This window comes from Pithys albifrons, chromosome 1 (genome assembly GCF_047495875.1).
Source record: "Pithys albifrons albifrons isolate INPA30051 chromosome 1, PitAlb_v1, whole genome shotgun sequence".
Classification (NCBI taxonomy): Eukaryota; Metazoa; Chordata; class Aves; order Passeriformes; family Thamnophilidae; genus Pithys; species Pithys albifrons.
In genome coordinates, this window is record NC_092458.1 from 79,366,561 (window position 1) to 79,438,649 (window position 72,089).

A 72,089-nucleotide genomic window follows, 5' to 3' on the forward strand; every position below is an offset into this window, starting at 1 on the left:
AATCACAATAACATGTGGAGTTGATTTGGTTCAGAACACAGAAAATATCCTCACAGCCATAAGAAGAAAACAAAACCGACATCTGCCTCATCATCATCTGTTCACCACTCAGTGTTTGTAGACAAATAACTCTGGAGAAGACTTCTTCTATCCATGCCTTAAGGGCCTGAGGGGAGTTAACATCTCACTCCAATCCTGAATGAGAAGTCATTGTCAGTCTGAATCAGTCATGGGAAGGATTTGGTAAAGGAAACATGGAAGGGAGGGTAAGTGTTGAAGAGAAGGGCAGGTGGGTCTAGTGGAGAAGCAGAGGCATAGTATCTGCTGCCATTATAGAGCAGGTAGAAATTAGGTGGAAATTAGCAATAATAAATTTGAATGTGATAAAGGATGGCAATAGAAATCATTGTGAAACAGAAAAGAGGGTGAGTTCTAGTAGGATCACTACAGAAAATCCAAGACTTTAGGACTAGGATAAATCTCACTACGGAGACAAGGACACAACTTAAAGGAGTAGGAAAAATATCTTTCTTCCTGCAGACAGAAGAAAGCTAACATGACAACCACAGGGTTGTTGACTTTTTCTGCCTTCCCAAGATTGTAGACAAATGCTTTCTATTTAGGATGTGGAAAAGTGGAAAGAACAAATAGAAAGAGCACAATATGTTCAGGAAAATATGAAGGCCTACTTCCAGTGTGTGTTGGAGTGTTAAAGCCTTGTCTCTGTGAGATGAAAATGGAGCCAGAAGATCCTTGAGCAAATTCTATTGTCCTGCATCCATCACCAAGAGAGAAATAGCTGAGCGTATGAAAATTACAGTCATGTTTTTCTCTGTGCAATGTAGTTTTTTCTGAGCACTAGTATTTAGGAGAGTTTGTATTCCTTTGTTGAAATCAAGTAGTTAAAAAGGAAGTTTCAGTACCCAAGATGGGACAAGCTGCAGGGAAACAGTGTTTTTTATCTCCCTCTTTCCACAGAGACAAAAAAGATAACTATCAGCGGATTAAAAATAGCCCACGGATACGGTGGAGAGGTTTCCGCTTCCAGGAGCCAGGCTAGGAAAGCGACAAGCAGGGCTCCCTAGGATCAGGCCCCTTAGAAGCGAGGGATGGCTCCTCCCGCCCCCGGCCCGGCGACCGTCCCGAACGGAACAAGCCCACACTTGCCAGGAGTCCACGAGGAAAAGCCAAGTTTATTGCCGCGCGCTAGCTTTTGAGGAGAGCATGGGAATTCCCCGGATGTAGGCGGGGAAGAGGGGCGGAGACGGGGAGGAGTAACACAGTTCATTGGGTACATGCAAACGAAGGGAAGGAGGGAGGGGAGGAGCGGCAAAAGGACCAATGGGAGAATGAGATGGGCGGGGAAAGTCTACCGTAGGGCTTCCGGCACTTCGAGGCAGGGACAGCCCCCGCCCGGGCTCCAGCGGCGCCTCGTGGGCGGCCCCGCCGGCAACCGCCCCCATGGCCGGGTCAGGCCAGGACAGGGGGCTGCGACCCGGAGGGTTTTGTGGGAAGAGGGAACTTGGACAAGGAACTACCAAGGGAAAAACAACCAGGGTAGACACATTGGGGTGTATAACATTCAAACTGGGAAAACATCAATATAGGGTGTGAACATTAGAGTCCTTAAAAATCTCTCGCAGAGCTTCCATATTTGGGGAGCCGGGTTCCTGGACTTCGGTGTCTTCGTCTATCCATCTCTTGTAGTATTTTTGCCACTGTGTAAACCCTGGGTCTCCTCCGACAGATAACAAGCAAAATATGTCCTAAGATATGCTTTTGCTTACATGGAAGATGGAAGATACAGTCCAAGAAAGGGTTTCCTCAAACACAGTGCCAGCTTGATGTTCTTCCATCAGTGTAAGCTTTGAGAAAGCATGAGTAGAGGAGTAAGAAAGTGAACTGAGGGCAAGACTGCTTCTTATTTAACATAAAAACAATGCAAGAGTTTCTTTACAAAATTACAGTTGAAAATGAAAGTAGTTGGTGACCTGGAAGGATTGTTGCATAACTTTCACTCAACAAAAAGGAAAGACCTGAAATGAGACATCTGCACTTTGTGCCAACAGTGAGGGAGAAAGAAAAAAAAACTTAATTACTCATATGAAAGAACAGGACTCTTAAAAATGTAAAAGAGAGTTTTAAGTTTTGTGAAAAATATTGAATGTGAATTTTCCACCAATGACAATGTATAACAGTTCGAGAACTGATTCATCTAGAAATAGTCCAAAATCTGGTGAAAGCAGAGATGAGACTGTACAGCTCCAATAAGTTCATATTAGAGAAACTCACAGAGTTCCTGCTGAACTCCAAGGAATGGTCTGGTAGTTTGGTATAATATTTCATTGCAAAGAGCAAACCAAGCAAGCAGAAGAGTATGAAGGAATGCTTTACATTATGTAAGTCTTTGATTGACATCTGATCTCCACCCTCTTTCTTTCCCTCAAAACCTCACATAAATTTGAAATACATATGGAAAATCTGAAAGTATTAGAAAGATTACAGAAAAAGAGAAGAGTCAATACTCTCATCTGCCCTGTAATAATTTCATCACAAATTTTAAAATTAAGATAATCTATTACTTTCCCTTAATCTAAAGGGGAAATTTCCAAAGTATGAGCATCTTGGGAGAAGGGACTAGTAAATATTTGGTTGGTAAGTGTACGCATTTTGTGGACAAAATAAGCCAAAAATTGGTTTGGGTCATCAGTTGTTCAAATTTACAGATGAGACTGTACAAACAGTAGTTGTGTGTTACCTTAAACAGAACTTCTTCATCAGAGTGTCTGACAATAATAAGCAATTTATGTGGAAAAAATAATTATTTTGAGAAATGAGAGGAAGTGCTTGCAAGACTGTAAAAGAGCTAAAATACTCTGACTTCCACAGAATTACAGAATCACACATTAGCTGATGCTGGAAAGGACCTCTGGAGGTCATCTGCTCAAGCCTCACTGCTCTTGCAGGGCCACCTAGAGCCAGTTGCCCAGGACTATTATGATTTCCAATCACAATAGACATCAACAATGTCCAGGATAAAAATAAACTGTTAGCAAGGAAAGCAGAGTACAATGTGTGCTTTTTCCATTAAGCAGGGTAGTGGACAACATTCTACAATGAGGTGACTAGCTTGACATATCAGAGGGAAGGAAAGACATTTTTTATATAATACTGATTTTGATGGCTTAAATGAGAATGTCACCATATTTCTTAGTTAAGGTGATTCAAAAAACTGGTACACAATTTCTTGGTATACAGGTTCTTCTCATTGAGTGATATGAAAGAGAATTGATAAGGACGGGCATCTTCCCAAACCAAAATATATTGTCATTTTTTAAATGTGAATTAAAGACATTTTATAAGTAAAATAAAGATTTCAAGAGCTTAAGCTTTTCTCAGTGTGATGAAATAGGCAATCTTAGGAAAGCAGTATGAAATGGATAATGGTGCTGTCTGATCTATAAAGAAGACAAATGCAATGCCTAAAGACAAGCTGGATGACTCAGCCTGGAGGTATTTCTAAAGTATCTTGAAGACAAAAATGAGAGTTTAGTCACCATAGCATCCCATAGAAAGCCGAGATGTGAACACACAGGATAAAGAAGAAAACACACACAATACCAACTGTATCCAACATGTCAGGGAATTTGGCAACACCCACTGATTGTTTCTTTTTCCATAGAAATCCTTGCTGAACTTTCTACTTGAAAAAGAAGATATTATCTTTGACAATTGCATTGCACTTAAAGTGAGAGTTTAAATTGCAAGAAAGTTTTTGATAACAGTAATTTTCCTTTCTAAATAATTTTCCTTTCCAATCATGAATATTCCCATAAAGAGGAATGGGACTTTGAGAAATGAGTTCAACTGGTGTTGAATCTGTGACAAAATATCTTCAAATCCACATTCAGCCATAAAAGTAAATTACTACACAGACATCGTCAACCTGTGACCTCACACATCATTCAAGAAATCTTGAGCACTTGCATCAGGAATGTTAGATTATCTATTTCATGTTTGTTCAAATAATGCAAACCATGATATATTGTAGGTGAATTAGACAGCATCACAACCTTTCTTGGTAAATAGCTATTGAAAATGAGGGAGAAAATCCATTACATAATTTTCTTCCAAGTGAGGCATGAAAACAATAGAAAGATCATTTTAACAGTGAGAAACCAGATGTCCAAAGCAGATGCTCATGTTAATCAATGGACTGAAGCCTGAACTAGTACAATATAGAGGGCACAGGTTTTATTAGAGGTGAAGAAAATTTTTCTGAATAATGGTGGAAAAGATCTTTCAACCTATGCTGAGTCACCTCCATTATATCAAAATACTAAGAGAAACAAAGAGCATACCAAAACTCTGGGTTCTGTCAAGCCCCTTTGAATTAGCAGTATCAAGATTAATAGGCAGTCTACAAAAGGGATTCATCTACCTAAAAAAACCCTGATACATATTCATGCGAGTTAAATATCATAATAAAACTATAGTTTCCTTCTACTCAGGAGAGAAGTAATGAGGGATGGGGTACTAAAAGAATCAGGTATGTGACATGAAATGGCCCAACAAACTGCTGAAAGAACAGAAATGACAGCCAGTTGCCTTCATCTCCTGATTTGTAATAGAGACATTGGAGACCCATAGGCTTTCTAAAGAAGTTTTTACTCTGCTAAAAATTTTATTGCAGAGAAATTGAGTTCACTGTCATAATGTCACAGATCTTGGTTGAAAATAGCACCAGAGTGTGGCAGGATGGTCTACCCTGATAAGGCCTAAAATCCAATCAGAGAATGTATATGATGCAAGCCATCATGCAAGTTACCTGTGGTGAGATACCGCTGGCAGCAGGGTGCTGTCTCGGTGCTGAATTATGCTAAAACTAGCCTGGTTTACCACCCTCAAACACACATCCTGCTTTTTGAAGCAGGATGTGACAGATAAACTGGAAGGCCACAATGTGGTCTTCCCTGGAGCCTTCTCTTCCCTGAACAATCCCTGCTGTCTCAGCTTCATCATAGGAGAGGTGTTCCAATACTCTTATCTTTTTGGTTCTCCTCTGGACTCACTCCAACAGATGTGTGAGGACTCCAGAGCTGGACACAGCACTCCAGCTGGGGTCTCACTAGGGCAGATGAGAGGGGCAGAATCACTTCCCTTGACCTGCTTTTGATACAGCCCAGGATGTGGTTGGCTTTCTGGGCTACAAGCACACACTGTTGGCAACAGAATTGTCTTCTGATACTTATGTTTTACCTTCTGTGATGCCACAAGTGCCAAGAAAGATACTGACAATATTATTGCTCTTTCTGAAAGAGAACAGGATTACCAAAAGCAATTTCACATGCATATAGACTGTGACTCTTTTCCCACATAATCCAATTTTAGCAGATAATTGTGGTTCAAGGGAAAGGAAGATCATATGAATCTATGACTACCCAGATTTTTCAAAAGAGAAAAAAGATAAGAAGAAATTTTTTGTTAATATAATATCTCACAGAAAGCAATGTAGGAGACCTATTTGTACTACAACAAAAGAAGCTGGTCTTTTCTCTGAAGATTAGTATTTAACTAAGGACAGGTTCTGGTACAGAAGAAAAGTAACATCAGAATTCCTCATATCTGTGGAATGAAAAAAAAAATGTATCTCCCAGAGAAAAATGAGATAAGCTGTTCTAATTATAAGCTAACATCTCACAGAAAATGAAGAAAATAAAAACGAAAATTTAATGAATTTAATTCCCAGAATTGCCAAACATCAAAAGTAATTTGATGCAGCAATAAGACTGAAGGATGAGACATAACTGAAAAAAGTTATATTCAACTTTCTATAAAGCATGAGACCGTTCAAAAACCTAATGTCTGTACTTATTCAGAAATAAGAGGGAAAGGTGTTACTGATGCTACAAGCTGTAAAGCGTGCAACCAGGTCTCATCCAACTTCAGACTGCAGATGGGAACCAATTGGTCTTCATTTCCTGGCTATTTACAGAACAGCTGGAGGCATCATCACTTATTAAACTAAAGGGTATATTTCAAACCAATCTCATTTAAATCTTGAGGACTAGAATTACCTGTAAAATATTAATGAAGTGCTTTTAATATCTTTTCTTTCAAAGACTACTTGGGGTGGGGATGGAGTTTCCTCACTGATAAAATGTTCCCAGTAACTGGGTGTCTCGGTTTGAGGGGAAAAACCAAAATGTTTTACCCACAAGCAGGGGAGGGGCCTCCTCCACAATAATCACACCACTCTTTATCAAATTTAAGAAAAGGAATTTTAATACAAGAAGGATAACTGCTATATATATATATATATATATATATGTAAACAGACTAGTGCAACCCACTTCCCCAACACCATAAGAGAAAAAAAAAAACAACAACAAAACCCAGCAGGTTTTCCTCCGGGAGAAAAGGTTATACTTAAGTGTCCTTGTCACAGCCTGGCTGGCTGCAGAGTGAGTTTCAGTCCCTCTCCAGTGAAACAGACGAGCAGTGGGCTTTCAGATGGACTCAGTCTCTTCCCCCTGTGTTCCCCGTCCAAGAAGCAGAAAGGTACGAGCAACCAGCAGCAAATCCAAGGCAGGCAGCAGCACGGCAGGAAAAGGTGGTCCGAAGTAGGCAGCGGCAAGACAGCCAGGGAAAAACCCCAGCAGTAACCAGCAGGGCAGCCTGCCTCCTTGGAGTCCCCACTCCCCCCTTCCGCCGAGCCAAGACTGAGGAGAATATCCAAAAAAAAAACCAAAAGAGACAAACCTGCCCCCACCCCAGCGATCACAGTTAACTGCTTCTTTTGTTAACCGCTGGCCTGGGCAGTTAAGTGGCAGGGAAGAGAATTTACATAATAATCCCAAACTACAACATTATCCACCCCTAAATTCTCTTCCATGCCGATACTCTACATTAAACTTAAATTTTCTTTCAAATAATTAAGTGTTTACAAATACAGTAATATGAGTCGTTTACCCAGAGATAAGTTCCCCTTGAGGTATACATCGTGTCTCTCCATCTTCCTGCATCACCCACCAGGTGGAACCAGATCCTTGAGCAAAGACAACCCCACGAATGGGTTTGCCTTTGCCTGAGGCAGGGTTGATCCAGACTGTTTTCCCTAGCATACCTCTCAGGTGTATTACAGGGACTTTGTCTCCATCTACAGTGTGAAGGGGTTCTGATTGGGCAGGGCCGGCTCGATTGACAGAGCCTCTAGTGTTGACTAGCCATGTAGCCTTTGCTAAGTGTTGATCCCAGTGTTTGAAAGTCCCTCCACCCAACGCCTTCAAAGTGGTTTTCAACAGTCCATTACACCGCTCAACTTTCCCGGCAGCTGGTGCATGGTAGGGGATATGATACACCCACTCAATGCCATGTTCTCTCGCCCAGGTAGCAACTAAGCTGTTTTTGAAATCAGTTCCATTATCTGACTCAATTCGTTCTGGGGTGCCATGTCGCCACAGCACTTGTTTTTCCAGGCCTAGGATGGTGTTCCGAGCAGTGGCGTGAGGCACTGGGTGTGTCTCCAGCCACCCTGTGGTTGCTTCCACCATGGTGAGCACATAGCGCTTGCCTTGGCGGGTCTGTGGCAGTGTGATGTAGTCAACCTGCCAGGCCTCCCCGTACTTATACTTATCCCAGCGCCCACCATACCACAGGGGCTTCACTCTCTTAGCCTGCTTAATGGCAGCACATGTCTCGCAGTCGTGGATAACCTGAGAGATAATGTCCATGGTTAAATCCACCCCTCGGTCTCGTGCCCATTTATAAGTGGCATCTCTGCCCTGATGGCCCGAGGCATCATGGGCCCATCGAGCCAAGAACAGCTCTCCCTTGTGCTGCCAGTCCAGATCTGTCTGTGATACTTTCACTTGCGCAGCTCGGTCTGCCTGTTGGTTGTTGAGATGTTCCTCATTGGCCCGATTTTTGGGCACGTGTGCGTCTACGTGGCGGACTCTCACAATCAGCTTCTCTACTCGGGTGGCAATATCTTGCCATATATCGGCAGCCCAGATGGGTTTCCCTCTGCGTTTCCAATTGGTTTTCTTCCATCGGTCTAACCATCCCCAGAGAGCATTGGCCACCATCCATGAGTCGGTGTAGAGGTAAAGCTTTGGCCATTTCTCTCGTTCAGCAATGTCCAGGGCCAACTGCACGGCTTTAAGCTCTGCAAACTGACTCGACCCACCTTCTCCTTCAGTAGCTTCTGCAACTTGTCGTGTGGGACTCCATACAGCTGCTTTCCATTTGCGATTAGTCCCTACAATGCGACAGGAGCCATCGGTGAAGAGGGCGTAGCGTATTTCCTCTTTTGGCAATTGATTGTATGGTGGAGCTTCTTCCGCACGTGTCACCTGCTCTTCCTCTTCATCTGCTAGACCAAAATTTTCACCTTCAGGCCAGTTTGTGATGATTTCCAGGATCCCAGGGCGATTTGATTTTCCTATACGGGCGCGCTGCGTAATCAGGGCAATCCACTTGCTCCAGGTAGCATCAGTGGCGTGATGTGTAGAGGCAGCCTGTCCTGACAACATCCACTTCAGCACTGGTAGTCGAGGTGCCAGAAACAGCTGTGCTTCTGTGCCAATCACCTCTGAGGCGGCTTGAACTCCTTCATAGGCGGCTAGGATCTCTTTCTCTGTGGGGGTATAGTTGGCTTCAGATCCTCTGTAGCCTCGGCTCCAGAATCCAAGTGGTCGGCCTCGAGTCTCACCAGGCACCTTCTGCCAAAGGCTCCAAGACAGGCCATTATTCCCGGCAGCGGAGTAGAGCATGTTCTGTATGTCTGGTCCTGTCCTGACTGGTCCAAGGGCTACAGCCTGAGCAATCTCATGCTTAATCTGGTCAAAAGCTTGTTGCTGCTCAGGGCCCCAGTGGAAATCATTCTTCTTACGGGTTACCAAGTAGAGAGGGCTTACGATCTGACTGTATGCTGGGATATGCATCCTCCAGAACCCTATGGCACCCAGGAAGGCTTGTGTTTCCTTTTTGCTGGTGGGTGGAGACATTGCTGTGATCTTATTGATGACTTCTGTTGGAATCTGACGGCGTCCATCCTGCCACTTCACTCCCAGGAACTGGATCTCTTGGGCTGGTCCCTTAACCTTACTCCGTTTGATGGCAAAGCCAGCTCCCAAAAGGATCTGGATGATTTTCTCTCCTTTCTGAAAAACCTCTTCTGCTGTGTCCCCCCACACAATGATGTCATCAATGTATTGCAGGTGTTCTGGAGCCTCACCCTTCTCCAGTGCAGTCTGGATCAGTCCATGACAGATGGTGGGACTGTGTTTCCACCCCTGGGGTAGTCGGTTCCAGGTGTACTGCACGCCCCTCCAGGTAAAAGCAAACTGTGGCCTGCACTCTGGTGCCAGAGGAATGGAGAAGAACGCATTAGCAATGTCAATAGTGGCATACCACTTTGCTGCCCTGGACTCCAGTTCATACTGGAGCTCCAGCATGTCCGGCACAGCGGCACTCAGCGGTGGGGTAACTTCATTCAAGCCACGATAGTCCACAGTCAATCTCCATTCTCCATCAGACTTATGCACAGGCCAGATGGGGCTGTTGAAGGGTGAGTGGGTTTTGCTGACCACCCCTTGGCTCTCCAGTTCACGGATCATCTTATGGATGGGGATCACAGCATCACGGTTCGTTCGGTATTGCCGACGGTGCACTGTCGTGGTGGCAATTGGCACTTGCTGTTCCTCAACTTTCAACAGTCCAACAGCAGAAGGACTTTCTGAGAGACCTGGCAATGAGTTCAATTGTTCAATCCCTTCTGTCTGTACAGTGGCTATTCCAAAAGCCCATCTATGCCCCTTTGGGTCCTTAAAATATCCATTCCTGAGGTAGTCAATGCCCAGGATACATGGGGCGGCTGGACCAGTCACAATGGGGTGTTTCTGCCAATCTCTCCCTGTCAAGCTCACTTGAGCTTCTAGCACAGTCAACTCTTGAGATCCCCCTGTCACCCCAGAAATAGAAATAGTTTCTGAGCCCACATGTCCTGATGGCATTAATGTGCATTGAGCGCCAGTATCAACCAAAGCCTTATACTTTTGTGGGTCTGATGTACCAGGCCATCGAATCCACACAGTCCAATAGACACGGTTGTCCCGTGCCTCTACCTGGCTAGAGGCAGGGCCCCTCTAACACTGATCCTGGTCATAGCGGTCAGAACCTTTTCTCGATGAGTACACCTGGGAGGTGCCCTCCTGTGGGTCAGATTCTTGCCCGTGGGAAACTGGGACTGCACTTACTCTCACTGACCTTCTTCCATTCTCCTTCAGTTCTTGTACTCGGGCTGCAAGGGCACGGGTGGGTTTCCCATCCCACCGTCCCATGTCTTCTCCATGTTTGGCCAGGAAGTACCACATCTCAGTTCGTGAGGTCTGTCCACTTCCTCTGGCTGGGGGGCGTCTGGCTCTGACTTCAGAGGTTCTCATTCGCACTGGTGCCACTTGGAGACTTTCCCTAATTTCCTCTCTGATCGCTTTTACCTCTGCAGGCAGCGTCTTGAGACTCTCAACCAATGTCTCTACAGCAGAAATACGGGCCTGCATTGGGCTGTGGGTCATGCTTTCATATATCCGGAGCTTATTTGCTACTGCGCCCACTGTTTCATGGTTCTCTTCCCTATACATGGATGCCAGGAAATCGGTGTATTCAGCTGGCCCCGAGCGTGAAAGGTCCCACCACATATGTGGTGTGCATCTGACCTTGTCAGGGTCATTATTGGCTTGCCCACCTCTTCCAAAAAGCACGTCCATCATTGCCATCTCCCTCAGACGTAAAATTCCTTCTTCCATCGTCTTCCAAGTCTTCCTAATATGATGTTCCTGCAGGATTTCTCTATAAACAAACTTCTCTCTTACACTCGTTAGAAGTCGTGCCCAGAGTGAAAGGGGCTTTGATTCCCTCACGAACACCTGTTCAATAGCCACGTCCTGGGCCAGAGCCCCCAAAAACCTGGCTTCAGCACCATCCAGTTGTAAGGTTTCACCCATAAGGTCCCAAACTCGGATCAACCAAGTCAGGATGGGCTCACCCGGGTGTCGAGCAATGTCTTTCCGCAAACTACGGAGATTATCAAATGACAATGACTCAGTGATGATCTCAGGCTCTGGGTCTGCTTGCTGTGGAGGTGCAGCAGCCCCCTCATCGTCTGCTGGATGGTCTAATTTGGTCTTATATTTCCTTTTCTGAATAGGGGCAACTTCCATAGGCTTGGCCTGTCCTCCTGGTTTAGCCTCATCCTTTTCTCCCTTCACTGTGGCATCAGGGGTTTTATTCTCTCGCTTTTCCCCCTTCACTGGGCTAGGTTTCTGAATGCATTCTGGAAAAACCCTGGCCCTACCTTCAAACATTCTGTAAGCTGCAGGGATACAACCCTGCAGAAAAACCATAAAGAGCAAGATATCTCTGGCATCCAGGGAGAATTTAAACATCTCAAAAGCTGTTGTAGCAGACTTGAATGGGGAATGGACAAAGGGTTGGGAGAAGAGATTCCCCTTTGTTCCTTCCCAAGGGTCCGTACTATTATCACTGAATCCCCAGAGGTAGCAGCTTAGGTTGCGGCAGGAAAACAGCCTGGAGAGCACCACCCACATGACATCCAAAGGCATCGAATTCATGGCACCATAAATCCAGAGTAAGAACTCAATAATAATTGCGGCTATTTGAGTTTTGCTCATTGATTTGTTGATAAGACTTAAACCTGCCGCTCCTTTTGGCATGAATTTGTACCAACAAAAAGACAATATATTATACAGGATGGTCCTGATGAACCCTAAGCTCAAGACCCACATGGTGCCACAAAATAGCAGTTATCCTTCTTTGTTTACAAGCCCCACGTTGGGCGCCAAGAAATGTCTCGGTTTGAGGGGAAAAACCAAAATGTTTTACCCACAAGCAGGGGAGGGGCCTCCTCCACAGTAATCACACCACTCTTTATCAAATTTAAGGAAAGGAATTTTAATACAAGAAGGATAACTGCTATATATATATATATATATATGTAAACAGACTAGTGCAACCCACTTCCCCAACACCATAAGAGAAAAAAAAAAACAACAACAAAACCCAGCAGGTTTTCCTCCGGGAGAAAAGGTTATACTTAAGTGTCCTTGTCACAGCCTGGCTGGCTGCAGAGTGAGTTTCAGTCCCTCTCCAGCGAAACAGACGAGCAGTGGGCTTTCAGATGGACTCAGTCTCTTCCCCCTGTGTTCCCCGTCCAAGAAGCAGAAAGGTACGAGCAACCAGCAGCAAATCCAAGGCAGGCAGCAGCACGGCAGGAAAAGGTGGTCCGAAGTAGGCAGCGGCAAGACAGCCAGGGAAAAACCCCAGCAGTAACCAGCAGGGCAGCCTGCCTCCTTGGAGTCCCCACTCCCCCCTTCTGCCGAGCCAAGACTGAGGAGAATATCCAAAAAAAAAAAACCAAAAGAGACAAACCTGGCCCCACCCCAGCGATCACAGTTAACTGCTTCTTTTGTTAACCGCTGGCCTGGGCAGTTAAGTGGCAGGGGAGAGAATTTACATAATAATCCCAAACTACAACACTGGGAATTCTTCAGCTATATATTGACATTTCTGCTTGCTGCAGGAAAGCCTCATCTGACCACTTTTTTGGAACGTTTGTGGTGGAATCAAGACATTTGAAGTGAATTTACAAGTCTAGTGATGTCTATACTGTAAATGTCTGCATTCAGCCTTGCCTCATTTTAACTCCTTTTTAGGCAATAGATATGGTGACTCATGTGACTCATCTGACCAACTGTGAGATTTAATAAGCCATATCCTAGGTGTATAAATTGTTCTATATCATCTATAAACAGATTTTATGTCCTGAGCTTGGATAAAGATATCTACAAGGAAATTTCAGATGGTGTGTTCAGATGGGACCTTAGGATCTCAATTTATCGTCATCTCTCCCAACCATCTATGTCCTTTTGGGGCCTCAGTAAAAACTCAGTAGGAATGTGCAAATAATATATATATATATTTTATTTTAAGAAGCATTTTCTTGGAAAGTCTCTGTGCTACTTAAGCATTGGGGCGTGGCTGAATATGAAGTTGCTGTTTGTCAGATCACACAGGCAGGAAGAAGTGTTTCTTCATGCATAGGCAGTGCCAGTCTGTTGAAAAGTGTCAGCAAAAGCAGGCATAGTCAGCCAAGGCTGACTCCTTGGTCAGAAGCAGCAATGGAAAGTACACACTTCAGTTCCCAGTGAAACTGCTTTGGCTTCCTGCAGAAAATGCAGAGTGCACCATCCTGCTTCCCCTAGAGCTCTGAGATCTAGGGAGATCATAAATCAAAGCAGATACAGAGAGTTTGGGCACCTTTAGATTCCTGTTTAATGAAGCATATGTTGAATAATTTGGAAACAGCTAGAAGAGTGATGTTGAATCTTCAATCCAGTGTCAAGCATCACAGGATCATAAAACTGTTAAGGTTGAAAAAGACTTCTCAGATCATTAAGTCCAACCTAGCACCACAGTGTTCACTGCTTAACCATGTCCCCAGATGCCACTATGGTGGTTTCAGTGTTAGAAGGATCAGTATGTCCTCATGGTTTAGTTCATGTTGTGCCATAAGCTCCTAGTGATGCCTAGAAATATAGCCCTGGCTTTGAGATAACTGATCTAGTATGGGCAAGTGTTTAGGGAAACAAATCATTTGTGTAATGAGAATAGTTACAATTTCTTGGAAGTAAAGAGATGCATTTTCATTGGGACCAGTAATAACATTAAAACATTCCTGAGACGGCTTTGGGGTGACAAAGCAAGAGAGTAAAGAAAATTCGACAGTCAGACATAACAGTGATGACAATGGAAGTTCAAGGAAAATACTAGAAATGCTTCACATAAAGCTGCTATTCAGTTTATGTTTTCAGGGACAATCCTGGGTAGCAGGTATAAGAAGCACAAGGTCATAGTGCAGGAATTCTATATCTTGATATGCAGTGCTAGAACTAAAAAATTTCTGGAAAGATTGGGCATGTCTCACAGTCTGTGTTTACTGCACATACAGATACTCATTGGAATGAGAAATAGTTAAGGCCGTTGTTTTCTCTTCAATTCCATTTTACGTGTCAAGGAACATTTACATAACTCTGCTTTAAAGAAAACAGAATTTTAAAAAGAACATTGCAAATTTATGTCTAATTGGTGACAAGTTATAAGTTTAAATGAACTGCTCTTGACAGCAGACATCTGAAAATGTAGATATCAGACTCTGGTTACCCAAGCTTTTCAAAAGAGACTGCTAATAAATGAATGAACCATCTGTTGATTCAGTGTTCCACTGAAATACAGACTTTGGACAAATGGCAGCTTCAGCAAACAGAGTTCCACAATAAAATAGAATATTACCCTTCTGTCCTAGTGTTGCTGCTTTTCAAAAATTAAGGAAGACTTTGATCCAGATAAGAATGTACAAGGTACATGTTCTTCTTATTGTGGATAGAGAAAATAATTTGGAAATAAGAAGAAAAGATGTCAGCAACACATACTTTGGCAAATGGAAACCAGTGATAGAGCATAATTGGAAAGAAACACTCAACAGCACATCAAGACATTCAGCTTTATTGCTTGGATGTAAAGATATCTATCATGGAAGCATTGACTGACATAATTTTCACAGATGTTTCTGAATGAACTTCTACCTCACATAAAGTAAAAACAGATATTCCCAGCTAACACGTGCATCTGATCTGCAGCTGTGCTCTATGTACTAAGAAATTAATAATTGCATAGTGAGTCTATGTTAAAAGTCTCCTCAAAGTGCCTCAAAATATTGGAATATTGTGGAGAAGTTCTGGAATGTATAGACCAGTGGTAAAAGAAAAGTAAGTAATTGTGAGGACACATGGATGAGAATTTTCCCTTTGAAGGTATTTTTTACAACGCACAAAGAGTTGAACCCACCCACTGATCCAGCCAACTTGTGTTCTCTTGGTACTTAGTGGACCTAAAAAGGCACCTTTTAAGGAGGAACATCAGAACTAATATTTCTTAGGCTCATTAACACTTTGTATTTTTGATGAAAAAAGCTGAGGGAAGAGTGCTTAAAGACAGGACCAAATATTTTCTAAAGAGCAAAATGTACAAGTGATGAAAGTTTGCCTGAAACAATTATACCTAAGTTGCCGCAGACTCTGAAACCTCTAAAAGATGCAGTGGGTATAGCCAGGAGAATGTGGGGAAACAAAGGCAAAAAGCACCTCAACTAAGAAACGGACAAACCTGACCAGCAGGGGTGCAGAGTTCACTACAGAAATGTGATAGGCAACAGGAGGCCTGATGAACTTTCCTCCCATATCTCCAAACTTTTGCATCAGACCTTTTTAAAACAAATAATAACCTTTTGTAACTGTATAATATGCACAAGAAAACTGCAGTGTCCCTTCATGATGTTGCCTTGAGAGACTGCAGAAAAGAAGACTCCAAGCCAAGTTAGTGTAGGAGGTAAGATAAAAAGGGTAGGTTCTTTTAATTCCTAGGCCTAGGGCCTACAGGAATGCGTATTGACGCATGTCCCCAAATAGTAGTCTCATGGTTTTTATAATGTCTATTCAATCCCTGTTCATCTATCCCCAGTTCTGCCCTGTCCCGCCCCCTGGCACACCCCATCAGGAATTGAGTCTGGAGGAGTCTGGGACCCTCTCTTCATTATCTTCATCTTTCTTGCAGCATGTAGGGATCCTTGGAGGCTTTCCAGTGTTCTGGACTTGGAGGTCACTCTGTCTATGTTTATGTCTCATGGTGCAGGCCTTGAGGTGTTTTTAGCACTTCTACCTTAAGAAGAAGTCTAAACTGCTAAAGGAATTTTGGGGGATTGAAATAGAATGGGGTTGGTATGCATAAAAACTGAACTCAACCTACTAGAAATGCTGGTACACTAAAATCTACATTCGCTACAGTTACAATTACTTCTAAAATCTATAAAAATTAAAATAAAAAATCAAAAAACCCTGAGGCATCAATGACAGAGAAAAATTACTCCTTTTAAAGACAAATATGACTCTGAGAATTTAATTCCAATGCATGCTGACTTGGTAGGAATTGAAAAGTAGAATTATAATTATTCTAAAGACAAATGTTTTACTGTATTGATTGTATTATACACTAAAATGAGTTATATGCCACCAGAAAGGTTCAAATTTTGACAAAACAAATCAGAAAGCTCTAGAAGCATTATTAATAAACTGTTTTAAATCTTGAAAAGTAGCACACAACAATTGTGATGGACAAAATTTTTATTACCTCATAAGAAATGACTAATATTTGTTTTAATGAAACTTTAATCAACAGAGATAAAAATGGACACAGATATTCCAAATGTTGAACATATTCCAGCAATATGAAGAACCTGATAGAAAAATGTAGGAAAAGAAAATGTAAACAAAAATATTCTCTCCTACTTCCCATAAGCTATGCAGCTGTCTTCTATGAAATAAGTCATAATAAATAATTTAAAAAATTGAGAAAAATTATTAAAGTTTGGGGTTTTTTCAGAAAAGTACACTCATGAGGATTAGCAGGATATTCAGTTAATTATGAAGCTACAGACAATTATCAAATGAGAGTAGAAAACATGTTTGGCTATACTATTTTCGGATAACTGAGATCTTTATTTTGACACCTGTTTTTTATCTGCAGAGATATCATCTTTACCAAGAAAAATGTACATAACACAATTATTATGTACAAAGAAAAGGGTTTTGAGAAATGGCTGATACCTCATTGTTGCAGACGAATCATCTATCTACAGTGACAGCCACTCATAAGGACAATATAAACTCTTGATTGGCCAAATCATTCTAAAGTCAAGTAGAGTTATCTCTTGATTTCATAGACCACAGGAGCCAGTGGAGAATGAAGAGGAAGGTTCAACAAGAGAGATGTCCATACATTTTTCCCAGGAGTGTTCCTTAATAGTAGGGGTGTTCCTTAATAGTAGGGGTGTTCTGCTTAATATGCAGAAGTGGTGCAGGATGATCAAAAGAAACCCTCTTCATGCTCTGCTTGAATCATAGAGCTATGGAAATACCAAACACATGCAGCAATGTGGCCAATGCTGGGCACATGACATACGTCAAGCAAGGCAAAATCAGATCTGAGACACATTCTTTGTTTGCTAATGGCTAGGATTTGACCTGACAAAACCAACCCAAAAGCTCAGAGGTTTATATTTTTCCATTGTTTTAAGGTTTCCCTTTAGGAATTAAGAAGTCTAAGAGAAATGAGCATCTATCGGCATAAATCAAGCTAATCTCTTGGAATTCATTCAAGAGTAAACATCTCCACCTGTTCTGGAACTACAGACACAGGACAGACTGAAAGTGGAAGTATTTTTATGGCATTCTGCAGCAGAAACATATCAAGGAGACAGCTTGCTTGGATTTCTCAAGATATAAGGGAAGGGAAAGATTGCTCTGAACATATTAAAAACATAAAAAAGAGCACTACCCTGCATGTCAGGCTTTTAACTTTACAGCATGAGTATAAAGTTCTGGAATAGTACAGATGACTAAGTAGTGATTTTACTATAAAACTGTGTACACCATTTTCTCCATCTCTATTAAAAAATTCCTTCCTTTATAGAATTATGCTTCACTGACAACAATAGAACTTGTGCTTGGAGAGATAACAACATCAGAAAAGGCTTTTTGAATAATCTGGATTTAAGAAGTAGAGAGAAGTACTTGGTGTTTATATATGCAAGAGACAGTCTCGAATCCTGATAATGATTCTTCCAAAGATAGATGACATGAGTCTGTGACTTCCAGATTGTGTATAGGAGATCACAATCAGAAATATTTCTAAGTGTTTAATCTAGGAGAAAATGTATATATTGCAAGGTCAGCAAAATAAATATGCAGTCAAAAATGGAAGAAATATTTTTCTATTTGCAGGCAGCTGTTATAAATATTCTGTGTGAGGTGTGAAGGGGAAAAGAATTCTAAAACAGAAAGCAGATCTGTAAAATCATCTCCTTACTGATAATACATCTTACGGTTAGCCAAGAGAAAAACTGTAAGTTCAGATATTTTGGTAATCAGATACTAAATTTGTAATATGGCTTTAAGTAACACTGATGCATGGGAAAATTAACTTTTGTTTTAGTGTGAAACTGTCCAGTTAGTATTTACATCTAGTCTGTTGTGATGGAGATCAAAAGGCAGTACTCAGTGATGAAAAATTCATCATCTAAATTTGAGCAGAAGCCATTTTTCATCATCTGAATGCTTGCAGGATAGGAAGATTAGAATACATTCAATGGGTATGAAAGCACACATGACCTGTCTTTGCCCTTGACCTTAGTGGATACACACAGAGTTCTGTCTAGAACAGAGGAAATACCTATTTTAACATTTTAAAACTAAAATAATTCTTGTATGGACATCCTACTATGGGTGGAAATAGTTCACAGTAAATTAGAGTGTTGGTATATCATACGCATCCAGACAAAACCTGGTACTAATGTTATAGTGCATCAATCCTTCATCTATGCAGTCTTTCTCCAAAAGAAAAAGAAAGGATTGGTTATCAATTGTTTTGTGCACAAGTGCTGCATTTCACATGATTCTCTATATAAATCTGTTACTAGAACAATCATTAACAGAGCAATAACAAAGATGAAAATTTAGAGAGTTTAGCAACTCTGAAGCCCTTCAGCCCTATGTGAAACATCATCATAAGACCACTAGTGCAAATAATAGTGCAAATGGCCCCACCTACCATATATAAAATCTTTAATTCACAAATATCTAACATAATTGTATGATTATTGTAAAAACTAATCTCTATATGTTAAAATGGCTGAAGAAATGAAAATACCTTGCTATATATAAATGACTCGGTTAAACTGATCAGCAATCAGATGTCTTCTCAGACTTTTAGATCAAAGCATTAAAACAACTTACAAAACACATACTGATCTTTCTTCAAACCATATGAAGTGGAAACAGCAACCAGAATTTTTGCAGAACTTATGAAAAATGCCAAAGGCATGTGCACACTTTTCAAAATATATCACCTGATTTTTTTACTGTAGTGTACAATATTGCTATAGCAGAACTCTTGGGGAGAAGATGACATATGCAGTTTCAAAACAAGTTCTCTTTAAGCAGCCTTTCAAATAAAAAAGTGCAGAAATAAACCAATAAAGAATGATGTAAATCATGATTCTGTACAGGAACAGATTACTGGAGTTTCAAGCAAATAGATTTCCAAATGTTCAGTGTTCAATGCACACTACTGTGACTGCACAAGAGGCAGGATTTTTTTGTGTCAGTCTAAACCATCATATATTATATCAAATTCCAAATGGTGGAGAAATGAAACACTGGAACTATTTCCCTCTTTACTCCCTAGGTAATCTAAAAATCCCTCAAGCAGACTGCCAGTCCCTTTATAAATACGGTGGTCGAGAAGAGAACTTGACAAAGCCAATTACCCCTGACAGAAATCACCTACTTCCTTAATAAAGCATACTTTGAAAATAGTTCTCTAATTTTGCTTTATTCTTGAGGCAAAGCAGAAAATCCTGCACTATAAAAAGTTACATTTTTATAAAGTAAATGAATGAGAGTAAAAAAACTCGAAAACCAAGAAGACTATAAGACTGTGAGATTTTATTCATTAAAATACCTTGACCCTGAAAATGCATATTCTAACTCTGTGGGTGACAGCCTCACTTTTTATGTAATGACAAAGATGGTAGTCATTATGTTTGCAAAGGGTTAGGCATTACATTTGTTGGTTTTACTTAATACATAACAATTAGGACCTCAATCTCAAAGTTGTTCTCTGTTGAGCCACCTTTCACAGCATCCATTCAAATTAATATGTACTGTTGGAACCGAAATGTACCACGGAATTGTTCTGTTTCATATTATTAAGCCCAGTGAAAGTGGGAAACCAAAGAGAGATCAGTTTGCTTGCGCCAATAGTTCCTGTTTTATGATATTTTCTGTGGGGTTTCAAAGTTACCAGGATTCTTAAAAGGTCTTTTATATTCCAGTTTCAAGGATAAGAAAGTAAGGGAATTAAGAACATGGTAACGACAATAAGAAGCTGATAAAAAAAAACACTCAGAAGTTTTCAAATAAAAAGTGAAAACTTTCACATCTGGGTCAAATCTAAGCCTGTTGAAAGGTGATTGAGAGTTACTACCACCCATGTGAAATGAACTGACTCTTATGAACATGGATTCCATCCGAAAACATGTCATTCTTTGGTCTAGAAATGTTCTGAAAAAAGTACTTAATGTTAACCCAGGTAATCAAATATTGTGAACAGTATATGATGCTCCTTGAAACTTCAGCAGCTAGGGAAAAGCTTGTGAAAATGCCTCCAAGTTTCCTGACAAGGCACGGATGTGGAAGCAATCTCAGAGCAGCAGAGCTTCTATTCATAGCTTGTACTCTTTTCTGTACAAGAAAGCACCTTGCAATGTGCTCCAAACCAGTCTGCACAAAGACAATTGCAAGCCTTTCCTTGAGTGATAGAGATGCTAAGATTTTGACAGTAGAGGCTTGAATTTATAAGATTTGCATTTTTTTTAATGAAAGAGCTTATTAAATGTCAGGTTCAAATTTTATTTCTTTTATCCCAGATACAATTTGCTGACAGAAATTATGCATTTTTTTTCCAGGAGAACACTTAGACAAACAATTGGACTTCCTTTGCCCACAACAGGTATATTTAAATAACATGACTCTGTAAACCTCGCTGTCATGGAAAGTACTGAATGGTTTTGACCAGTCAAGAGAAGTCTGAATGCATGTTGTTAAGCTGGTCTATGTGCTTCATCACCAAGGTAACAACAGAAACAACTGCAGAATGCAATGACTGGTATCCTGCGACTCTCTCACATGAGCAAGACCTGATTAGGCTCAGCTTTTTGCTGTCGGTGGTCTGTAGATGGTACCTTGCTTGCCAGAGCCAACAATCCTGACATTTCCAAATCATACTCTAACCAAGAAGAATATTGAGAGAGACTCTACCAAGCACATTCTGCTTCAGTTAAAACTGGAAATTAGCCTCTACTTCAGCTTGCTGCTGAAGTTGTAATAATCCACACACTAAGGAAAGATGACTGATCTAATTCAGCATCATCATATCCCCTCTAAATAGAAACTGGAATTTAAACTAAAATTCCTACTGGTGAAAACTATGGAAGATTTCTCTCAGTGGGAAGTTTGAGGGAAATCATCCAAAGTTTTAATTTATGATCCCAAAGAATTTAAGTCTTTTACAATGAAATTTTGGATAATATAAAATATGTTGCTTTGACTGCATTATCTGAATTGATTTGATTTAGGTTTGTTATGTATTATACATGGTAGTCTTAAATATTTGCAAAGAGAATTTTTTAATTTTCAATAGAAGAAAAAAATTGCATTCTAATATTTTTCCCCTATAAAAAGCATTGCCTAAAATAACACATTTTACCACATATTTTCTGTTTTCATGACATTGCTTTTCCCTATGAAAAAAGTTTCTCTCAAATGTTTAAAATATTTTTTCATCTATTAACCAACACTAGAAGCAGAACTAAAGATTGCTTCCTTGAATAAAGGAAAAAAGTTAAAATCAGAATTGTCACATTAAAATAAACACTCCAGTGGCCATTAATTGAAAACTAACCTGCATGATAGAGATTCTGTGAGTGTCTGAACGTGCATGCCTACTGTGTACATGTGCCACTGAAAAATATGCAACCTATTCAACTTTTGCATAATAGTAGAGCAACGAAGAAAATTATAATAATAAAAAGTAGCTTGCTGAACCAATTCAAGGAAAAGACCCAATAAGAGAAACAGATGAAAGACTAAGATGAACCCATATCAGAGCTGTAATGAGGATTTACTAGGCAAGACAATAACACTCTTACTTATAATTGCATAATCTTCTTTGAGAATGGCATGATTAGAATACTATTTTAGGGATATTTTTGTGATTTTTTTATTTGTTTCCCACTCTACATAGTAAAAGAAGCAAAAGGTTGGTTTTCTATTGCAGGAGTACAAATGTTCACCATGCAGTCAGTAAAAGTCCTTTATCTATACTATCACCAAGATGCTTCACTGAAGGACCAGAGTAGAAAACCCAAAAACATCAGCTGAAGGGGCCAAACCAGTGTTGATTTGCTATGGGTTTATTTTTCTTAAGATTTTGGGAGACTTACAGTTTCAAACAAGACTTTTATCAACACTGGATGTCACACACAGTAAAAAAAAAAAAATTCAAAAGCAAACATGTTTTAGTAATCATGGTTTGCATTCCTAAACTGTGATATCTCCATGATAAACTGTAAATCCACACTTTCAATGTTTACCAAATATGTTTCATAAGCTCTACAGTTTTTAGCACCAAAATCACAGCTGAACTTGAAATATATGCCAAGCTCAGTCAAAAAGACAGCAAGAGAAATGCTTATGCTCTATCAAAAAGGCAGCAAGAGCAATGTTTATGCTCTGTCTCCTAAGAATTAATATATTATTTTACTGACTCTTAATAAGATGATTTTATTGGATTTTTTCAATGTAATTTCCTGGATGGGAGGGAATTTAAGATATAAACTGACATTTTCTGTCTAAAAACTGGGTCAATATACAAAATGATGTTTCTGGTACTTTTGCAGGGGTCTCTAATGCAGTACAGAATAATCATAAATCACAAATTTAGAGTTTATATGCTTGCATTTCAGCAGCAATAGCACACTGTCCTGAACATGGCATACATTGATCTAGGAGGTCACTTTTGTGATTCTGTGATAGTGGTGGGGTCTTCTCCAGTTTAATGGGCATTGATAGAATGAATAGAATATTTTTGCACACTTTTAAGTAAATTGCCAAGACACACAGGGTACACCAAGGCAGAGAAACTATGACATTTCATCTCCCTGCCCAGTTTAATTAACCTCCACTAGTTACACAAGACACTTACAATGGATTTATAGCCTTACTTCATATAAACTGCAAAGTCCCTTATTGCCTGTGAATTATACAACTTTTAGACATCTTAGTAAGAGAATTATTACAGCACAGTGGCCTAAAGGTACCAACAGGGTAGCAATTGGAAGAAAATGTAGCAACCTTTATGAAACTGCTATAGCTAGAAGAAGAAAGGACACGTTCTGATGCTCTACCTTTTCCTTAAATCTCTTTCTTGGCTTGCATGATTTTTTTTTCCAAACACATTATCTGACTTAATGAAAAGTACTTCATCTCCTACAGACATTGCCTTGCTAACAGTGTACTTTTTAATTCGTAATTTATAAGCAAGCCCCTGGTTACCTGCAATTGAACAACCCAGGTGTTGTTAAAAGTCCATCCCCTTGGAAATCTCATACCTGTACACAAATCTTTTTTTTTTTTATCATCCCAATAAAAACAGCAGTTTGGTCATACAAAGCTGTGACTGTAATTGCTTCAGATCCCCTTCAAGAAAGCTTATATAACTTCATATGATATTAGTGAATACTTAAACAGCTTTTCCTTATAAAGTTGGTCCATTTGTAACAACATTGGTGGAATATTTTTCTCTTTTTACTTAATTTTTCAGATAAATTTTGATCTGTTCAACTTTGAGTTCTTATACTTTCTTGGATTCTTCAGTCAACATCACAATATTAGCAGCTCATTAGCAAATGGTAGATAAAACGTAACTGTGAAGGTGAAAATATATATATATATATAGAGAGAGAGAGAGAGAGAGATGGAGCTTGAAAGAAAATATGCATTTTCACTACCTTTTTTTTATTTAGCTTTACTAAGACCTCCAGGCTGTCAACAATTCTGAACCTTATATTTTAAGACCTATAAAATCTGGCAGAAATATTTTTGACATATTGCATGTCACCCTTGAGAGTGTAATATGTGGGAGCTGGAATTTACTAGGCATGTTAAAAAACAGCATTTGCAAAAGCCTCCAGTCCTAAAATATTTATGAACTTCACTCATTTCGAATATGAAGAGCATTTCAAACCAACTTCCTTAGTACTTTGCAGCACTCGATGTGTTACTGAAACATAGAAGAAAAAAATATTATAAATTCAAAATTAAGGTGAACTACAAATTTTTGATCATTCTACAGAGTGTATGAAAAGCCTTGAATACATTATTTTAAGGAGCTTTGCTAGAGATCCGAAACCTCTTATTTTTTTTACATAACACAGCTCTTCAAAGGAAGATGAGTGAGTTACCTGCATAGAAGTAACATTCTTTCCTAAGCCTCTGATTTAGATTTTGATGAGGAAACAGTAACAGATTCTTATGAAAGACAGAATGATTAACTCTGCCAAACTATCCTAAACTAGGCAGTCTATACAGAACCACTGAAGACTGAGCTTCTTTTCTGCTGTGGGAGAAATACTTGAAACACTCACTCTATCAGCAAATATCAACAGAATAATAATGAAAATTTATTGAGCAAGAAGAGATTTACCTATTCAAAAAGGTGTGCAGCTTTTACCTTGCCTGAATGTTTGTTAGGATTGGCAAAATCACATGAAAATTATATATGGTGTGTATTGTGTTTGCATATGAAAAATCTGTAGTACTTCCAGAGGTTGCTTTAATGGGTTATGTACCATGAAGGAATGGAAGACATGATAGGCAGACACAGGCATATGTACATATAGATAAATAAATAAGATATATGTATGCAAAATTTGGTTCTGGTTTTCTCCTTATTACCAAGAATAGAAAATTATATTGAAAATATTGTCCCTGTTGGTGGGGTCACTTTTGGGGAACAGTTCTTCTTGCAGCTTTGGCATGAATTTGTAAGTCATATTTTTTAAGAGGAAATTGTAGAGAAAATTGCTGTCTTATTCTGTTAATTAAGTACTGGAGATGGATCTTCTGCCTTCTTGTTGGAGATCCACAGTACAGAGGCATCAGCTGAACATTGACTGAAGGCTACTTTTACAGACACTGGGCAGAGACAGGACTCATCAAAGCTGTCTACCTTAAAGTAGCTTTAAATTTGGCTTAAACTAAGTTTGTCTCTAGAAGCAACATTCAGACAAGTAACTTTCATATGGATGTCTAATGAAGGACTGTAGCCTTCCATCTTTGCCTACTACTATCCCACAGTTTTTCTCTGGAAGAGAAATTAGTCTTTTCAAGAAATTTGAATTACTAGAACTAATTGCCTGGTAAACAGAGTCTACACAGCTCCTGTCATGGGAATATTTGCAAACCTCATGATATGTTTGTTTTTTTACAGAAACTAGAGACAAGATCATTGTGCCATCATTAAAATCAGTTCTGCTGAGAAATCAAATAGTTGTTTCATGGCAATTCTGTATTCGAGTTAATATAACTTGGAGGCAGATCTTACTTTTTCAGCACAGCCTTAGAAATGGACAACTTCAGATGAGATATCCAAAATCTTCAAAGTTGCCTTAAGTCTTCATCCAAAGCAATAAAATATATTGTACCATTTATTTCATCTGGGTTTGTAAGTAGTTTTACTCATTATGTCCCTGCTCAGAATAACATAGAATAGCCTGTACTCCACACAGCTGCTTGGAGTGAGGTTTTTTCAGCCCACTACGGAGGGATTACTCAGCCATTTTCAATACTAACCAAAGTACTCAAATCTTTATGACAGGCAACAAAATGTTTCTGTGCATGTTTTCAGAACTAGCACAGAACAAAAGAATGTGGAGAGAGGTTTGTTAAAAATTTTATATATGTCTATATGCTCTTAAAAATGACTCTATGAGGTTTACTTTTCTATCAGGATGGTGCTGGAATAGTTTGGGGGGTTCATATTTTACCCACATTGCATTGCATCCTACTTATATAAATGGGATGCTTGAGTTAAAAACAAATTTCTTTAACACAGAGACAGCAAGCTCGGGGGAAAAAAAAGCTACCAACAACCCACAAATAAATCTCATTTATCAACCCCCCCCCTTATTTTGTTCCCGAATTAAAAAAGAAAAAAAAACACCAAAAATTAACAAGTAAAACATAGGAAAAAAGTCAAATTCAAAAGCCCTTTCACATCCCGACTACATTGCTGCATTCTAGTTCTGCAAAAAGAAATAGTGCTTTTTTTTATTAGCTGGCACTGCAAGAATTTAAGTGACCCAGCAGTCAACATTTCCCACTGTGGCAAAAACAATTTTGTAATTGTCCTGTGAATTAGGGAAGTGAACTCTAGGAGGATTCTCGCATTGGGTATTTTCTTGGGCGATGATGTGGAAATAATAGATTTAATGAGAACAGTGTAACGATGTGGAATACAATTTCATTCTTGAGTACATTTCACATCTTTTCCAACCAGAAAGTGGATTAACGTAAAGCTTCAAGCAGGGAGCTAACCTGGGGATCCTACTGCTAAACACAAATAACCGAATGTCCAGATTTGCATTACAGCAGACGTGGATACAACACAGAAAAAATAAATAGGAAAGTGTGAAGTGGTTAGAAACAGAAACAACAGCATTTTTCGCATGCTACTGACGATGAAAATTTCTTGATGGGATCTGAGCCCCCCACTGAAAAACCACACCTCATCATGTGCAGTAATAAACTAGGAATTATGCCTTCATAAATCCTCTACCCCAGGAGCAGCTGTACTCCAATTACCCAGTAGTGTCTGGGTGAGTGGGATGTGCCAAAAGGTGAAAGATGAAGAATCACTGAGTGCCCTCTGCTGTTACCTCGGTCACACCGTTACAATATTCTCACTCTTACTGTACCTGTGTGTTAGCCATTGCAGTGAAGTGACAAAGACTCAGCAAAAAGTATTCACAAGGAAATTCAGGAATGGAGCTATCAATAGGGAAGGCACAGCTCTGCACTCTGGTTGCTCTTCCCTGAATGGGAGATCATAGAGCGAAAACCCTCCCTCTTTGAAAGCTGTAAAGGGTGGAATGAATGCCCCCATTGCAGTAGACGCCAGAGCTCTGCCCATTTTTCTCACCACCTGCAAGTCCCCTGCCTTCCAACAACCCCTCTGGCAACATCCCACTCTAGGGATTAGGAGCAAAGCTGGTTTCGTAAGCAGTTTATGCAATTCATCTTAACCCTTATCAGGCTGTGCAAATGCGAAAAAGGGGGGAAGGCAAGTCTAAGGCTTATTGCCCTGTGTTGTCCCTTGGCTGCATGCCCTGCACCAGAAAGGAACATTCTGTGTCAGGCATCGTGTGCAGAAATACTGGTTTTGGAAGTATAGGCTTCTTCTCTGTGTAACTTTGTGCTCTTGACAGCAGATGAATATCCAGGGAAGTGACCAGAAAAGGGACTAGAAAAATGAGAAGGAAGCTTGTGAGCTTCTCAATCCACTGCTGTGGATACCCACTTCATATGTGATAGCCAGCAGGATAAGAGCCCTTTAGCTGACTCGTAGATTCCCAGACTCTGCAATGAGGATGAAGATATGTGTCTACACATTCTGTTAATTAAGTTACAATTTGGGGCATGTTTATTTGAATAAGGTACAAAGACATAGCTCTAGTTTTATCCTATGTCCATGTGAGCACAATGCACTACTTTGTATGTCCTGCTTTTATTGAGAGCAGTAAAATTGGCTTGGGAAATATAGACCAGGAACCACACTTGTTTCAAGAAATCTTGCCTTGACCAGCTGTAGAAACTGGCTTGTGTTAGCTTTGTCTTGGGGTTGTTGTGCTCCACAGGATAGCATCCTTGCCAGTCTCATCATATTTCTTTGGAAGAGTACTAATAAAAAAGCTGAGCTTCTTTTATTCAGTGTGCTTTCTTTACATTATTAGTTTTACAGCTGACTTTCTCCTTTACAGCAACAAAAAATATACTTAGGATGTAAACCTTGTCATATTGGATACAGTAGAAAAGTTTTGGCAAGAAACTCCAAATGTCTTGCTGAGTATGTCTAAGTCTCTCAGGACTGTAAATCTCAAAAAAAAAAAAAAAAAGTCAGTGACATGAAAAATTGTTCCTTCTCTGGAAACATGAAAGTTAAACATTCTAAAACAGATTTTCAACTTACTCCTGCATTACAGGAACACTCTGAAGTTAGTTGGAAAAAGAATAACTCTACATACTCTGAATAAATTTACTGGCCATAGAAATGTGAAAGACTGATTTTACAAGGGCATACAATGCTAAGACAAGGGGTAGTGGCTATAAATCTAAAAGAGGGTAGGTTTAGATTGGATACTAGGAAGATATTCTTTACTGTGAGGGTGGTGAGGCAGTGGAACCAATTGCCCAGTGAAGTTATAGTTGTCTCATCCCACTTTGCCACAAAACCACAAGGACATTACTCTTGATTTGAGAGGAGATAATGCACAGTCCCTCCCTTGCATCACTGTCATAGCAAATGCTGTGACATTCAGTACTGTTTGAAAGCTTTAGCTTCATCTGTAATCAAAGTCTGATAAAAGAACACCTCTTATTTTCTCCAGCTATTTTATTTTCTGTTGTTTACTGCTGTCAGTTAGGGTACATACTGATGTGACTGCTTAGACAACAGACTCCATAGACCTTGTAGCTATTCAAGTCTCCTCTGACAAATCAGTGAAATAAGTAGGAGAATCAAAGACATTTAACTCTAATGAAACTCCTATGGGAAACTCCTGAGATTTGTATCAGGAAAGCCTTAGAACTTGAAGCAGCAGCTCAAGCACTCCTACTAAACAAGAAAACTAAAAGGCTGTCTGCAGCAGAAACATCTCCATACTCTTTCTCAGCCTTCTGGCTACTGATGGCATTACTCATCTGTCATGCCTCACTGCTAATTGTCATTCAAAGAGCCAACAAACATAGATATATAGCAAAGCAAGCTGATGATTGTGAAGTAGATCGCAGCAGCTGGATTTGCCTTGGAAGCAAATTTCTCTTCTTATTCAATGGAGTAAGGCCAGCACAATCTGAAATTAGAACTGGATTGTCCTGAAAGAAGGTAGGACTATCAAAATATCTTCTGGGAAGATATCCATCTGAGTGAACCTATAGCCACTAATGGCCTAGGCTAATACTTTGTGATACTTTCTTGAAAATCTTTAAGAAAAACTGAGAGAAAACAAACTGAGAGAAAAAAACCCAAACTCTTAAACAATGTCAGTTGAGCCTTCACAGTGTTTTGAGGGGCATTTACTGGTTCTCATAGAATCAACTTAATGCGCTAGTTTTATGACTTTGATGAATTCTTTCAATCAAAGTTATTTCTAGTAATTAATATCCACACTTAACACTTGTTACACAGTCAGAGCCCTACATCTGTGCAGTCACTGTTTGGCTCCATGCTTCTTGTGTATAATCAGCCTCAGTTTGCTTCAGTTTACAGTGATGCCTTAAGATTTTTATATATTTGTAGACTTTAATATAGCTGTATAGTTTCTCACACTTAAGGTAACAGTTAACAGTTTCTAACCCCCTTTCTCATGGTTTGTGCTACATTCCTGTGTTTCTGTTTAATGGTCTTTTCAATGAAAAAGATTTCAGCAGGGACATCGTGTTTGGGACACATGCACTTGGAAGGTATGTTTGTAGTCAAAGCAAGATAGAAGACCCAGAACCCTTGGAGGAGCTCCAACAGGGCAGTTCTGAGGATGGTACCAAGGGCAAATGGTTTTCGGGTTGGATGTACCCATTAGATAGGATAAATAAGTAGTGTTATGAATTTGTAAGAATCCTACACTGTGCATGCACCCATATACTCCATGCACCCATATACTCCATGCACCTGAAAGCCTTCATTAAAGGACTGCTCTCTACTCTATACTAATACTGCTTGGAAGCTTTTAATCCTCCATTTTAGGCAACAACAGCAGTGGAAATCAAGAACCATTCCAGAGCTTCTAAACATCCTTGAGACTGCTGCATTATCCTTCTTTAAGACTTCCTCCAAACTCTCCTGTAGTCAGAGGTTTGCATGATATTTTGACAGTGGCTGGACTTCCTTTGGAATCAATGGAGAGAAAAGCATTTAAAGCACATAAGCTACTTCATTTTAAAGGTTGCATTGAAAAACAAGTCAGTTTTGTTGCCTGCCAAAAGATACTTCTTTCTCCCCCTTATTTAAAGAGCAATCAAGTAGACTAGGTCATATGCAGACCTCCACACAGCAAATCCCCAAACTCAGATAAGTAGCTAATTTTGATAAGCCCCACCTAGCAGGCAAACCAAGGCTGCCTGTGTTTCAAATTCATCTGCTTCTTTCTGATATCTCCCATTTCATGGTTATTCAACTATTCATATGTGAATACTTTGGGACACGGAACCACCTTCACCTGCAGTGTCTGACAATGGGATCCTGTCACAGCATTAAGACAGAGCACCGCAATGACAGTTAGTTGTTTAAGTTACAGTAAAGTGAAACTGGATGGATATTAAAAACATGCTTTATAGAATCATAATGGGAAACATAATAACAGATAGTTTCAATAAATCAGAATTCCATTATTTCCTTTACTTTTAACACTAAAACATAATCATTTTACTTCCAATTCATGTTTCCCCTCCCCAGAAAAGAAGTCTTTATATGCGGTAATCCAGTAATATAAGCAGCTAGCATCTGCATAGCACTTTTCAATTTCAAATCATTTTTGCAGATGTTACCATGCTAGTTAATATTCTCCCAAGGAGGAGGGACAGGAAGTAACATCGCCAGCATTAAGGTGCTCAGGTAATAAATCTGAGGTTAGACTAAATTTTCTACTTTTGGATCTAAGCAATTTATAAATAAAAACATCGTAGTTTATGTCACAGGCAGGTTGAGTAGCTTTGATATTTGAACAAGAAATTATCAAAATTAAGACTTTTAAATCATTGAATTCTTTACCACATTAAATGCATACCTTCTATTTCCTAATCATCATCTTTATCCTCCCAAGTTGTCTTGACACAAGTCCTACAAACCCTTTAATGACAAATATTCCTAGAAAATTAAACAGGACTTTTCCAACATGTGAAACCCAGGAAAGATCAGGGCAGAATACCAGTCAGTAAAAACCCTCTCAGCTCAGTATCTGACTTGAGAGGAAGATTTCTCTTGTAAAACACATGGGTTGGAAGCCTTGTTCTGTTTTGGGCAACATTGTGTTATTTATTGTCTGCTAGAGTAAAATAATGCAGATGAACTTCTGGTTCCCTACAGTGAACTCTTAAGGTCTGGATTTTACCCTGGCATCATGTTCATGTCTTTCAAATAAAGAACATTTAAGCTAAATTTTCTGTCAATATCACAAGTTTATAAAAACCTTATCTGGAAAGCTAATACACAGATGGTGGTACTGTCTTGTCTACATGCAGTGTTATACCACCTAATGAAAACCACACCATCAATGAAGTGTAGCAGATTTCTGACAACAGCAAACGGTAATCACATACATTTCTGTGAGAATTAGGGACATATTTTCTCAAAACAGCTTTCACAGCTGAAAGATGCTAAAATGTCATCTTGAATTGTTCTGTATTTGCCTCATGGTTTTAATAAATCCTTTTAGAGAAATTAAGCAGCCTACACACTGACTCATGACCAGCTTTTTCCACTTATTTTTTAACTGATGCCCAATGGTGTTAAATACTGTTCCTTCCCTCAGCTTAATTTTCCATATGCGAAACCTCTGTATTTTAAAGAAGATGGTTCTTATGGAATAAATCTTGCTCACCATGATATAATAAAACCCCAAAAGCCTAAATTCTAGGCAGTAACAAGATTTTAACAGAGGCTATGAAGCTTGTGTGCACTTAACAGAAAAATCACTAAAGATTGATTTGGATAAATTCTAACATGGGCTTTAAAAAAGAAAAAAAAAAACAAAACAACTTATTTCCTTGAGTACTTTGATAGTAACTATAGACTATTCTACGCTTGGCCAAACAGGCTTCAGTTTGTTGACACAAATCAGAGTTGGAAGTAAGAATGTAACACTGCAAATATGTTACTCACATAAAATCCCATTGTTAGTGAGAGTTCGGTAGAAAAGCAGGAGATTAAAGAAACAGAGGGCATATCCATGAGGAATAATCTTTTTTCTGTTGTTGCTAAATGTGTGATAGATATCTCGAGTGATGTGGACGAGAGAGAAGACCAGGAATGTTAAACTATTCGCATGGTCGTTTTCCATATTAAGAAGCTTACAAAAGAACTGCCAAAATAAATCTGTGTTTCATCCAACCCACAGTCTGCAGAGCCAGCCAAAACATAAAACATCACCTTCATTAAGAATTCATAGGCTTAAGAGACACATTATTCTGAGCTTTCTTCTTTTTTTCCCCTTTCATATAAATTTGCAGTTATTGCTGAAAATGTTTTGGAAAGTGTGTTCAACATTTTCTTTTCATTAAATATCATTTGTGATAAATGATAGTGACACATTTAATTATCAATATTTTTCATTTATTTCTCAGAGGCTTTAGGGAAATTAAACATCTTAGATAATTTGGAAAACTTTAAAAAAAAAATAGTTCTTGAAAACCTTTTCTCAGAACAAAGAGTCAGTTGCTAAGAGAAAAACATCCTGTACTACCTTGAATGCAACTGTATAGTTTCCTGTATATAAAAAAAGTCTTGCCAGTCACAGCATTATACTCAAAATTATTATCAAAAACCATCTTGTCTCCTTCCATATGGTGAACCCCTATTTGTAGACCATTAACTTTGTGTAAATAATTCTGGCCTATTTTTACCAGGACACTTTGCAAAGTATTTCCTCTATTTCTTAAAACAACCACTGGAAAAGAAAGCACTCACTTAGCACTCAGAAACTTCCAAGTTTCTTCTGGACAGGAATTTTTTTAATTGTTTTATAATGCTCAAGGTCTTTCCAGGAAAAAACATATGTTTATGTGTCTCTTTCTGGTACTGAATTTTTTTTTTTTTTGATACAAGGAGTCAAACCCCTTCCCACAACCCACTCACTTCATTATAGCTGCTTAGCTTGTTCCAGCTTTGTGGACCATGATAGCATCTTTGGGTTATTTGTGGGATATATCCAGCCACACATATTTTCAACCATATGCTGAGGAGATGGGCCAATTCAATCATGTTTACATGGTGCTAAATTGAATCTACAAGATCACTTTTATAGTGTGTGTTGCATCTTGCTTTTTCATGCATCCCATACAGACACACACACACACAACACCATGCTCTGCATGCTCTGCTGCTCAGCCAGTGCTCCTAACATCTAAATAAATAGTTATGACATGCTCTATTGACCCTCTGCCTTTGCCAGATAGGGATTTACACGAAGAAAGCAAAAAAAGGATACATATTTGTCTCACTTCCAAACATTTCCTTGTTTCACGTGCTATGAGTACAGAGCAGAAGGAAGAAATGTCAGGTGTAAACTACCAGGCATTCACCTCAGGGTGCTGCATTGCAGTACTGATGGGTACAAAAAACTGCAAGACAGAAGGGATTTAGGACCAATCTCAGCCTGACATGGAGGACAGTTTCACCAGCCCTCAACAGTGCACAATAGATATGTAATATAAAACATCTATGGACTGTTTCCCAAATTGCACTGTCATGTATGGAATCAGTTTTTAGGAATTTGCAGTACTCCCATATCTCTCCAAAAGGGAATGCATCTTTAAGTAAAAGTGACACAAGCTATGGCATTCAAGTTATAAATGACTGGTAACTAGGAAACTAAAGTTAGTTCTTGAGTTATAATTGTGATGTAGTAGGGTATCAGGGCTATACAGGGATGCACATTCAGGAACTAAAGTTATAAATTCCCTGGGTGGTCCAGGAGCTTGTTGTCTAAAGGAATGGGTCAATGGACTGGTCTGAGACAAAGAACCAGCCTGATACTTGGTGACTGACTGAACCATCACAACTCAATGCTTGGCTGGCTTTTACAGGCGGGAATTTCAGACACCTCTATAGATTCCCTCAGGCAGGTCTTGATATATCCAGCCTGTATGCTTGAAGGTGGTCTTCTTGGTGGAGAGCCTGTCTTTTCCCTCCAACCTCATCCTTATGTGGCCCTTCCTTCCGGAAAGATGCAGTTTGGTACAGATAAATCATCTGTAAGCCAGTATAAACTGTCCTGCTACAATTGTTGTGTTGGCGCTGTCTGGGGTATCATCACCTTTCATGTAGGAGAGTCTTTTGTACATGTTTTAGACATTAAATACAAAATTAAGATATTAAATACATACATCTCCAATCCAGACGGAGATGTCACTATGAGGACCAGTGCAACAGACTCCCTTTGCCATCTGGTCAGCTAGCAACTATTCTGAATCTTCAAGAGATCTGATTGTCCATGTGATGTTACCCTCTGCCAAGATCTGAACAAATGAGGATTTTCTCTGTAAGAAGCACTCTGCCAGGATTTTCTCTGAAGCAGGCAATTTGAATCAAAATTCCTGTCATTCCCAGAAGAACTCTCCCTCTGTGTTTTATACTCAGTCTCACAGTCCTGCCTTTTAAATTTATAATTAATGGTGTGTCTTCTCCTGGAGTGTTTAAAGCCAGGCTATTCAGAACCCTCAAAGAGAAGGGGATGAGAGACTCAGAAGCTGAGACTAAATAACCTGCCCAATCCAGTGACAGAAGAAATTTGTGAATTGGAAAAAAAGTGTCTGTGGTGAGGGAACCTGTGATCAAATCAGGAAGAAAAGTTAACAGGTCCAATCAGAGTCAGAATCAAGGAGTCACCTGCAAAATACCTCAGAGACTGACAGGGAAGATTTGAGATTAAAAGTGCTCCCAGAAGTGGAACAGGCTCCACCGAGGTTCCACACTGCTCATCAATGCAAGGGGTAACAGCCCACTACAAAATTGGCCCTAAGCCCATACAGCCAAACCCCAACAAAGGAGCATGTCCTCAGGGCCCCCAAACAACAACAAACCCCAAAAAGTAAATTAAAAGTTGCGGATGAACAAATCATTCTCGAAAAGATGCTTGGAAACTTCTGCTTATATCATGAACATTTCCTGATTAAGGTAGTTAATAAGTATTTTCTCTTATTTTCTACCTCATCTACTTTGAATCCATTATCAAAGGCAAAATAAATAATGATATTAATTATTCTTTGTCAAGCATAATCATTTGCCAAGAATAACTCTTGCCACCTTTTATGTTTGATAATTTATTATAAAGTCTCTCAGCAACCACAATTTTCTGTGTTATTCAGGTGCTTGGAGGTTTGCTGTAAAGATGGCAAATAATAGGTGTCCTGCCATTTGAGACAATTCACTCCAGAGAGACAAGTCTATACCACTCCCCCTTGAAGCAGTAACAAAAAATCCATTTCTGATTTTAATATTGCTAATTCTGTCAAGTATTTTTCATTTGTCCTGCCTCTGTAACTTCTACAAAAGCTAATGAGAGGGGTTTTTTTTATAATTCAGAGCAGGCTCTTCTCCCCAAATCCTGTAACTTAAGCTAATTTGTTCTCTAACTAATCACCAGTGGCTGAGACCCCAAAATATAAAAATAGCTCCTGTTTTGTTTTGACTGAATGTCCAGGCTGGTTTTACAATTTCTTCTTGCAAAAAGGTAAAAAAACCCAATTCATCCTAAATAAGGTTCTGAAAAACCCCCCAACAAATATTGGGACATGCACCATGTTAAAACACTGAAAATACTTCAAGTATTTAATCCAGTAAAATATAATTGCAGATTGCTGTCATGACAGTCTAAAAATAGAAGTTACTTCATATGGTTCTAGATCTGCAACTGCTTGTTTACTAGTACCTTAACTACTTAACTCTTTTAAAAATGGGGTTTTGGGTGAATAAGTTTTATGTGCTGAATGTAAAAGTGTTACAGTATACTTGAATATGTCAAAGCCATTGTTTCAGATTTATGGACTACAATACCTTATGATATATAACCCTGCAAGTTGATTTCTTATGTGTTTAAGAGATGCAAACAGACAATGTGAGGTAATGCGCAGTGTTGGGCTTTTGTCTCTATGTGCAACTAGAAGTGTTGAACTAGCCTGGCAGGAGCCCATGTGGTCAGTGGTTTTTATCAATTAGCCCTACTCAGTCATCCCTTGGGCGTTGGCCACCATGGTCCTTGAACAGATGCTCAGTGCCACTGCCACAACCAGGGGACACAGAGAGCTACTCGCACCCATCCTCTGGAGGGTCACCAACTGCTGGATTGCAGGAAGGCAGGGTCTTTATTATTTTTTACTTATTTGGTTATGTCTTTAATTATTTAGTTATTTCTTGGCTTATTTCATTATTTTGTAGTTATGGAAGATTCACAAAGAGTGAGTTAAGTAGGCAATCATCAAACCCAGTCTGTTTTCTGTACAAAATAATTTTCTCTTTGAGTTTTACCTTCTCCACTCTTCTCCACCTGAAACACACAAAATCTGCTACCCTAAAAGAATAAAGAAGCCATGCCAGTCCAGATATTCTCAGACCTTTTGTGTAGCAAAAATTTTACCAAATACCTTATTTACCAATGTACCCAAATTTTTCAGGTGGTTCAGCACATATAGATGAGCGGTGGAGTTTTTACAGGACCCCATCTCCCAGGAAGTACATTTTCAAAAGGTCCCTTTATGCCTAAAAATTTAAACTCGGCTGTGATTATGGATGAATGAAGATGACATCTCTGTTTTTTGTAATCTGGAAAACTGAAAAATCCTTCCACTTCCTCACTTTTTGTTTGCAACATAATGTCCTTTCTAGGCTGTAAAAGGAATGAGAAGAAGACAGTGCTCAAGTCTCTTTTGTGCCTGTGTCTGCAGCATTGATTAAAATACAGAGTTTTCCCTCTTTTAATATTGTCAAAATGTACAGCGTGTTTCCATTGAAGACAGAAATCAGCAATATTCATTGATTTCCTGAAATGCCCCTTTCCCATAAATGGTTCATCAGACAGACCTAAGGAATCAGAAAAACTGAGAAAAAACTGAGAAGAAAAATATGTGTTCTTTGCCTTCTCCACATGTCTGTTCCCTACCCTGCTCAGGGCACCAATAAATGAACAATTTCAGAGATTATTTCCAAAAGCCATCACTACTAGAGAGGGTGATACCAAAAAAAGCAACACTCAAAGGATTTAAAGATTCCCTGTGTCTCTCTCCTTCTCTTTGAAGTTATGCAATAAATATCATCCCATGGCCCAATATTAAATCTGAAGGACAAGTGCTGGAGTTAAAATCCACTTGATTACACTAGGTCATTCATGCCCCAATCTCCAACGAGGCTTCTGTTTGCTGAATGGAACAAATACGAGGAATATAAGTCTAAATGTCTTTGATTTCTCTTCAACACCTACATCTAATGAAGACTTAGAAGTTCCCCTATGTGGGGCAGCTGAAGAGTAACATACCTCTTCAGAGGTGAGGAGAGCCTGTGTTTGGGCAGCAACTCAGTCCTTACTCAACCACAAAAAGTGAAATTCTCTGTCCAGCTGGACTTGCTTGTTCCTTATGTATGTTCATGGTTTCTGTTGATTATTCACCATCTTGTCTTCAAACATTCCCCAGACTTTTGAAACATTTTTAATAGCTTATCCAGAGCAATGTTGGGAAATCAATAGATCCTTCTGCTGCAGTTCAGCTCTGTCAAACCGACATTCAAACTTGCCCTAAACAAGGAGCAGCAAGCAGAACATTGAATTAAAATGGTGAGTGGGAGGTAAAATAAGGAGAAAAGGTTGCAAAGCAAAGAAACTAACAGAAAAAAAAATGGCAAAAGGAGAAACAAAGTAAAATTAAGAGGAAAAAAATGCTGTCAAGATGATCAAGGGTATTTTCTATAGCTGTTACTTCTGTTACATTATCCGCTGGTTTAAACCCTATTGAAAATAATGGAATTTAAATTAAACATGGAGAAATACAGAAGAAAGCTGTGCATGTCTAGTTTTGTGGTCTCAATCATTATCTAATTCAAACCTTTTCCTGGAAATAAGGAGGCCTCCTTCCTTTTGGCTATGTTGGCAAACATTTTTGCTTGCCAGTAAGAGACGGACACAGATCAGAAAACATATAATGAGACTGCACAATGCCTCACAGCTTTCCATAAGAAATATTCTGGCAATACAGTTCAGGAATCACAAACCAGGCTACAAAACTGTGAGGTCAGCTGAGAGTTCATGAGATAAAGAGAGACTTTGTATTTTTCTGTGAGACAAAAATGTTTGAATTTGGATTTCTGCATGGGAAAGGTGATCTTTTCTTTCCACTCAGCACCAGTGAGATACACCTGGACCTCTGTGTCCAGTGCTCTCCAGTACAATGGAGAAATGGATACACTGGAGTGGCAAAGGGCTGTGAAGAAGATTCAGGGCTTGCAGCGTCTTTCATATAAGGAAAGAATCAAAGAGCTGTGACAGTTCAGCATGAAGAAGAGATGGGTCAAGGAGACCCTATTAATGTGTAGACATACGTGATAGTACGTGTAGAGAGGATGAAGCTGAACACTTCTTAGTGGTGCTCTGTGACAGGTCAAGAGGAAATGGGCACAAATTCAAATACAAAATATTCTAATACTAAATATTCTATGTTAGTATGGTCATATGATGGAAGAGATTGCCCTGAGAGACTGTGAATTTTCTATCCTTGTAGGTATTCATAATCTGATTAGCTACAGCCCTGAACTACCTCTCCACAGGACCCTGGCTTTGAATGCAAGGGTTTGACTAGATCATCTCAGGAGGTGCCTTCCTATCCCAATCCCATTCTGTGATTCCATAACAAACTAGAGGAAAAGATAAAATCAAAATTGTCAAGAAATAACAGGGTTACAGCCACAAAAATCTCATAATAAAATTGTGAAACAAGAGTGCTGATATTGTTGAGCCAGCCTGGCTGGAGCTGTGGTAGCTCTGAGATTCACATGAGCAGTTTCTGAGCACAAATTGTTTGCCTTTAAATGAACAAGTTGTTATGTAAAGAAATACTTCTTACTAAATCTGGGGATGATGTTCAGACAACAAGGAGCTTACCACAGCATTCAAAAGAATCTGGATAAGCTCACGGTGTATTCAATGGGAGTTTTGACTGACAATATATACACTGAAAATTTAATAGAAGACTTGATAGTTTGAGGTCTTGACTACTAGGAATCAAACAACTAAAGAACAGGAAGGGATCTCTTCTTGCTGGAGAATTTTATGTATATACTTGGAAGGTAAATTTAATCTGAATTACAGTTCTATTACTGGCTTTTTCCTTTCTATGTTCTCTTCAGCCAAAATTCCTAAATGTTTTTGGTTTTGAAGGGAAACCACAATTCAGTCACTAAGTTAAATGATCTTTTCTGAAGTTAGGTAAAGGTTGTTAGGCTATCTTCCATTGCTTCAAATCTGAATGCTCTTTAAAGCAGAAAAAGTAGTATTAAATATTCATTTAACAATAGCTTAAGCAAAGTAGGGGTTGTCGGGCTGCAGTATTGTACAAGTCACACAGCAGTACATGCTATGTAGGAAATCCTATGTGAGATATTCCTGTCATCTGCAGTGCAAAACACATCTAACAGAGCCACGGTGAAGTACTGCAGTTTTGTGAGGGCTAATCATTGATATAGATGGTACATAATATAGCCAAGAATACCAAGGTTGACCCGATGTAAGTACAGTCTGATTCTCCCTCTACTGACACCACTTTTAAGCAGGTATGAGTGATGCCTTTGGTAGTTATTCCTCAGCTGGTCTGGAGAAGGTTTCTTATTCTCGTTGTCCCACTAAACATAGCACCACAGGGTAAAGGCAGAGAACAAATGCAGCTCTTGGTTCAGCTCTCTGTGATTTTGCTCACCTGTAACCCCGGCCTTCTATTTCTGCAAGGTTGCTTAGGAAGGACTAGTTGAGTTATTGATTTGCAAGGTGGGTTGGTTGCCTATTGCATGTGCCTTCATATCAAGGCTGAACTATGGAAACAAGCAGAAGATAACAGACCACACCTGTGAGTATAAATACAGATGTCACAGGGTATCTAAATAATCCCACTGTGCCATCAGCTTTGAAATCTATTTATCAACACTGTGCTTTAGTTTTTTCTCCAATGTGTTATTAACATACATATTGCCAGCATGGCAAATTAGCCTCAACACAAAAACAGTTAATCCCCAGAGGATGATAGAAGTTAAAATAAGCTGTTCATGTCTTTAAAAATAGTATCACATTGAGGAAATTATTGTGAGGAAGCCAACATCATTTCGATTCAAAAACATATCAGATACTTCACCCTCATTTGTTCCTTGAAGAACTTTTTAGGACAGGTTTTACTGATTCATCCTAGCAACCTTTCTGAAATAAGATCTTGCTAGCTGCATTTTCCTTACAATTTACACTTTGCGAGTTAATTAAGCTTATTGCTATATTTTGATAGAGAATATGATCTGAATTTTACTGGGATAACTGAAAGTTTAGCACAATTTGAAATAGGGTACAAGACATTAAACCCTGTAATTTCCCCTGGTCTTCGGTATTTTCTGCAATTAGTCAATGAACTGTACAATTACCTTATCACTGACACTACTTATGCACCATTTTTTTAATAATATTTCTTTTCAGAATTCAGTAGAAAACAGCAGGGAAACAGACTGGATGTTTATGATCTGTGAAGGCAAAAGAAAGTTAAATCAGTTTTAAAAAAATAAAAATTTCCCTGAATTTTTAATCAAACTCAAAGAGATTTTACCAGATCTAGGAAAACTGAAAGAAGGTCATCTGTGCTACGAATTGTGAGAATCTGTCTCAATGTGAAGATCAGGTATACAAAGAATTATATGAAAGACTGTTTTAAATGAGCCCAGTGTCAGTAAAAGTCAGTAAAAATGAGTGTGGCTGGATGAAATGGCATGAAGAAGAATATCAGTGGGGTCAGAAATTAGGAAGGAAACAGAGTGGAAGAGAGAGACATCAGTAAGCTTCAGCAGTGTTTCTGGGTAGACCCTAGCTGGACACCAGGTGGCCACCAAATTCACTCCTTCCCTCCCTTCCTAACTGGACAGGTGAGAGAATATATGAAGCAAGGCTCGTGGGACTGCATAAGGACAGGGAGAGATCACTCATCAATTCCTGTCATAAGCAAAAGAGAACTGACATTTTCTCTACTTTCTCTTTTCTCTACTTCCTCCCCACCAGTGGCACACAGGTGCAGGGAATGGGGGCTGCAGTCAGTTTATCAAACATTGTCTCTGCCTTTCCTTCCTCCTCAGGGGAAGGACTCCTCACACTCTTCCCCTACTTCTCACACTCTTTCCCTGCTCCTGTGTGGGGTCCCTCCCACGGGAGACAGTTGTCCACAAACTTCTCCATCTGAGTCCTTCCCATGGGCTACAGTTCCTCACAAGGTGCTCCAACGTAAGTCTCTTCCACGGGGTGCAACCCTTCGGGAACAGGCTGCTCCAGGGAGGGCCCCCACAGGGTCACAAATCCTGCCAGCAAATCTGCTCCATCCTGGACTCCTCTCTCCATGAGACCACAGGTCATGTCAGAAGCCTGCTCCAGTGTGGACTTCACACAGGGTAACAGCCTCCTTTAAGCATCCACCTGATTTGGCATGGGGTCCTCCCACAGGCTGCAGGTGGAGCTCTGCTTCACTATGGATTTCTACAGGCTACACAAGGACAGTTGCCTCACTGTGGTCTGCACCATGGGCTGCAGGGGATCTCCGCTACAACACCTGGAGCATCTCCTTCTCTTCCTTCTTCATTGACCTTGGTGTCTGCAGGGCTATTCCTCTTACATATTCGAACTTGTCTCCCCAGCTCCAATTTGCTCTTGCACAGTAACTTTTTGTTTTTCTGCACTATGGTATCCTACCACCAGTGCTGATGGGCTCAGTGTTGTCCAGCAGTGGTTCCATTTTGGACCTGGCTGGCATTGGCCCCATTGGACATGTAGAAAGCTTTTGGCAGTTTCTCAGACACTACCTCTGTAGCTCCCCCAGTATTCAAATCTTTCCACATAAACCCAGTCCAGTAATGTAAGTAGATGGGAGTGCAGTGGAAGTAAAGAGACTGCAAGCACCTGGATCCATAAGTGGGAAAGGTAATAAAAAGGTTTGCAAAAGATGAAAAAAGTTAGCCCATCTAAGTGGAGGTAGAAGCAAAGGTCAGATGAGAATTCATCATTGTCTCAAAAGCACAGTACTGTAGGTGACATAAAAATCTACAGGCTTCTGTTTTATGAGGCAGAATTAGAATATTATCTTTTGACTACCAGCAAGAAGATTATATGCTATTCTCCATCCTACTCTTTTACAACATATGCCAAGAGAAATTAAAGCTATTTGGAAATTAAGGATAAGTTCCATGGGGGAAAGAAGTAATCAGTGTGCAGCGTGCCTAACTGGCTATAAAATTATACATGACAACTAACAAGGAACATGGCAGTCACAGCAGAAATCATTTCAGAAAAGTCTGTTGCAAGTTTGAACAGGTCTAGGCATGGCAAGAACATACCAGATACATGAGTAGGCATACTGCTTGAAGTGTGCATGTCATGGAATTATAGAATCATGGAATTATAGAATGGTTTGGGTTGGAAGGGACCTTACAGGTCATGTAGTGACAATCTTCTTGCCAAAGACAGAGACACCTTCCACTAAGTCTTACTCAAAGCCCCGTCCAACCTGGCCTTGAATACTTCCAAGGACAGAGAATCCACTACTTCTTTGGTCAAGCTGTTCCAGTGCCTCACCAGTTTCTGTGTAAAGAATATCTTCCTTATGTGTAATCGAAATCTTTGCTCTTTTAGTTTAAAACCATTCTCTTGTGTCCTATCACTACATGCCCTTGTTAAAAGTCCCTTTTCAGATATCTTGCATTTGTGTATCTGTCTGCAGGTTTGCACAGCAGAGACCTAGAAATGTTTATGTAGGCTTTGCAAGGTCAACACAGTGCAGTAGAATGTAGGCATAGCCATTTTGGTTTCAAGACAATTAAATGGTGTACCACTTACTATTGGAGGAGCACAAAGTTGGTATTGTGCCATACTGTTGCTTGCCAGTCTGCCTGAAAAAACCAGCAAGGATTCATGGCTAGGTTTGTGAATGAGGAGGAGAGGAAGATTTAGTGTTGGGTAACAGTTTGTCATCACTCTTACAGCCACGTCTAGCTCCTGTCTATTGCAGATCATCTCTATCAGAGGCAAATTTTATAGCCAAGTTGAGCAATGTTTGTGATTCTGAGAGTAACAAAGAAGTGGGTAACTATTTAGGAAAATTGCTGAGTACGGTATTGGCTGAATTATTCTTGCTTGTGCACAGACCATACTCCTGGATCTTCTCACATTCTCCCAACTCCCATAGGTATGGGCTTATCTCTTATCACCCATTTTTGGGGTTCCCCACAACTTCCCTTAATTCTTACCAACCTGCCAGGAAGTCTGTAGAATGCCTTTCTCTGTTGGAAATCACAAGTTTGCCATATTCTTTTCTCAACAAGTTTCAGAGGCATCCACTGCTTTTCCAGACCCTCTTCCCCTGTGGCCATCCATTTGCTTTTACTCATGGAAACCATGCTTGTTTCCATTTTGCATCATCTGTAAAAAAGTCACTTATAGTTCAAACATCTAATTTCTCTTCATAATATCATGGAACCATAGAATTATTTAGGTTGGAAAAGAGCCCTAATATCATCGAGTCTAACTGTAAACCTAACACTAAGTCCACCACTAAACCATAGAATCATAGAACAGTTTGTTTTGGAAGGGAACTTTGAAGGCCATTTAGTCCAACCCCTATGTCATGGACAAAGACATCTTTAACTAGATCTGGTTGCTTGCTGTGTCCAACATAACCTTGAATATTTTCAGAGAAGGGTCATCCACAACCTCTCTAGGAAACCTGTACCAGATTTTCACCAATTTTATACATTTTTTTGTTCCTTCTATCTAGATGAAATCTGCCTTATTTTGATTTGAAACCTGTACCTCTTGTCCTATCTCAACAAGCTCCACTTAAAAGTTTGTTTCCATTTTCTCTACAGGCCCACTTTAAGTGTTGAAAGGTCTGCAATAAGGTCTACCTGAAGCCTTCTCTCACACTTAAATATCAATGAAAAATAGAAATTTTAGAAGGTGGAACTGCAGCTGGGAAAACCTAGACTTTCACTCATCTTCCTACTGAGAGACCTGCCTTTATTCTGTCTTGGCTATGGACCTTACTCAATAGTAATCCCTACAGCCATTATAATCCCTTGTGGTCTTACATTCAAGACATAGTAAAATATAAGAATTATATTGTATTTTAAATAATTTATTTGTTATGTAGTGGGGATTTATAAATGAGCAATACAACTAAACAAAACAATTAATGTCTGATAATTGACAAGATGAGCATAGCATGTACACATGTTCTCAGAGGCCTTTGACAATTAAGCAATTTTTATCACTTTATGTCACTGCTCACATAGGAAGCCTAGAGTGCTGAAATACTGCCCTTTAGAACTGTGATGGATAATTAAGACCTTAATTTTTCTAGAATTAAGAATCAGAGTCAGATGGGAAGGATCAGCTGGATCTTTTATACGAATCTGATTAAATGGACAGTGGGAGGTTCTTGGTATTTTTTTCTTTGAAAAAATGAGCAATCAGAACTCATTTGCTTACTTTATATCACCTCATAGTCTCCACACTCTTATCATCTCCAATATATGTATCTTTTCATATACTTATCCAACATTTACTTTTCTTATTTTCCTTTCTTTAACTCTGTTGCTGTGGAAATCTTCCTCCATAGTGTCTGCATTGACTCAACAGTGCTGAAAGCCTTTGAACATGGAGCACTCTTCTGGGTCTTCAGGACAGTTTGAAAAAATGCTAATCAAAAGCAAAGGAAAATTCTGTTTAAAAAGAAATCCTTTCCGCTCCTCTGCACCTGAGAAGGCTTGCTCTTTTCAATGTTTGCCTGTTTATTTTAGCAAAAAATAAACAAGCACAGTGTATGTAACCTTTCTCATGACAAAGCTTCCCAAGCAGCTTAACAAATGACACACGATCAGCAGATTACTTGTCAAGTGCCAGAGAACAAGTGCCTCTGGAGAGCAACTGACAACCTTCCTGTAATGCCAGCTTGTTATTATTTGTCTCTTACAGAAATGAAAAATAACATTTCAAAAGTCACCATCCAATTACTGTTACTGTATTCAAACAGGACTTGACAAATTTCCTGAATGTCCTGAAAAGGTTTGTCCATCTCCTGAAGGGCACAAAGGGAGACACAAGAGGATCCCATGCCATGGGAAAGGCAGTGCCTCCATTGGTCTCCCCTCTACCATCCTGACACAGCAGCAGGCTTAACAGTCCTGGTTCTGTCAAACTAACATGAGTAAAGGAGATCAGTGGAGTGTTATCCCTCGAAGTAATATAAGTTCAGATATAAAAATGGAGAGAAAAAAAATGTGGATAGCTATATCCAGTATGTCTTAGAACAGGTCAAAAGGTAAGAATCAGTAAAAAATTATCAGAGAACCTTACTTCAAATAAAATGGATTTTTTCCAACTAGAACTCAAGCATCAGTTCATCAGTTATCATTACAAAGAGTTTTTTTAAAGTCTGACTCTTGCTTGTAACAACGCATTCTCCTCCTTTCCTCATTCAATCAGAGCATCTTTTACCAGAATACCTTTAGGTATAGAAATACTAAATTTATGAGGGTCTTAAAAATTTGATTATTTACACAATCTATCAAGCTGATAATTTAGTTCCCACTGGACTATGTTTCACCTGCTTGTTGTCTGTTTTGGACTGAGGGTCTGACATGTTATGCAGTTAGGCACTCGCTTTCATAAAAAAGGGAAATGGAAAAAAGGTATAAAACTAAATAAATTGTAACACAACATAATATAACATTATGTAACTTTAAGTATAAGTAACACCTAAAGGTGTTCCTCATGAGAATGCCAGGAAAAATGCTTCATAAATGCTCTAATAACTTGAATGCAGCTTAGAAGTACTACTCTTTTCAATTCACCCACTTGAAGTCTTTCTCTAATATGAACCTGTTGTGTTTCTGAATGAAACTTTGACTTACAGTATTGTAGAATCATTAAGGTTGAAAAAATCTCCAAAATCATCAAGTCCAACCTTTGACCAAATACCACCATGGCCAATAAACCCTATCACAAAGTGCCATGTCTACTGGTTTTTGGAGACTTCCAGTGACTCCATCCCTTCCCTGGGCACCCTGTCCCAATGCTTAACCTCTCTTTCAGTGAAGAAATGTTTTCTAATATCCAACATAAATGTTCCCTGGTGCAACTTGAGGCTGTTTCCTCTTGTTCTACTGCTAGTTCTCTGGGAGAAGAAAACAACCCCCACCTCACCACCACCTCCTTTCAGGTAGTTGTAGAGAGCAATAAGGTCCCTGAGACTTGTCTTTAACCCTTTACCTGTGCCACCTTTTGGATATCTCTCTTTAGTGCCATGCACACAGTTACTGTGGTAACAGTGAACTGGGGAAGCATCACTGCTGATACAACCAAATCTGGCACCAATGAGGCAAGCACCAGCTGACTATACAGTCCCTAACTTTTCCTAAATATAGTGTCACATTATTTCTTTAATAATGAGAGGACAGAATAGTTCAGTGCAATTGGAACAAACAGTGTCTACTTCACTCATTTTATCATCTTCTTGATCACTTTTAACTAATCTATGGATAATTCAAATTGCTTTGCCAATTCAAGATGCACGTACAGGGATGCACTACAGAGCAAGGCAGTTAATATCTCTTTCTACTCATTTTATCACAATCATGCCTGGAATACCACATTCAGTTCTGGGCATCCCTCAAGTGCTCTGAAGATCAGCAATGAGATATTGAGGGCAATAGGTAGAACTCATCTTTAGTGGGGAAATTAAGTAAATTGAGGCATGTTCCAAGTGATCTTTTATCCAGTTATTCCTCTTCCTTTACAGTATTCTAGGAAAGAGCAGATTCAGTCATCAGGGAAGTGACAAGAGATGTGTCTCAATTGCAAATCACCTTTCCCAGTAATGATGTTAAAAATGAGGTAGCATCAGTAGAACACATGAAAGTTCCCTAATTTATTAGAAGACTTGTATGGTAGATACTCAAAATAGAGAATTGACATAAGAAATAAATTTCTTGCTAATTGAAGCAAGTTTTCCTTTTTTCCATTCTTTTCATATGTTTCAGAAATGATGAGTATTAACAGCCTTTACAGCAAGATGGTCATGTATCTGAGCATAAGCTATGGAAAATTTTCACTCATCTCGAGAAGGAAGTTTCAAAGAAAGATGACTGAATTCCCTTTGTTCTGATAAGACCTTATCCTGCTTTTCTGAAGAGAAGGGAGTTTTGTGCAAATCCCAATGAGAGCAGGGACTCTCCTTTAGACAGCATTGATAAATTAAATTTAGGCTAGAAAACATCAGAGTTTAACATTGCAAAGCACAGATATTTTCTTACTGTGAACCAACATCATTTTCTTTCCATTTTCATAGAGTTCTTTGCAAGCAAAACATTCATTTTAACTTTTCAGTCTGTGAACAACTAAGTACTCTATTGCCAATTCTCAGTGGAATAGTTCAGAATTGGTGATTGACTACATTGTTAAAATTTTAAAAAAGATTAAATCACAGGTGACCTAAATACCTACACAGGGGCAAACTGAAAAATGTTCCCAGGCAACAAAGACCTACTGACACAATGAAAATTCCTGCCTTGGAAATTGTTACCTGAAGTGAAGCAGCAAGGAATATGTATAAGATTTAAAGGAGGATAAGAAAAAGATAAGCAAAAAAAATGCTTGAGTTTTCAAATATCATATGATTCTGGGCTTTGGTTTTTTCCAGAGACAGGAGACCTCCAGGAAAATACAAAAGAGAAGTGTTGCCACATGTGAGTAGGGAAAAAGGAAATAGCAGGAGAGCAGAAATGCTTCAACACTGATAGGTAAAAGTGATACTGTTTCAGAAACGTGGTCCTTTTCACAGAAAATTCTTGAAACCCTTGAGTTATTTAATATCACACAGTAGTTTCTCAAGGGCAGATATGTACAGCCCTCACAGTACTTGTAGGATAACAGCTCTATATAATTGCATTAGTGTTGCACTCTCTGGCATAAACATGCTGGTAGCTGACTGAACACTTACTGTGCAAAGTCATGGAAACATCAGTGGAGGACATAAGTACCCTATTACTATCAGAAAAACATTTTTAATTCTATAATATCCCAGTTCCAAGTCCTCACAGTGACCTACAAAATGGGTCTCCCACCTCCTCCAAAAATCCTTGGGAACTGAAATATGTAATTTGTCTGGCTGCTAAAATTCATGGATAGAGAAATACAGCTTTTCTGTCAAATTAAAAGATAGATCTGCTCATTCTGCTGCCTTTCTGTATCTCATAGGAATCAACAACTGCTTCACACCTCTACTTTGCTAAGACCATGTTCTGTTCAAAATGTATCAGACAACTGTTTCTTCCTGTCTCATGCATTACCAGAACAAAGTTAAATTCAGAACTATTGTTCTCAGTCTGTGCTTTATATGAAATGCCCTGCTTGTTGCTCAGGTCTGAAGAAAGACTTCTTTTTTAAAACCTTGTGTGGTCTTTCGACCATGCTAGTTTCCTACCATTCGTCTGTTACAAAGGGAGCAATGCACACTTCCCACCATAACTCTTGGAGTTGAGGATATTTTCTCCAAGGCCTGTCAATTTGAGTCACCTTCCTTTATAAACCTAATGCACTGATCTATGGAATGATGCAGTGCCTAAGCTTTACACTTTAATAATCTCTACTGACATTACCATTCTTAATGGAGGAGTCCTTTGGTAGAAATTAGTGAAGATCCAATCTAGATGTGGCAGTTGGGATCACAGAATGAGTGGTGTTGGAAGGGACTTTGAAGATTGTCTAGTTCCAACACCCCTGCCATGGACAGGAACACCTTCTGCTGCACCAGGTTGCTCAATGCTTCATCAAACCTAACCTTCAATGTGTCAATGGCAGTCTGCAACTTTTCTAAGCAGCCTGTTCCCGTGTATCACCACTCTCATCATAAAAAGTCTCTTCCTTATGCCCAGTCTAAATCTAGCCTGTTACATTGAAAACCTTTGTCCCTTTGTCTTGTCACTACAGGCTTTGGTAAAAGGTCTCCATCTTTCTTATATACTCACTTTATATACTGAAAATTCAAGTTTTTGAAGCAGTCCATGCTAGTAGCTACTTGACATTACAGTGGTGCCAAGGAATGTACTTAGGCACTGAAACATGCTCATCTAGAGTAGTAAGTCACGTTTTCTTGGCACAGCTCATAATCATCATTTGCACAGAGCATTCTCAGCAGGCATTCAGCACTCAGCAGTCTATTTTGAAGACTAGAAGATGTAAAATTGTCCTTTACTTGCCAAGGGCCAAAGGATATAAGGGTATTCTAACAGACATTTAACATGTTTTCAAAGTAGTTGCAAAGTAGAAACTCCTAAATTGTAAGTGAATGGAAGATCCCTGTAAGACAAAATAACTTGTGTGTGTGTGTGTGTGTGTGTGTGTGTGTGTGTGTGTGTTTTGTTTGCTGTGATTTGGGATTTTTTCAGAACTGTAGACCATATCTGAGTATTAGCACTGGTCATTTTGAACTTCAAAAGTTATATTTTTTTGCTGTTAAATGGAAGTGTTGTTAAAATGGAAGAGACATTTTTACCACAACTTGAAGGGAATTTGCTTCTAAGAAGTAAAGCTAGGACTTTCAACCGGAACAGATTCACAGAAGTTACTTTGAATTGAAGATATGTGATAAGGAAAAAGAATCATTCAAGAAATATTTCCCCCATGGTAACTGGTCCCTTTCCATTCCCTGGCATGATAAGTGCTGCTCAGCATACTGGAGAGACATTCCAGCACAGGGAGTTAAAAATTATCCCTTTGTATATAAATTTACAAAACCTTCTGTCTCCCATTTCCAGGAATTCTATGTTTGCTGAACCTTCTTCTAATATCCATGAATTTATCTGATAAAAAAATAAATTTTCTTCTTATGTGTGAAGAATTTTGTTCTGTCTACTAAGAACACAGGAAATTCAACACAGGTGGAAAATTCGGAAATAATTAGCAGAAGATGAAAACTAAATAATCAATTTTTAGCAAACAACATAGTAAGTTTGTAAGCTTACAGTGGTTTTACTTTGACCATCATTTGAATGAGTATTATTTTGTCTGTGGAATAATTCTAAGTTATTATCTTACTTCTGTAAAGTTAAGTGAGCTTTAGCCTTGCCTAATATTGAAGAAAAATATTATATATAGGATTGTTTCTAGAAACTGGTCTTTATTCAAACCTTGGCTATATGTGTGGAATGAAGTGAGCAGTTAACCACATTGCCTTTCCCATACAATAGTAAAAACAACATATTGCTATACAATGGGACTGCAAAGGAGCAGAATGAAACAATGTTTTTAGATGCTGTGAACTTGTCCATCTTTCCATTTTTAGGGTGGAAAGTAGGTCTATTGTTTTAAACTGCATTTTTACGGTGCCTTGGCAATAATAACTTGGATGTCCCAAGTTTCATGAAACAACTGGTGTGCTTACCATATTGCTCCTTCTCTGACTCTCCTGGCTTTTGAAATATTTATATTCATTCCCATGTTCTCGAGTTTCCCAGCTAAGATAACAGAGTAAACTAGAAAACAGAAATATCTCAAGATACCCCAGGGAGATAGCTCATATTCATACATATGAACAGCAACCACTGCCTTTGAGTTCACATAATTATAGAATAATTTAAAATCATAGAATAATTAAGATTGGAAAAGACCTTCAAGATCATTAAATCCAACCTTCAACCTAATACCACCTGGTGCACTAAACCAAATTTTGAAGTGCCACATCTACCCCTTTACTGAACACTTCCAGGGATGATGACTCCATCAATAGAGTTTCGATGCCTTATCACCCTTTGGGTGAAAAAACTTTAGCTAACGTTCAACCTGAGCCTCCTCTGGTGCAACTTGAGGACATTTTCTCTTGCCCTCGGCTGGAAAAGCCCTCTAAGGTCACCAAGTCCAACTATGTCCCTAAGTGTACCATTTACATATCTTTTAAACACCTCCAGGGATGGTGAGTCACATCAAATAACATTTTATTACACAGGATGAATCTACACCTAGATGTGAAATGGTTTTTCTGAATAACAGAGGTGACTGAACTTGAAGATAGGTGTCTTTAGTTAATCTATCTCATCCACCTCCTTCACACTTGAGGTTTATGCTGTGGTGACTCACTCATTTTGAGGTGGCAACTACAATTACTCTTGTTGAATTGATTTGCTGTAATTAAAGTACTATACAGTAGCTGGTCCCTGAAATGGAACCTGAGCCTTTTTTATTCAGCTCACCAGGTTGTCTGGTGTTAGAGCTGTTTTTCTCCAGGAGATCTACAGAGAAGATCATAAGACTTCTCTTGCCTCTCCCACCTTTGCCTTGTAACTTGTAAGATCTGAAGGTTAGAAACATAAAATCTTTAGATACCGATCAATGTATTTTTGAATTATTAATGTCTTTTCCATTACAATGATGTTTCTGTATTTTGGAGTCCAATAAGCACTATATTTATAGGCTAAAATGTATCTTAATATTTTCATATCAAAACCTCATGTCTACCTAAATAAGAGAATATCAACAGCTGTTCTTACTGGTTTTCATCTTAGAGGTGGCAATAACCTAATGAAAATTGTATCACATTTGTAAGGATTGTTTAATTATTGCAAGGCCCAATTATATAGAAGAAAATTGAACTAATATTTTATTTCTCCACTAATCTGTTGAAAGTACAATAAATAAATATTCAGTGTAAGAGCCTCTATTATACAACCAATCTTGCTCAGCTGCACAGAGGTGTCAATAACAACTAATCATAGAGCCATGTGTCAAATAGCAGGATATAGAGCACAGCTGGATTTTCAAGGCGAATGACAGATTAGAAAAAACTTAATAACACTGCATTGTAGTTATAAAAATATATTCACTTGTCAAATCTTTTTATAGCAAAATGTGTCACTTCAAAATTCTTACACATAAAACTATTGTGTCAATATATCTCCTCTAACTGCTACATGTTGACACATTCCTCTAATAATGATGGTTCTTCCCAAAACCCAGAGACTTACACAGTCCTTTCACAGGTGAAGCATGTGGCTTATCCCAAGAGATGCTCCACCTAAGGCAAGAATGAGATAAAGAAGCCCCTCGAATAAAATCCTGCTCATCAGTGAAACTCTTCCTTTTTATAGTCTTTATATCCATCCATTTGATTTGTGTGGCATGGTTTTGGTTACAGGGGTGGCTTCTGTGAGAAGCTGCCATAAGTTTCCTCTGCATCTGACAGAGCCAATGCCAGCTGCCTCCGAGACTTGGCTGCTGGCAAAGGCCAAACCCATCAGTCACAGTGATAGGACTTCAGGGAAAATGTCTTTAAGGGGGAAGAGTTACTGCTCAAGAATAACTGCAGCCAGAATACACAAGACTGAGAATATGTGAGAAAACAGCCCTGCAGAGACCAAGGGTACTAGAGAAGAGGGGGGAGGAGGTGCTCCAGGAACCAGAGCAGAGGTTCCCCTGCAGCCCACGGTGCAGACCTTGGTCAGGTAGGTGTGCCCCTACAGCCCATGGAGGTCCACAGTGGCACAGAGATCCACCTGCAGCCCCTGCAGGACCCAACACCGGAGCAGGTGGATGTCCAAAAGAGGCTGTAGGAAGCCCGCATTGGAGCCAGTGGGCTGCTAGCACAGTGGAAAGCTGAGAACTGGAGTTCCCCTTCTCTTGCCCATGCCATCTTCAGATGATGAGAAAAATTTCTTAGAATAAATATTTCCTGTTGCATTCCTGTGGTTTTTCAGGATATGTTTGGTCATTCTCAAAAAACCCTTTTGATTGCACAGCAACATAATGCATGGCAGTTATGATAGCTGGACCCAGGCTTTTCTGCTCACTATGAGCAGACTTTTAGAATTTATAAATTTAAACAAGATGCTCATTTGACCATTATCATGGTTGGGGTGGTGTTATGACCCAGCATGGCTCTTGGTGAGAGGAGGATGGGAGGGATCTCTAGTTACACCTTTATTCTCTTCTACAGGAATTCTTGGTTTTATTCCATTGTCTCAGTCTTTGACTGTTTCATTATTTGGGGCTGATGACTAAGTTAGTTTTCTGTGTGGGTAGGGTTTTTCTAATAAAGGAAGTAGTGACACTAGGTCTCTGCTTGGGTCTCTAAAGGCACTTTGCCAAGACTGGGACCGTGCAATGATTAACAGCAGCTTCACTCAGTTTGGCCTCCATTTGGTCTATTAGTTGTCCATAAACAGAGGGCAATTTCCAAACAGTCATTTTCTCTTGTGTCAAATTATTTTCTTATCGTGTTTTATGCCAGAGAAATTCCATTGACGTTGTTTACAGCTTATGAGAGAACCACTGGATTAGGAATCTGTAAACAGTATTAAAATGCTGCAAACTTCTAAAGAATGGTTGAAAACAACTAATTACATTCATACTTGTGCTATTTAAATAAGAAATACTTTTTTTTCTAGTTTCTATTAGCATATAGTCAAACACAAAACAGTACCTAAAATTTCACTTCCCAGGACAGGCTATAACAGTTGTTTTTATTTCATCCGTGGTATAAAAATTAAAATCATGAAGCCCCCGAGTGGGCTAAGAGTTTCAGATTCACAATTTTCTCCCATTGTCTAAGTGCACATTAGTCCTTGAAGCAATGCCTGCTTTGGCACCTTAAAGGACGAAAATTTCGTTTGGTTTGCTCAGAGTATCCCATAATTAAACCCAATAAAGTTTTCAGTGTGAGTTACTAAATTGGTGATAAAAACAGATGTTTCTTAAACAAAAACAATTATATCTGGTGTGATTCATAAAATTTTTAAGCACAAAATGTTATCTCACTACAGTAATATTATATTGCAATATTGCCAATCCGAAGTGTTAAGAAATGTTTCCATTCACAATGCTTTAAATAATACAGTTGAGAATCATTTGCTTGTTCTTTCATAAGGCATGAAATGCATTTTTATATTTTCAGGCTTTGCTCTCCGGTTAAAAAACAGGCCACTGGAGGATGGAAGCCGAAGAGTTTTTACAGCTCCCATGGAAGGACAAGGAGAATTCGTGTTTCACCCCTAACTTCATGCTGTGAGTTACCACCTCTCTGGTCTGCTGCCTCTTATCCAGTGAGCACACCCTAAACCCTGCTAGTCAATAAGACTAATAATTTAAAGCATCACAGTTTATTGGGAAATGTGTATGTGAACATGATGGAGTCTCAGCACTATGAAGAGTCAGTTCTATGCTACTAGAGCCTCTTTACTGGCATAACAAATTCCATGATCTATGATGAATAATTACACATTTCACACAGTTATATTCTGCTATAAAGCTAGGATTCAAACCCTGTCAAATTCTCTTTGCTTGTAGTTATGAAAAATCAAATCCTTTTCAATAGCTGAACAAAAGCTGTTGCTGTGCTTCATTTTCCTTCCCAAAATAAGTCTACTGCAGATAAAAAAAAAAAGACCTTTCAATGTTGGCAAGTAGAAGAAAATTACAGATAAATCACTAAACACAACATTATTCTGAGTAATATAAAGCTGATTTAAAGAAACATCTGGACAAAGACAATGGCTATGAAGTATTTCTACTTAATGAAAAAAAGGTGACAGATTTCAATTTAGGGAACAATATGAAGAGATAGTTACATTTTTCAAATATTTAATCTCTGACAAGAAACGCCATTTAATTACTATTAAAACTGACCTTTATTTTAAGCCATATTGCTAACTGAACTTGGATCATGGTTTGAGGGCAATATAAAATTCTCAATCCTTAGTATGAACAGGTAAAAGCTATCTGCCTGGTGCTAACCTCTCCATTGACCTGCAGATATGTGACACACCTGGAATTTAAGAGCACAACAGGCATAAGTGATTTGAGCATCAGAAACAGAAGGCTTGCATGTGCCCAAGTTAATTTTTCTGTTTCTCTCTTACCCCAAACAGAGACTCCTTCAGAAGACATTAAGGTCTCTGCTTACCTGAAGACATATATATATATATATATATATATATAGATATGTCTGTGTGTATATATATGTATATATATGTATAAATAGATATGTGTGTGTATGTGTATATATGTATATATTTCAGTGCAAAAAATATATATATTTAAAGACAAGCTTTAAAAATAGAGATCTAAGTTTGATTCTGCACTTGGATAAGCAAGTTAACACAAACAAGGTCTTTGTTGCAGCCAGGTCTTCTGCATTCCCTTTTCCTAATTTCCATCCATTTCTTACTTTCCTAAATTGATACTTACTTATTTTTTAAAAATCCTTAGTCATAATTATGCCATTCCTATAGGCTGCTTTTTTCATGCCTCATCCCCCTCTTTTTCACTTCTGATTATGGTGTTGGGCCTCTAATAGAGGTATCTAGAATTGAGTTCATGCTATTCTGGTTGTTCCATCAAGTCTCATTTTCTATGAAGAATTTTCAGGGGAGCTGAGTTTTTCTTATTGTATTCTGGCCACAATAAATTCTGCCTTCTGGTAAAACAAGAACAGAAAGCTTGTATAATGTCATCCCTGCTGCAATTTAGGAGAAACTAGCAGAGTTGCATCAAGAATTAGTTTAAACCATGATGTTCAGCTTAGATAAACAATGACTATAGGGACTATATTAAATGAAAAATATTTGAAGGTAGTGAAGCAGTTTGAAAAAACAGGACACAAAAGAAATGATTTGTGCTTTCTAAAGCACAATATAATACACTTCCCATGCTACCTCCTTTCCAAATAATGAAAACCATAATTTTCTTTAAAATTACAAGATAATCTAAATTTCTTTCCTCTTAGAAAATTTTTCTCAATGAGAAAACAACAATAACAAAGGACAAGGAGCTGTCAAATATGTCTTATTCTTTTAAAAGAGAAGCAAAAATTTAAGAACATTATGGTCACAAAAATATATATAGCCCACACAAGTTCTAAAATTGGCCAGCAGTGGTGATACAGAGTTAGGTATCCTTAGAATTTCAGTTCCAAACAATGCTGTTGTCCTGTGGGTCATGAATGCAAATCCCTGAAAATCTTGGCTGCTTTTAAACCCACTATAACCCCATAGGTCAGCCTGATGTTTGGGCTTTGTTCAAGGAAAAATGAGATTAACCATGAAAATAGTTCTCTAAAGATCTCATTCTTTAAAAGATATAGGCAGAGAGAGAAGGAAAGTTTCACCTTGTATTTGCCTTCTTCACCCAAGTTTGCAGGAGTTCAGGGTCCAGACATATGGTGCAGTATGCACTATTAGAAAAATGACAGCTACTCTTTCACCCTTGGGCAGCAAATGGAAATGTGGCTTGTTTATAAGACAAATTCTAAAAATAACAAGCGTTTCTTTAACATGACAGAATTGTGTGACTCATGCATCATTCTGACATAAACATGGCATCCATTGCAGTCAAATCATTATGTCCAAATGCTGAAGTTAGATACAGTTTGACCATTTTCAAAATTACTTATCAATCTATCAAAATTATTTAAGCATCAGTAGAAAAAAATAACGGCAATCTGGAGATAGTTTGCTGAATATTAGATGCCAGCTTTATTAGGGACTGAAATCTGAGCTATGAATTCAATCAGTGAAATTATAAATGCATTAAGAACAACCCACAATCAGTCACATCATGCTGTTATATAAACTTAAATGCCTGGACAACTTAATAGCTTATTTAATAGTTAAAGTACTGAAATAATGGGGTACCTATTACTGGCATAAACTGACTACAGGACACTGAGCAGGCAAGAAGCAGCCTCTTTGTCCATCTATAAAATGGAGATGATGATAATACTTTCCATGTGGCCAATGCCTTCCCTTCTAAGCAGGAACTTTCACCATTATCTGGCCAAAACTTACGTATCCAAGATGACTGTGAGTAGTTACAGCTAATTGCCCAAGATTGCTTTGTAGTGAGAGGAAAGAGACAGGTACTTTCAGGGACAGCTCTCTGAGAAAATGAGATGAATCACCTTCTGGAAGGATCCTTCTGGCTATAAAATGAGTCCAGGTGAGTAGCTTAGACCTGTATTTTTCAGCTACACTGAAAAGCTAAATCAGCTCTGGCGCCCTGGGAGGATGAAGGCTGAAGCAGATGGCCCCAGTGGGAGTTATTCTCTGTGCTGGACCAGTCCCCAGCAAACTCTGCTACTATGACTAGAACAAGCAAGACACCAAACTGAATGTGGCAGTGGTTCCATGCCAGAAGGCTTGGAACCAGATGACCTTTAAGGTCCCTTATGATTTTAGGATTCTAGTGTAATTTAGCCCAGCAGAGCTCTTTACAGCCCAGTATGCACTAGAGTAACCATCATTTCCCTTGACTGCCACTTGGCATCAGCTGTGCAGCCAACCCACTCCCAGCACATATATACAGAATGACTGAGGAAAGCAGAATGGATTTTCTGTGGCTTGTGACATCAGGAACAACCCAGAAATACATTCTACATACTCTGTCAAATTCTCTCCATATTGTAATTACTGTTTCCACTTCTTGTCATTGTCCTGGTTTTGACTCAAACCAATAGGGGGGGATATGCCAAGACTATGTTATTTGTTACCATCTTATATCTGGGCCAGAGGCAGGGAAAAGGGACACTCACTTCAAGGAAGGATGTCCCTTTTTCAGTTGAGGGAATAAGTGGTGGGCATAGGGTCTGTCAGCTATTGTTTTACATTTTCTTGGGCTTCGTGAGCATTTTGAATGTAAATCACCCACTACTTGTACACTTTTGTTACTGATATGGTTGTTACTGTTTGTTTTCTTATTTCATCGCTGTTTCTAGTAAAATGTTTTTGTCTCTGCCTGTGATCTCTTCCTTTTGTGTCTCCCACCAGAAAGGGGAGAGGTAAGTGGCTTGTGGGTTTCTTTTCAGTGTGAGTACTAAATTGGGGAATACCACTCCTAAAAAATAATGTTCATCCAACTGAACAAAAGTATAGATGCACTAAGCAGAGCATATTTTATTGCTGTACCAAGTGCTGCTAGGAGTTGTTTTAAGCAGACTGACATAACTAAGAAAATAATATACAGAAGTACCAGCCTTTCATGTGTTCTGTTCCACTTCCTATAACATCATCTGAGCTGTGTCATCATGTCAAATTTTTGTTTCACAAGGATATTTTTTAGAAAACTTCTATTTTTGCAGGTGGGATTTGACAGATGGGCGAAAGCCCATGGAATTAATTAAATAGATTAACTTTAAAGTAATTTATGGAAAAGGCAAAGTAGACCTATAACAGCAGTTGCTTTATTTTGGACTGAGAAGCTCAATGCAGCAGTGAAGAGAAGGCTTCAATACCCTTCTACAGAGCCGCAGACATCAGCCAGTATCATAAAATAAGGATCCAAGCATCCTGGACTGAACATTCCTGGTCAGCTCATTGAGAGTCTACCAGTGCCTTCTACTGAGCTCTAAATAAAACATGTAAGGTGAGAAGGAATGAATAGGCCATGAAACTATGGACTTTTGAGTGCACATGGAGCCTGAGACGTGAGTTCTGAGTTTCTCACCAATGACAACTCAGAAGTGTCTATCCTCAGACACAACTTTTACGCAAGTAGCTTCAAAAAGTGGATGTGGGGAAGGTCAACCTGAGACAGAAAGACTGAAATCTACTGTTTCCCTGTGAAAGAGACATTCAGGAGAGCTTACTTATTATGCACTGTCCAGACCTTTTTTGTGACTCTTCCACACTGCAGCATCTTGTTAAATTTTCCTGATGATGCCTTTGTATATTGTCTTTGATAACACAATAAATGTAGTCTCTTATTAAATCCAGACAAGTTTTTGTGCTAGGCACACAGCTACTTTCAAGATTTCTACTTCAGCAAGGTAAACATTAACTTTATTTCCATCAGCTCCTGGAGTTTTCTGTCTGATGGAAATTGTGCAGCTGCACACAGGGGCTAGATTAGGCACATTACAGAGAGTATGGTAGTAGCAAAAATAGACTAATGAAAGTTTCAGGTCTTAGAGACAATGGAAGTAAGGAAAAAGGTGATGATTACTGGTGTTTTGGACTGCAAAAGCACTGGGACCCACAGAATACACCTATATGAATCTGGGGTCTAGACCTAGGGCCTGCATTCAAAAAAGATGGGGGAAATGTAAGGCAATGAAACTTGAAAACTGCAGACACTTCATAGATTTGCACTTCTTTCCATTGTCTGAAGTGTCTACGTGGACAATGTTGCATCACTGGTATTATTTGTTCACCTTATCTAAAATATTAATAACTGGCAAGTGGTCTTGAGAATGCTTAAGGCTGAGGTCTTAATTGAGACAGTGAAGTCTCATAATTTAATAACAATACACAGGGAAGTCTTCTGTCTCTACATAAGTTCTTCTAACAAAGGAAAGAAATCCTCTGTTCTTATACAAGCAATTAGTTTTGTATTTTCTGACATTTAAACCGAGTGGGAATTTGGTGCTAGAAAAAAAGTGTTATTTTCATGCTCCATACTTGGAAAATGGCATACTCTTTCCAATCCTATACATTTTATGAAACAACATTATTTTTCAGTTTCCTCTATCCAATTTATAAAAAGAGTTCCTTAAAATAAAATTACTTGCAACCCACTGTTAAAAAGATTTGCTTCATTAGAAATGATTACCAAAAGTCCAATCATTGCTCAGTAAGCAATAAAATCTAATTTATCACTTCAATAATACTACTTTGCGGGATGCCAAACGGTGGGAAACTTTTAAACCAGGAGATAAAGAATGCATTCTATGAAAGCAGATCATCCCAACAATCTGAACATCAAAAGAAATATTTGCATCTAAAATTCATCTCCTGTGGACTCACATCTAGTCTAGGAGCATCTCTTTTCTCATTTTTTCTGACATGAGTTTCTTGGGAATGCATAAGGTTTATGATTTTTCAGCAATGTAATTTAAAAATAGGAAGAAAAGGAAAGCAAAAAGTTTTTGTGAACAGGTACTGAAAACTGTTGCCAGAGATTCAAAAATTCCAAGGTTCTTGCTTGCTACTGAAAGAGAAATGACTCCTATCTGAATCAGAAGAGTTCAATGTAAACAAGACTTTGCTGCATGAGCTGTGTTAATCAGAATATTATTTTAATTTCATGGAGAGATTTCATAAACACCATGTTATCATTCTTTTAGGATTTATTTGAAGTGGAGAGTTTTATTGTTATGAGTGTTCTGGTTTACTGAAGTGGTACCAGTCTCACAGCATGGAATAAAGCACTTATCCTAGTGTGCCTTGTTCCAATTTATTGATATTTTTGTGCAGACAAACACTAGAAGAAGCAAAATTTAACAGTTGCCAATACATTACACTTTTATCTCCCCAAACCCATACCAGCACTACCTAATCCCATAAGTCACTCTAATTGTCATCTAGTTAAGATGCTAGTTTTTATCTAAAAGGCTAATATTCCTTAATAGTTTTTTGGTTGGTTGGTTTCTTGGTTTTTTAGCATTCCCTCTGTCCCTGATTTTCAAAGATGTATTGAACTATAGCTCATGTTCAGAGTAAGGGGCAGGGTAACATGAGCACTTTAAAATCTTCTTTCCCAAATGAGTCAGGATCTGGAATAAAGCAAGAAGCAAGCTCTGCCATTATGGAGAAGCTGAGGGTCCAGGGGTTATTTCTGACAAGACACTTGGGGGCAGCAAAGTGAGGGATGAGTAAGTAGAAAGAGGGAAGAAAGAGAAGAAAGGGAAGGAAAGAAAGCAAAGAAGCCCAGCTCTTCCAATCTTTCTTCTTTATTTATTTCCATATTATCTGTTCTGCTCAGAAGATTTATTTCTAAACCTGAATATTAAAAAAAAAGACAACTGATAAAAGTGAAATTTGGAACACTTCAAGCAGCACCAGCTTTGTTTCATTGGAAACTGGACTTTAAGACAAACTGCTGGAAAGTCTTCTGAGGCTCAGACTGGAGAAGAGGAGCAGGAAGACATAACTGGGCTGAAGAGGATCCTTTGGTTTGAAAACTTCTACTTAAATTAGAGAATCAAAAGCCTGAAGATAATAACAAAAGCATTACTCCCATTGACTGCCCTTTGACTGGTCACCACAGTGCATTGCTACTTGGGATACTGAAAAATTTAGTCTTTAACTTGAAAGTCTTTGTCCCTAGAGCAAGATTTTCAAGTAAGAAAAAATCTGCCCAAGAAATCCAGCTTTCTGCATAGCTCAGGGAATGGGTAGTGATTGTTCTTTGATGTTCAGTCTTTTGGAAGGAAACTTAGATCACATTTGTCCTTCCTCCTGCCTGTGGCATTGGCTTCTAAGAGAGTTGGCTTGCTTAAATTTTAGCCTTGAATTAAGAAGTTCAGTAAAGCAGCATTCAGATTGGTTCTCAATCTGACTTTGAAAGTTAGTGTTCAGCTTCAAAAGGAAATCTAGCTGCCCATGAACAGTGCCAAGCCAAACAGCAAGGCAGATGCTGAAAGAAGAAAATAGGCACTTTAGCTTCTTGTTGTGATATGGAGAAAGGAAATGAGGAATCAAATAAGTGAGTAAGAGAAGGAAAATTAAAAAAAATAAGAAAAGAAAAGAAAAAAAGAAAAGAAAGGAAAGAAAAGGGAAAAAATCAACAGCAAAAAAAGAGAAAGGAAAAATAATTGCCCTGATAAACACAAAATGAGCTGCAAAACAACCATAATAAAAAGGAACCTAAAAACATGCCCTCAAGTGTCATCTTTGTGGCATAAGGTATCAAACTGCCCTTCATATTAGTAACTTGATTCATCTTTGTGAAATCTTCTGGAAAGTGATAGTCAAGCAAAGATTTTATTACCATTTTCTCCTGTTCCTCAGACAGCTCTTGCTCTGCTCTCCTCTTGTCACTGAAAGATTACACGATACTTTGGTAGAAGACTTGTTATTTATTGGCTCCCAAGTGGTTTCTTAACATTACTTTTAACTTGACAAGCTCTGAATGACCTCCTCCTCACCTAGAAAACCACCTTCTCTCTGCATCTCAACTGTTCTCCAAAATGTATCATGAACTGGACATGTGCTTCCAAAACATGAGATGGATACCTCATATTTTGTAACAGCTTTTCTTTCCTCTTTGAAGGTCATCTTTCTGCTCACAGCAGGGAGCACTGCAGACCATTTGCTAAAGCTGGAAGACTCAGTTGGGAACACATTAGTCTGTTCTGTGCTTCTGCGTTATTCCTGATGGATGTGACTAAGCAGATGGATGAATGGAATTGTGCGAAGACATTTTGCAGTTGTATATTTAATGTGTATTTATGCAGTCTGAAAAAAATCAGTACAGTAAGTATTTTGTCTCAAAATACTCAAACCAGAAAACATTTAATCTCAAATACAATGCACCTGCTAAATATTATTCCAGCTGGGGGGTTACTTCTTGAATACCTGAACTCTTAACTATCTCAGGCTACTTTAGAGAAATACAGAACTCTCAACTAGTGCAGATTCAGGATTTTTTTTCCAAATTATCTCTGTGTAGTCTCATCCCTTCACACCAACATACAAGATGACCTAAATTTAAATGGGTGAAAGACTTGATGGGTACTATGGGTACCCAGTGTGGACCTGCATGAGGCATTTCAAGCATGAAAGCACATAAGTTGAAGATAGCACCCAATGAACACGGTAATATGACTTCTTGACCAAAATAGATACACAAATGCCACATCCACTTTGTAATTAATCTGTGTGGATTGGTCTTACCTTGTGTTCCTGCTATCCTTCCTGTCCAGTGCATGCACATTCTGAGCTGTGTGTGTCACAGTTTCAAATTCATCCTGTCTTAGGCACTATTTGGGAATACTCAAGACAAGATCACAGAGAAATTTCAGACAGAAGCAGGTATTGCCCCCATTTTGGCTCTATTGTAATTATCCAAGCCTGACTTTGCAGAAGTTTCCCCAAAGGCCAAGGTGTAGCTAAATGAGCAGAACACAAAGATAATGAAAAATGGTGCCTCTCTTGGCAGTGAAAATGAGAGAATAATGATTCTCAGGGGAACAGTGAGGAACTGAGGAAGTTCCAGGAGCAAGAAGAATTAGTGACAAATAATGTTGCCATATTCCTCCACTGCAGACCATGGACAGCATTACAAACAACAGAAGCATCCATATGCAACAGGTGACAACACGGAGTCCTGTGAGCCAATGTACTAATCAGTTTCTACCCTAATGTGTCAAGGTAAAAGAGATATGCTATAAGGGCCAGATTCTGTAGCACCCAAAGAGACTATCCTTAAAAAAAAATAAAAAAATTCTGTGAGTTGCACAAAAGAGTAATTGTGTACAGCTTAAAGCAGTAGTATAGTACCTGTTACCTGGGCCCTTACCCTTACCATTCTTGCTCTCCAAAACAGAGGATGTGGTATCTCCCAAATTGCAGCCTCAGACCTCTTTCAGGCATCACTCGGGTTTGAAAACCCATTTCTTACATCCTTCCAGGTGTTAGAGACACGCAGACTGTGAGAAAGGATTTCTCTCAGTTTCAGACCTTTTGTACATTCTCCTTCTCAGTTGCATTTCTCTGATAAATATATCCCTTCTTCTGCTTTCCCACTGTCTGGAACATCCAAAATACCAAGCCCTCATCTACTTACCTTTGCTCTGTAGGAAAACATTTGCATCTATATTAAGTGGGATCAATGTAACATTTAACTCAACTGTAGCTACAGTTTAATACCCGTCTTGGGAGGAGGCTTAGCCCCGCTCCATTCCATCCAACAGCTTTTGCATTCAGGATTTTATTTCTCAAGATTTTTTTTGATACACACTTATTTTACATGAAGTGTTTTGGAAAAATTTCCTTCTATTTTTTTTTCTACTAGAAAATAACAATAGAAAATCACCTGCCCATGCACACAATACATCATCATATTTTTTTACTGTTTTTAATGGAAAAATAATATTTGTATTTAAAATATTTGCCCTATTTCAAAAAACTTTTTTTTCACTTGAAGTTAAATAAAAGATGCATTTCACCCATTTAATGGTATTTCTTCTCATTATGTAAGGTAAAACATTGCAGCATAAACATTTTGTAACATCTGCTATGTGATACTTAAATATAAAATCTGTAAGTAATATAGGAATTTCTGTATTAAAAAATTGTGACAAAAGTAGATATGGAAAAATGACAGGTTTTTTTCCTGTAAGAAAATAGAGTATTAAAACATGGTAATGTTTTGTAATACAAAATTACTAAAAGGCAATTAGCTTTTTTGAACATTTCAAATCATTCTTTTCATACTTCATCCCAGTACTTTTCCATTTGTTATTTTTATAGAACCATATTAATGGAGCTCCAATTATTTTTAATCATCATCATCTGAATAATTTACCTAAAAACTTTTAGTCTGATTTTCCTGTTCAGGCTATTTATAAAAGATATGCAAATGCTGTGAGAATTGAAGAAATATACCATGTGCTAAGAGCTAAGCACAAATGCCTTCTAAATTTCGTAAAAACACAAAAATATAGACACATGAGGAAATCTATCCTTCAAGGAATTCTTTCCAGATGTTAGAAGAAATGAAAATAAAGAGGTGTTTATGTCTTTTTGCTCACTTTCACCCTGAGCACTGAGTACCTGGATTCTGTTTTCCTGCTGCATAAAGGCAGGGAACTGACTTGACACAAGGACTCAGAAGACATGGAGGTAGCACATCATCCACATCTCTTCCTCACCGACTGACATGGAAATCTCTCAGCTCTGTAATCCTCCTATGATATTTCCCATGGGAAGGTATTGACAGAGTCAGAAACTGAGCTGCAAAATCTTCATGTTGCCAGGAGATGTGCTTTGCCCCATGGCTCCCTGTTTTCTTGGTCTTTTGCTGCAAGCACCATTATCATCAAGAAATGAATGTTGATTTTTAAGTGCAATATAAAACACATTGACTGCCAGCCTGGGATAGAGAAGTAAAAGGAGTTTGTGGGTTCCACCTTGCCCAGAAAAAGGAGATGGATCTCAAATGTGGTGTTGTCTGAAACATAACCTTGTCAAGTTCTCACAGGAAAATCAGATTTAGCTGGACTGTGTAATTCTGCAGGCAGACCTGACGGGAAAATACAGACATAAAAACTTTCCAGAACTGCAGAGACCTGTGAAATCTCCATGGAGAAAAACTAGCTTGCTCACACTACCAAATGCTGGAGATGAAAAATGCTTTGCCACAACTCACAGAGCCTAACAGCTTCACTTCTAATGGGGTGCAAAATTTTCTTGATAAGAGAGAGGTGCAAAGTTTGAGACTTGCAATAGATTCAGGGAAGCAAACATCCAAACCCCACTGAAAATGACAAATAGTGGCCACAGTGGCCCACAAGGGCATCATTTTGCATACCAAGTCAGGAACCCTCTGTTAAAGCAGGCACAAAAAACAAGGAGCTGAGCAAGGCAGGGAACAGCATGACAGCAACAAACACACTTCTAGTCTCTGCTACAGGAGAGAGAAGCACATTTCTTTAAATAAGATTATCAGGTCAGATCATTCTAGATGTTTCTTTCGAAATCCAGGAAACTTCTTGAACCCAGGTAGTACACAGCAGGAAAACAGAAAAAATGCAGAAGTAAAAATACCTGATAACTAACCCTCTTGTAAGTAAAAACATTATACATTCAATTAAATTTTAAATAAATAAATAAATAAGCCCAGAACCCGTCAATGTTGCCCTGATCAAGAAACAGTGAAACAAAAAGCCTCTTTATTATAAACAAGCCCCAGGCCTATTCGAACTACTGCATTTGGAAACTGCAACCTGTCTTGTCTTTGTCATCAATTTACAAGGAGTTATTAATGACAACCCAAGTGAAGAACACTCTTTTTTTCTTAGCATAGCTTTTCCCATTGCCTTGATTACAATTTTGAGGCAAGTACCAGTACAGACAGGAAATTGTAATGTAAATAATCACAAATTTAATACTGAAGATTTAAAAAAGTCCCAGCAATTTAGTCCCAAAAAAGTCATTAAATGAGGAGAAAACCATAACTCTCCAAGGCAGATATTCTGAAATTTGTCTGTCCACAGACATGTTGAATGTGACGAGAATAGGCTTAGAAAACTTGAAGTCCACTGTTTTCAGAGCCTTTAAGGACTAGGAAAAATTTGAACTTGAGAAAGCTTCATTATAATTACACTGTTGTGACATGAAAATAACTGTACAATTTTCATCCTGTTGCATTTGCTTGTTGGAACAGCCTGCCAGGATTAATACTGGTTCAGGGGTAAATGCATCATGCATGATGTTTGGGAAAAAAAAAAGACTTTACAGAGATAGCCATTAATTTTCAGTGCTCACCCTTCATTACAAGGCTTCTGCTGTTGTTTTAACATGCATTTTATTTATAAATAACCCACTGGAGTTTCACATGTGCAATCACATTACATCTCATTAGAGTCAAACTGGTAACAATACTGCATGCCAGTCCCTGGAAGGGGAACAGGCAGAAAATGAGAAATGACAGAACAGACATTTCTGTACATCCCCTTTTTTTCCCTGCCTTCTCAGGAGAGTTCAAGGCACTGTGCTCATTAAACATCTGCCTTACAGTAAGCAATATACATTATTAATGTTACAAATATTTCGCATTATTAATAAATACAGAATAGATAAATATTTTATGAATTCCCCATCATGAAGAATTTTTTATGTTGTTCAGACTTCTGCTCAGGCTTCAAAATATCTTTTCTCTCCTTTGACAAGGTCTGTTTGACAATGGTGGAAAGCTGTCCTTCAAGCAAATAAATCACACAACCGTAAGAACAGGGAAGGAGCATGTGTTCTCTGTTAGATATTCCTAATCAGCATGACACTTCAAATAAGTTACTTCATGCAGCACAAAAATGACCTTGGATTATTCCTTTGACTCATATTTTATGTTGTCAGCCTGCAGAATTTTAATTAGAATGGAGAGTTTAGGAAATCACTATAGTCGATCCATCGGCTTCTTAACACTCTGAAAATTATTGTAATTGAAGCAGTACCAAAGCAGGAAGAGTGGTTTTGAGGTATCTTTTAAGGAAACTAGGATCAGGTTATTTTAAATGGGCAGCGGATACTTGTAGTTAATTTTCCTCTGAAAGTATTCACTTCTGACTGAAGTCTACATAAATATGAAAAGCTTTATACAGCTCTCACAGCAAAATCTGGCTACAGGATTAATAAAGCAAATATTCTGTCCCTTTTCTGTCCACAGTGCTGAATGTGTTACTCCCAATCCTTCCTGTTTTGGGACCCAAATCTGCATTTGATTTAAGACGTTGTTTTGTAGAGGTTGGAAGGCAATGGCTGGAGCTTTTTGCCTTTTATATGATTGTTTTCAGGTTTACAATGAACAATCCCAGTAAACTCCTATCCTCTCAGATGGAAGATGGTGTGAGTTTTACATGAGTTCTTTTATGTCTTCCACTACATTCCACAGGAATTCAGGAATTATCATCAGGGCCATTATGCTACTAGTGCAAAATTCTGTACTTGGCAGAGGTTATGCTCAACTGTGGTAAGAAACCCTGCAGGCAGCCAGCAGCAGAGAGCATGCACCAGGGACCCTGGACACTGAAAAGTTAAAAAACAAGTTAAAAAGTTAAGAAGTTAAAAATCAATAACATCCCATGCTTATTCCAACTATGACTTTTCCGTGCATGAATCCCACAATAAGTAAGCTTACCCTTCTCATAGCTGCCTTGAAAAAGCCCCTGCATGATCTCGTTAATGTCCATTATCATAATTCTGAACAACCTTGTAATCCTGAAAGAGAGGAAGTTTTATTATTTTAAAACAACTATACTCTCCTCCAGATTTTAGTCCTTCAGCTTTTAGCTTCAGCAATATCATATAATAATGAGTTCTACAGATGAGCTCCAAGTTGTGGGAGAATGTAGGGCTGTTTCTCAGTTTTTCCTCATCTTTTTTAATAATGTCATGCCATGACTGGCTTCAACCATCTATTCCAAAGGCATATTTCTGCATGCACAAAGCATAAGGTTTGGTTTCCCCTTCTTATGTTGTTAAACAAATAATCTTTTTTTCTTTTTTTTTTTCCAGACAGGAATAAACCCAAAACTTCCTGCAACAGGAAATAAGGTTTAAAAATCCTCCTCTAAACGTTCTGAGAATTTCTAGTTCCAGTCCAAAAGTGTTCCTTTTCTGAGACTATGAAGCAATTATCAAAATAATAATAAAAGAGGAGCAACAAAACATGATTTTGTGTGGCTTCTGACAGAAAGTCATTCTCTATTCCATGCTCAGCTCAAGTCAGACTCATCTCCTTGTGTTATTAGCGAAGACAGGCAAATAAAGAGGAAAATATTTCTTCTTTGTCGAAGGTACAGAGCACCACTACAAACCAGGTCAGTATTTCTACACTTTTTGTCTTCGAAGTGGTGTGTAAAAATATCCTTTTTCATCTTTTTGTGTGTGTGTGTGTGTGTGTGTGTGTGTACTTTTGTGTGGTGGTGAAACTTGGAAAAAGGTTTTTTTCAAAGCAAAATTGATCTTGCAGTTTCAATCTATTTTTTTTAATTTCCCAAGAAAAAAAGTTTCCTTTTATCTTATAACAGCTTTCTTCCAGACATGACCAAAATATAGGAAATTAATTTGCTTTTCCATTGCCTCTGGAACTAGATAAGTATCTTTAAAGTTTCAGTTCTGCCTACACTCAAAAAATGTGCAAGGCTGGAAAGATATGGGTAGGCAAGATATTACAGTCCACTGACCATGATTCTGAAAGACTTTAAGAAATGGTGGGAAAATGGAAAGCAGTCATTTTGACATTAATTGACATCAATTGGAGAACACTTAGATCAAAAGGAAATACTTGAAAAGCAATCCTAAGACCAGCCAGAGTGATTTCTTCTTCTGCAAAACAAAGCCAATCTAATTTGTTCCAATTATTCAAAGCTATACTAGAGGTGGGTAAATCTTCTGGATTTGTGAACTTCTGAGACTACTTTCTAGGTTCATAAAAATCAGTTAAGTCGTATGAATGGATTAGTTAGAATGTAAATAAACTGAAGCAATTTTTCTTGTAGACTAAGGCCAAATGGCAATGTGACTATAGAGGCCGAAAACTTCAGCCACTAAACACTTGAATATTTTGGTTGTGCTTCATACACAAGGTATGTGCTCAAGGCACCACAGTACATTAAGCCAACCTTACATTCCTTCTGTAATGGCAAGCCTCTGGTTTTTCATGCAGTCCAAACTACTCTGCCTTCTTCCTCAATTTTGCCAAGTTACCAGATTATTGAGAAATTAAATGCTGCATGTCACTATGTATTAATGATGTTACCAGTTATTGTGCTAATACCACAATTCTTGGAGCACAAATCTTATAAGGAGCAACTGGGGGAGCTGAGGGTGTTTAGCCTGGAGAAAAGGAGGCTCAGAATAGACCTTCTCACTCTCTTCAGCTACCTGGAACAATATTGTATTCAAGTGGATGTCAGTCTCTTCTCCCAGGTAGTAGGGGACAGAACAAGAGGTAACGCCCTCAAGCTGTACAAGGAAAGATTTAGATTGGATATTAGGAAAGGTTTTTTCACTGAAAGGGTTGTCAAGGATTGTAACAGGCTTCCAGAGGAAGTGGTGGAATTAACATCCCTGGAAGTGTTCAAAAAACAGGTAGATGTGACGTTTAGGGACATGGTTTAGTGGTGGACTTGCTAGTGCTGAGTTAATGGTTGGACTCAATGATCTTAAAGATCTTTTCTAACCTTTCTGATTCTATAATTTGATACCAGAGCCCTTTCATCAAGGCCATAAATAGTAAGTTGGAATCCCCCTTTGTCCCACAGTTTGATACAGGTTTCTCTTGGTCTTCCTCACTCAAAGGGTTGTAATGTCAGTCTCTTCCCAACAGACTTGCTTTTAGCAGTGAACTTACCAAAGCTGTGCAGGGTCTGAATGTCTCTGTCAGGCCACATCTCAGCAATCATGTGTATTCCTGAGCTATTCCTCCACTTCTGAGACTGGACTGTGCTATGTTCATGATACTCCCTATTTTCTTTTTCTTCAAATAGTTCAACCTGTTTGGCAGCATAGCTCTTCTTCCTTGACAAATAGGAAGACATTTTGTAGCAGCTGTTATCTGTGGTAGGAAGGACAAGTTGGAAAAAGCCCTTCTTTGCCTTCAATTACAAGGAGATTGTGGCAGAGTACAAGTGAATTACTCTCTTCTGTTTCTTCAGTGGGAAGAGACTGCCCCCAACCCTCACCACCAGCAGCTTCACCAGTACTAATCAATGAGAAGGGTAGTTTGACCACGCATGACACGTCCCAATTCCCATTGAAGTTAACTCAGTGTATTGACAAACTCTCTGGTAACTACAGCTCTGTAAAGTGTTCCAGGATGTGCATTTCATAGAATCATTGACTCTTACAGTCATTTACATTGGAAAAGACCCTTAAAATCACTGAGTCCAACTGTAAACATAACATTGTCAAGTCCACCACTAAAACCATTTCCCTAAGCACCATATCTATACACCTTAAATACCTCCAGTGGTGATGACTCCATCACTTCCCTAGACAGACTGTTCCAATGTTTCACTATCCTAATACGCACTGTAAACCTAATTACTTGACAGGAAGACACAGAGAAAATGTAACAAAACCATTTACAGACATGCACTGGGAAGGTCTGAAAGACAACAGACATAGGTGGCAATATGGGAAGTGGTGGGGTGAAGGGGTGGGTATTTGTTTGTTTCTTTGTTTGTTCGTTTGTTTGTTTTACCATGCAGATAGTCAAACATTTGAACAACTTGTCCAGAGAGGTTGTTGAATTTCCATTCTTGGAGATATTTCAAGCTTAACCAGGCAAGACCTTGCTCAGTCTGATATAACTGACCCTCCTTTGAGCAGGGATTGAGCCACAGGAACCTCACATGCTCCTTCTGAGCTAGACTGCTGAATGAGTTGGTGATTTTACCAGTCTCGGTAAGCTGGGAACTGAGACTGGTTAGATAATGGATCTGGTAATGTTTCTCCACCCACAGGTCACACTAAAAGGGTATGTGTAAATCTCATAGAAGCTTGTGATGATATTTAATCCTTTAACTTTCTTTTCACCTTCACTTTGTTCCTGAAGAACAAAAGGAATATTAATGATTATCATTTTATAGCCTAAACATCTTCCAGACCGCAACTCCTTTACAAATGTATTATCCTTCTTATATTTCATTTCTAAACTCACTTATGGTCCCTTTTTCTCAAGTTCTGAAAATAATTCAGAATAGGAAATACCTGGCCATACTATCATTACCATAATTTGCAATCATCCTTCTTCCACTGCCCCCCTCCCCCCCCCAATTATATACTAGGAATAATGAGAGGAGTTCAGGATATTTCAAACATTTTAATAACAAAAAAATTCACCTAAATCTAAGTCTGTTAGGGAGTCAAAGGTCCATGTCCTAACTAAGAGTCTTTGTGTGCAACAAAGTCCAAAACTAATTTTCTCAGACTCCAATCACTTACTTACTAGGTCAGAACCAATAGACAAAAATAAAGTTTCCTGCAGATCTGCTCCAGCCCAGGATTTCTAAGATCTGAGGGTTCCATAGAGAACCCTGCAGAGAGCCACATACAAGGCAGTAACCATATCTCTCACTTCCCCACCACAGTGAATCCTACAGATTGCCTCAGAGGCTACCAACCAACCAACCAAACCCACACCAGATAAAAGAGGTGTTTGTGTTTCCCAAAATAGCCTATGGTCAAGAAGACAATCACCTCAGAAGCTAGAGGTTTCTTTTCTCCCCTGAGGCAACTGGTCTAACCACCCAGTTCAGTGTAAATTAGGGGAAAGCTCTGTTTTGTTATTATATCAAGGCTGTTCTGCTTTACATGATGTAATTAAATATTACTGAGACACAAAGCAAGTAAGGAACTGAATACATGTCTATATTAAAGTGTTTAGAGTGTTTCCTTGACCAGAGCAATACTCATCCTCTACTCTCCCTCCAACTAGAACATAAATCCTGCTACTCCCTCATTGTTGCTTCAGGCTCAACAGCATATTGGGCTACATGTTATCTTAGGTTCCTCTCTCATAATGCTTTCAGTGCCTACATTGATTCATTCCAGCTGTAGAAGGACTAATCCATTATTCTTTTCATACCTGG